Raw genomic sequence first — 70749 nt, forward strand, 5'->3', positions numbered from 1 at the left:
TTGGGTTTAGTTGTGTGAGGTCTTAAATCTTACTTTGTAAAGTGTCTTGAGACAACTTTGTTGTGATTTGACGCTATATAAATAAAATTGAATTGAATTGCGGGGCACCACCGGCTGCCTGTGCACTACAGGTTTATACACAGGCAGGAGATGCAGGATGTTGTGGTCAGCTCTGCCCAGTGGTGGGAGGGAGTGTTGGCGTAGAATAGGTCCAGTGTTTTATTGTCTCTGGTGGGGCAGGTCACGTATCATGTCAAAATAAATTAACCCTTTCCATTTGAGAATGGAACACGAGAACACGTTCATTAGTTTCCGTGTCTGGGTTCTAGGGCTGGATTCGAGTTCCTGCCTCCTGTTCATCATGTCCCTGTGAGCATTGTGGGAGCACACTGTTTTTTTTGTGAGCTGTTTTTTGTTTTATTGTTGAGCTGGTGGAGTGGATCCTTGTGAGCAGGCAGGAGGAGGCAGGTGCACTATGGGAAACGAAGGATCGACATAAGCTTCTACAAATTGAATCGCCGCGGTTCCTCTGCTGAACAGGCTGTGATGCGTCCGGTTCCGCTTCGCTGCTAAACACTGGGCCGGAGCCGTGTGTAATGACCTACATTAATAAAAGCCTTTATCACATATTACACTGAGGTTTGTTCTTTCATGACACTGCGTTTGCATTTCACCGCAGCTGTTTGGCTGATGCTGGATCAAGGGCTGCTGTAAAAGCCGACACTTTAACAATGTGTGATTTATGTTTACGGGGGCAGAACAAAACTGCAGGGATGCTCCGGAGCCATATTTCACATTTGTCAGAGCTGCAGTATTTCAACACACCAGTGAACAAACGGTAACATCCTAAAAACAGGGGAATCCATCTGTGTTTGTAAACTACAGCCTCCACAAGGTCACACAGTTGACTCAACACATAAATATTAGATTATTCTTTGGTGTCCTTTGACACTATTTCAGTGGGAGGACAAAAACCTTCCACAGGTTGCATGGAGCCAGCGACCTTCAGCTGAACAGGAAGTATGAGCGATGGAACCCAGGGTGGAACCCATCAGCTGCTGCACTTCATTAAGCTCATCGCTTTGAGTGCAGGGCAACAACTCAAGGTGACTCGTACGAGCGAACCAACATTTCCATCAACTCAGAGGCTGAAGCAAAAGCAGCGACGGGCAGCTGGTTCAAGTCTGACGGGACCAGCTGGACCAAAACGGAGCAGGAAGAGGGTTTATGTGGAGCTTCAGCCACAGAGGGAACGCTACATTGTTTCGGCCTCAGGTCGGTCCGTTGCTCGGCGCCGTCTCCCGTTTTCACCTTTGTTTGTGTTGCCGTGAATCTCGGCGGACACACAGCTCAGCATCGCCGCCCCTCATCTCTTTTCCCCTCCATCTTTCTCCTTCTCCCTCCACTCATTATTTAGCTTGTTGCTTCCCGCTCTCTCTCTCGTCTTTATTTCACGGTCTAGCTCGCTCGCCCATCTCTCTCACTGCTGCGTCTGACTCCCTCTCCTCTCTCGCTGCTACTGGACGCTATGTGACCAGCATGTCGAGCGGCTGCTCATCATTCAGGAGTCCTCTCACCTCCTTCCCTCTCTCTCTGTTCCTGTGGGAAGACTGGCTTCGTGTGGCAAACAGAGCGACGGCGAGGATGATGAAAACAACAGCAGACCACCGCTGAGATGACCAGAAGACAAACACAGAGCTCAGCATCAGCGTCTGCATGGAAGCAGCAGGAAACTATGAAATATTTAGTGGTTTGTGTGTTTTGGTTGATCAAACGTTTTTGTTTGAGTGAATGCGACGGATGTAACAGTTGCTACAACTCCAGCAGTGATTCAACAAATTGCGCAGTTCAACTTATAGTGTCTGAGGCTCCTACTGGAAAACAAAGAGCTCCACATAAAACCTGTCACACTGAGTCCAACTGAGGGCCGGTGCAAAACCAGACAGACCCACTCAGGGTCACAGAACTGGGATCACACCGTGTTACAATTCTCCGGACCGGCCACTTCTTGAAAGGTCCGACTCCATTTGTTTCCTGCAGGTCCGGCCCTGAACAGCAGTGTCCTCTGGTTCCTCCGGTTCCTCCGGTTCCTCCGGTTCCTCGTGTCCTTCCACAGGAGAGCTGTGTTCTTCAGGCTGAGCCGGTTTCCAAAGCGCCTGGATCAATCACTGGGGAACAGTCATTACAGGGAGATGCCTTCATGTGAGCAAACGCTGGTTGTTTCCCTGTGCTGGAACGTGGCACCGAGAGCACGGTTCTGCTGTGGTACCGACCAGCCAAATCTGGATTCATGTCACACTCTCAGCAAAAACATCCAAATGTGCTTTTCTGTCAGTGTGCAGCTCGTTTATCTCACTTCACGTCGAGGTCTGCAGAGAACAAGGAAGGAGGAGGTTCACAGCACGTGGATCGGCCCGGTCGGGTCCAGTGTCGCATCGGTGAAGGCCTCTCCTCCTAAACATCTGGACGTGTGAAGTGACAGTAACAGCTCGCTGAGACCAACTCAAGGCAAACGAACACATTCATTCATTAGGGTGAAACGCCCTGAACGTACAGAGACGGAGGCAGAGGCAGCGAATGTGATGGTGATGAACAGAATGCCAGGACCAAACACATGACTACGGACAACGTCCCAGTGGACACGGCTTGAGCTGCTGGACTGGACCAGATCAGGTTCCTGCTGGTAAAACATGTTTCCATGAAACAGCAGCTGCTGGTTCATTATAATAATGATCCAGGTTCTTTTGTTGAGCCGCAGCTTCATGGTTTCTTTAAAGGCAGAGAAGAGAAACTGGACTTTCTGGCTGCACTCGATCCGTCAATATTTCATACGTGGAGTTTTCTGCCTCAAGGCAAAAAATAAATAAACTCAGAAATAAAAAACAAAAAAGCTTCTCAGAGACAGAAAAATATGAATAAGGCTGAGATTTGATTCAGTGAGTCAGACAAGATTCAGCACACACACAATCCCTGGCGAGTGATTTCCCCCCTGAAGCTTTGCTCTGTGTGTGTGTGTGTGTGTGTGTGTGTGTGTGTGTGTGTGTGTGTGTGTGTGTGAGTGTGTGTGTGTGTGTGTGTGTGTGTGTGTGTGTGTGTGTGTGTGTGTGTGTGACTCACACATGCCTGGAATACAAGAGTTCTTCTCTGAGCTTTTACTGCTGGTTTTCTGTCTTGTGTTTTTACAGGCGTGTTGTGATCGACCACTAACATCTGAGTGTGAGGAAATAAAGTGAAACCATTAATATCAAACTGAAAGTGTGAGAGTTGTAGAAAAACACTAACTAAAGTTTGCTTCTGGGCTGAGTCACAGAATTGACTGTCAATAAAGAGAAGTCGAGTTTTTACAGACCTGGGTTTATTACGTCGCAGCACCAGCGTCAACACATTTCTGTTGTGTCACGTTCAGTGTGAGCTACGTGAAAATGTGATGAGGTGCTTTAGGAGGCAGATGCTGCAACATGCAGCTGTCAGCCACGTCCTGACGTCACTCACGTCCTGACGTCACTCACCTTAATTAGAATGATGCTGTTGTTGTCCATAGCAACATCAGCATCTGCACAACAGCAGGTCTCTACTGCACGTGGAGGATCCCGATTCCCGATTGTCTGAATGCAGGTTCCCTAGGACCTGCTGGAGCAGCCGTCCGTGTTTAAACCGTCTCCTCTGAAGCGGTTGCTGCGCGGTGCATGCGCCGGATGCAGCATGCGCCAGTTGGTGACTGTGTGACGCCACGCAGCTTAAAGAAAACAGGTGGACGCAGAGTCAGACAGTGACAGAGAGAGAGAGAGAGAGGGGTGAGGAGAGGGAGGGTGAGGGGGAGAGGCTGGAGAGAGGGAGAGAGCTGCATGCAGTCCAGCCTCGCCGCCAGTCCGTCGCTGAAGGACACGCAGAGAGGAGAGACTTCACGGCAGCGCGCACAGACAGGCGGAGGAAAGCCGCCACTGGCCGCGTGGAGGAAGACGCCGAGCGGCAGCCGGAGGTAAAGCGGAAGCAGCACGAGGAGCACGAGGAGGCTCATCTCTGCTCAGGCACCGTCACCCAGAGGAGCCTCACAGTCGACGGTGTCACTGCGACAGCGCGCACGAGCACAGTGGCTGCGTGCACGCGTAGCTTCCCGTCTCACGTGAATTTGGAGTAAAGCTGGTTCACCTCGTTATTCCTCTCCGGGACCGCGGAGCTGCGGAGCGGAGACGCAGATGGGTGAGTGAGCGCTGAGGAGAGGGGAGGACGGTCCTCCGCTGCTCCTCTGTCATTTCTTCTCCTTTCATTTTTACTTCTCATCATTAAAACCATAAAATCATCCATCGGAACACACACACACGCACGCACGCACGCACGCACGCACACACGCGCACAGTGTTTGTTGTGGAATCGACAGTCAGGGGGTTGAAGCCCAATAATCCCTGCATCCCTCTTCATCCGTCACCTCCTCCTCCTCCTCCTCCTCCTCCATCACCTCCATCCTGTCAATCTCTGTTCTCGTCAGTCTGTGAAACCTGCTAAAAGAAAAATACAGTTGTGTAGAATAAATGTGAGCCTCTGTAAAGACGGGAGGCGGGTTCGTCCTCATTCATTTATTCATCAGATGAAGCACTCGCATCCTAAAATGTCCCACGTGGTCTTGTTTGCAGCAGAACTGTTTATTAGTTGTCTGATTGTTAACAAATCTTTCGTCAGCCTGTGTTTCCTTCATCTCTGCTTCGTTACCAGCGGAATCGATGAGTGATGAAGGCCTGAGTCCAACTTGGGGCCTCATGAGTGGATGGGGGCTTCATGTAGTGGGTTCAGGTGGAGGCGTGTGGCTTCTCCAAGCTTCAGAACCAGGTCCGGTGCCTCCAGTGTGATAAGGTCCACCTGATGCTCAGAGCATCACTTTAGGAGGCAGAGGAAGGTCCTGCATCCTCCTCCAGTAGTTATTGTTTCATAGCCCCCCCCAGTTCTTAGCTGTGATTATGTATAATGTGTGTACTTAAGTGGTGCCGACGGCAAACAAGCTCTCAGGCGATGTGCCGCCGCTAAACCACATCATGGAACAGGATAATTCAGTGTTTAGACAGCAGCCGTTACGGGCACTTACTCCAAGAAAAGCTCAGGGGCTGAAACCACTGAGCTGAGAGGCTTCAAGGGCAGTGGTGGCAAATAAAGCCACACTCACAGTGAGGGAGGTTCACGGGCGTCTTACGTTTCCGTCTTCCACCCAGACTGACACGAGTCAGACGTAAGGGGTTCCTCAGCAGCGGTGGAACAGTTCCAGACGGACGTCTGACTCTGAGCCCAAGAGCCGTAACGACCGCTGATGTCAGGCCACGCTGCACAGCTGCTCTGCCTGATGAATGAAAAGGTGCTGCTGGAACATCATCACATGTTGTCCGTTGGTATTAGGTGCTGCTTCATCTGCTGGGGCACAGAAGGTGTCCTTCATCTCCCACCAGGAGGTAGATGCTCTGGAACAGAATGTCTCAAGGTTAGAAAAGAAAGAGGAGTTTGAGCTGTGACTGAATCCAGAAAGAGACACAAATGGATGAGAGATGTGTGGGTTTTCACTGTCACTCGGCTAGATTCATCATCATGGATGGATGGATGGATGGATGGATGGATGGATGGATGGATGGATGGATGGATGGATGGATCGATGGATCGATCGATCGATCGATCGATCGATCGATCGATGGACTGACTGGCGTATGGATGGATGGATGGACTGACGACTGACTGACTGACGTGTGGATGGATGGATGGATGGATGGATGGATGGATGGATGGATGGATGGATGGATGGATGGATGGATGGATGGATGGACTGACTGACGTGTGGATGGATGGATGGATGGATGGATGGATGGATGGATGGATGGATGGATGGATGAATGAATGAATGAATGAATGAATGAATGAATGAATGAATGGATGGATGGATGGATGGATGGATGGATGGATGGATGGATGGATGGATGGATGGATGGATGGATGGATGGATGGATGGATGGATGGATTTAAAGCCTGTTGTGTTGCAGATGACAGGATTTGCTCCTTGCAAAAATGAACCAAGCCCATAAATACACAGTTGTCTGTTCACAAATGAGACGTGTATGAAGCGACTGAAGCGTGTCCATGAATCAGAGCAGAAGCTCAGTCAGACCCACAAACCCAGTGAGGGTGAAGTGACCTGATGCTCAGTGGGTGCTTCACAGAATTGGAGCAAATCTAAAAATGCTGCACAAACTGTAGCAAATCAGACTTAATGGGATGTTTTTTCCTTACAGTTCAGGATGCAGCTCCTCTGTCACAGATGGTTTGTGTCTCAGATGTTCAGAGCAAACAGATTAAGACTTTAAATAGGACACAGCGTTCAGCGAAGCGTCATGTTTATAGCTGCGTCTGATTCCCTGCTCTCATCACGACCATCACGTGACCACATGCAACAATTCTCACTGGAGCTCAAAGACCCGGGTCCTCCTCACAACAACACCTGATCTGAAACCTCTGTCAGCACAAACCTGAAACCGTTTGTCCTACGTCTCCATGTGGATTTAATGGATGTGTCTCAATCAAATAATGCTGTAAACAAATGAATTAACAAACAAACAGGACTAACATTTCCCATCACCTCACACTCCTTTATGTTCAACACAAAGAAGAAAACAGAATAAAGGCAACCAACCAAAAAGCTTGTCTTTGCACAGTGCATCTGTTCACCGAGTGTAAGTACGAGTCCATGATGAGCCCACGTCTGCACGAGGCAAGCGGGACCTTTAATGTCCTTTGTGTGTGTCCAAGTATGAACCACAGAAGAAGAAACATGACCTCCAACGTCTGAACACGTTCAACTACATAAAGTCAAAGCGCAGCCTTTTTGGGCTGAAACCTTCCTTCACTGCTGCCGTGTGTTTGCTCAAGGGCAAAACGCCTGCAGTGACTCTTGATTGGTCAAATATTAAAAAAGCGCATCACGCCTCAGAGGAGCAGATGGTTTTGTAGCCTGTGTTTTTGTCGCCTGTGGTTTTGTCGTCTGTTTTTGTCGTCTGTGGTTTTGTCGTCTGTGGTTTTGTCGTCTGTGGTTTTGTAGCCTGTGTTTTTGACATCTGTGGTTTTGTCGTCTGTGTTTTGTCGTCTGTGGTTTTGTCGTCTGTGGTTTTGTAGCCTGTGTTTTTGACATCTGTGGTTTTGTCGTCTGTGTTTTTGTCGTCTGTGGTTTTGTAGCCTGTGTTTTTGTCGTCTGTGGTTTTGTCATCTGTGTTTTTGACATCTGTGGTTTTGTCGTCTGTGGTTTTGTCGTCTGTGGTTTTGTCGTCTGTGGTTTTGTAGCCTGTGTTTTTGACATCTGTGGTTTTGTCGTCTGTGTTTTTGTCGTCTGTGGTTTTGTCGTCTGTGTTTTTGTCGTCTGTGGTTTTGTCGTCTGTGGTTTTGTAGCCTGTGTTTTTGTCGTCTGTGGTTTTGTCGTCTGTGTTTTTGTCGTCTGTGGTTTTGTCGTCTGTGGTTTTGTAGCCTGTGTTTTTTGTCGCCTGTGTTTTTGTCGCCTCTGTTTTTGTCGTCTGTGTTCTCTTCTATAATCCTCTTTGTTGATTTCTTTATCTGTGTCATCCGCATCTATTCTCCCAGCGCTTCAATCTTTTAATGTCTTATCATGTCGGAGATAAACATTGCTCACCACACATCTACAGACAAACTGAATAATCGTCTGTCACATAAGCCAGACTATTCGTTCACTGAATTGGCTGATTAGAAAGGCTCAAATGCAGCAAAACCATCCTTTAAAAGGCTAAACTAAACAATGACTGTCTCCTCTCTTTACAGGCCTCATCAGGACCTGGTGCCGCCACCCTGAGCCCTCCAGGTAACCTCCCGCCCCAGAGCCCTGGCCGACCAGCTTCCTCAGAGGCGTCATGGCAACCGCATCTGTTCACAGTCTCAGCGGCCCAGAGACGCGTCAGTAACGACTCAGACAAACAGGATTCTGGGCGATTCAATGGTTTTCGAGAGAGGAGTGGAGGACTGTGATTCTGTTCCTGGATCCTGAGAAGCAACAAGGAAATCTAGAGCTGAAACACCTCAGTGCAGCGGATGTAGCGGACGTGGTGTTTCGGGAAAAGACTGGAGCAAAAACTGACACGTTGCTGTGTTTCTCAATTGTCGCCCCACAGGAGGCGACGCGCTAACATGTAGCCACAACCTGCTGCCACTACCTTTCTTCTAACATTCATACGTGGCCATCTTTTAGAAGCCGATAAGCTGAGTGAGGAGTTGTACGGCGCCAGCAGGCTGCCGTCGGCCCCACGCTTCCTATTTTCATCTCTAATCTTTGAATTCTGAGTAATCATCTTTTTAATTAATGGCGACGGTGGCGTGAAATCTTCCCCGTCACCCCCATCCCCACTCTCCTTCCCGCTGCCGCCAGACACCTGAAACCAATTAGCAACAGCCGATCGAGATGGGGGATTAGACACAGGAAGAACAGGAGATTAGATTCCGACACAGAGGAAAGTGAGAAAGAAAAGAGAGGAGGGATCAAAAAAGTGGCAAGAAGAGGTCAGGAGGGGTTAAAGGGAAGCTGTCAGTCAGTCAGCTGATCAATAAGGAGGCGGGGAGGCCGAGGATATGAAGCGCAGATAACAAGCGGCTAGGAGTCAGCAGGTGGAGGCCACGGCGGGAGCCCCGAGGCCTGACTGACAGGCTCCTCACAGCCTGCGACTCATTGTCATTCTCTGCAGTGAGCGAGCGCACAGAGAGGAGCTGCTGGACGCCGGCCATCTTCAGGCCAATTAAGGGAATTTGATTATATGCCTTAATCTTGGCAGTCAGGTGGAAAAGCAGAAAGGAAGAGAAAGAGGAGGCAGAGCAGGTGCCACCGATACGCACCATTATCTCAGGCTGTAATTGAGTTGGTTTGTGCCCCAGTCACTGAAATCGCTCTTTCGGACCTAGAGACCTCCTTCCACAGTCGCCTCTATAGGAACCAGAGAGACACTGCGGCTGAGCTGAACTGCTCTGCTCCCCAGGTCCAGCTGTGGACGGTTCTGCTCAGGGCTGCCTTACCCGACCCGACCCTCTGATACCGGCTCCTGGTGTCGTCATCTCCTTTCAGTGAGTACCTGAGTCCTCCCTTTCTGCCGTCTAGAGCTGTAGTCTCCCTCTGCTCAGTTTGAATCTACTGTTCACTTTCTAAAAGCCTCTGACTCATAGGAGTTGGAGCAGGTCCCATGTGATCGTTGCCATTGGTTATTATTGGATGCATGCAGACATCATGTCACAGTCATGGTGCTGTTGGGGCAGTCGCGGGGCGGCCCCTGACCCATGAGGAGACAACGAGGCAGATCTCCACGGAGCCGACCCAAAAACCAAACGTTTGAAGCTCTGCCTCCTGTTCAGCCTGGTGTCGTCCCATCCGCCTCCTCTGGCCTCCCGTGCTCAGCGTGGGGCTCCGGTCCGGCCCGTTTTATTCCTGATAATAGTACGAGTCTCGGAAGTAGTGTTCCTGCGTAGGACGGCAGAATCAATAAAGCTTTATTCAGCGTGTGCATCCCTGAGGGAGCGCGTGCGCTTCCTGTGCGTGGCTAAATATTCAGCTCAGTGATGAACAGAGTCTGCATGCGATTGGAATTTGGATGTGAAGTAGCTGCGTGTTGAGACGAGCCGCTGGAGGCCTGGAGCAGCTGATTACGCAGGAGTGTGTCCTTTCTACGTAAGATCAGCCTCTGATTAAAGCCAGGTTTGTTCTTTATCAACGCTCTGTTGCTTGAGTTCAGTTCTTAGCTTCAGCTTTATTTCAGCCACACATCCTGGTGGAATCCGGGGGAACGGGGACGTTGAATCCCTCAACTATTAAACACGCCATCACTTTAAAGTCGGCCACATCCATCCTGACTCTGTTAGACGCCCCAATCAGCTGGGCTCCTAAACAGCTTCTGTCTGGGGACCCTATTACCTGCGGTAAGTAACGGTGCAGGAAGATAACGATAATGGAGCCCCCATCATTTTGCTCCAGGTGGAGGCTGAGGGGACAGGAGGGTGGCGAGGCTCCTCAGCGAGCGTCTGGGCTGTGCCGCATCGTGCCAATAATTGAGCTAGCTCTATTGATATCCTGCTGCTGCGATGAAGCCAAATCACCCTATTTACTGTTAATGGCTCTGAGAGGAGACTGACGCTTCCCACAAAGAGAGGTCACATCACAATCAGCGTGGATCAGACGGAATCAGTAAAAGTCAGCACCGTCTGCTCGCCTTCATTTTCCCTATTGTGTTCATGGGAACAGCGGCGATGAGGAAGACCAACAGAACGCCATGAATCAGGCACCGCTTGGACCCATTTGTTTTGTGGAACCTTCGGTTCCTTCCTCTGTCGTATAGTCGAGAACGTGTGATCAGCTGAGCTTTATTTGGCTTCATGCAGAACATTTAGTCCTTCTTTCTTTAGAATTAAAAGCACTAGAAGCAAAGCTCAGGTAGAACCCTGCATAAATGATGGAAGGGTGAAAAACCCTTTAATCTCAAATGAACATTACTAAACCAAAAAGATTCCCTAAAAACCTGGCTCTCTCATACTTCACATACTGTAAAAGCAAAAGACACAGATGTGATTATTTGGCTGGAGGTGAGCATAGTTGCAAAGAAGATGGCTAACACAGGACTAGACAGCAAAAACCAGGAGTGAACAGACCCAAAACGCAAGCAGCACATGACGAGGAGTAAGAGTAACAGACGGGAGGACGTGTCTGTGAATCTGAACACTTCCTGCCTAAACACACTTTTCTCATCATTGTTTGGTTCCAAATGCAACAAAAAAGCAACAAAATGAGTAATCGATGCTAAAATTAATGGGATGATCTGGAAAAATGTGATGCAGTATTGGAAGGAAGACATGATTAGAAATGAATGGGCAGCAGCTCATCCCTTTTTCCAGGTGATTGTTTCACAACAATCAATGTTAACTAGCAGTGAATAAGAAGCTGATCATTCAAAGCAGCAGGTTTCGCGTGTGGCTCCAACATGTGGAGCTGCAGCGCTGAGACCAGGGCTCGCAGCTGACAAACTCGCGAGTCCTAGCATGGACGGGTCACAGGCCGTCCAGCTGCTCCCCGTCCAGCTGACGATGGATGTGTGTCCGCGGTGTGTCTTTAACCTCAGCGTGACGAGCACTGACACTAAAACACAACGTCTGGCAGGTTCACAGAGTTACAGCGGTCAGTTAAAGTTCTGCACAGAGGACGTGATTAATGGAGCCGTGTCTCGCCTAATGGCTCGTTATTCATAAGGAAACGGGTCGTGCTCAGTAGGATGCAGTTCACATGGCAGCAGCTTCCGTGGTTGCCATGGAGATGACGGACACGTGACTGCTTTGTCAAAGCGTTTCTCTTGACTCCCTGAGACGTAGCAGAACATCTGCAGCCATGTGTTTGCGTCTGTGCTTTGTCCTCTGGAGTCCCTGCACGGCCCCGTCGGTCCCTGAGGGCCCACCAGAGCTGCAGTGCAGTGGGTCAGAGAGCTGCAAACCGTGTCAGAGCGTTCGACTGCTTTAGGAATAACGCCACTCGACTCAAACAATTAAGATCGAGTTTGGTCGCTGGATGCTTGTGATATTACGTGGCCACAGGGGGAGCTGAAAGTGTCATCGAAGCTCTGGTTGCTTCACACCGTGAGCTCAGCAGGGGGTCTGCGCCTCAGCGGGAGGCGTCGTTATGAGTCTGGTTCCTTTTAATTTGTGCTTTGTGTGTGGGAGGCTCGACGGCTGCATTAGATGCCCTGACGTCATCTCCTCCTGTTCCCTTTGACTTCGCTGCTGCAGTCTCCTCCCCCCAGGAGCAAACACACCAAGTCTGTGAACCTGTTCAGCCAGACACGTTTTAGGAAGCTGCTCATTTGTTTAAGTTGAGGCTTTTAGTAAAAGCCATCATCACCAGACAAACAGCTGATGTGATCATAGCGTTGTCGTGGCGCTTTTCCAGCTGAAGGGCGGTGACGCTCATCAACTCACTGGAATTAGTGCAAAAGCTTTTTGTTCTGAAAAGTTAATTTAATACAACATGTTAATGTGACCTTAAACAAGCACTGTTTTACTAATTTAGCTTGATGAAGCGAGGCTGTGATGAAATGTTAGGTGGCATTTTAGACGCTGAAGTGATTTCATTATCTGCATATGAAACATTTGTGACTGGTTTCCAGAAAACTGAGCAGCGTTTGATTTTTGAGGAATGATTTGCTGCTGATCCAAGTTCAAATCATAAATGAGAGATGGTTCCCTGGAAGCTTCAGAAGCTGGATGTTTCTGGTGATGTCTCCACCTGTGAACACGTTTAGATGTGGCTGCTTTGAATCCACTCAGAGCTGAGGGCTGAACAGTGGAACGGCTGGTAATTAGTCCAATCAGGTCCATTGTTGCTGGGCTCCGTCAGACGCCTGGCTGCTGGAATGAATGTGGTGCTGTGACTCTGGTGCCTGTTATTGACATAAAATTAGGAGACGACAGTTTGGGTGAAGTGAAATGTGAGCATGCAGTGATCCAATGACAGCGGCTTTGATACGAGTCATGTCCCAAACACCGGCCCGCTGCTCGTCACACGCTTCAACCTTCTCCAGGTCAAATCAAGGTGAGCTCATGGCCTCTACTGCCCCTGTTCAGCGTCTGAGTTGAAGTGGTGACACCACAGCAGCGACCTCGTTGCTATGAAAGGCTCATGGCTGCTAATGTGCAGGGCTCAGAGTTGAGGCCAGGCTTCTTTGGGGCTTTGGCCAATTAGAGTCATGACGTGGAGGAGACGCCGCAGCTCTGATCCTTGTATGACGTGACCTGCCGAGCCTTCATGCTTAACATGACTCAGCAGGTAATTATCTATACGTTTACCTGCCAGTTGTGGGTTTTCATGCAGCTCTTGACCGGTTGGTTGCACGTTTAAACCTTCAGTTAGATGAACTTGAGCGAGTCAAGGTCAGCTCAGTCCCGTCTAATTTAAAAACGCTTCTCTCGCCTTCTTTCCTTCCTGGTTGAATTAGTTGTCGCTTCCATGCGTGTTCCTTGATTTCTCCTTCTCCTTTCAGTTTGGATGTCTTTCCCTTCCTCCTCCTTTCCTAGTTGCCATCTGCTTGGGGGTCATTGGCCTTTTAATTACGGTCCTCTTTCCCGAGGCTCCCATCTTGCCGTCGCCCATCCTCCCACCTCCTTGTCATAACTGGTGGCCTTGGCAACGGCATTCATCGTGCTGAGGTAAGGGGCTGTGAAGACACTGAGAAATCAATAGCCACGTCCCTGCGGAGCTGAACGAGTCTTCTCCTTCATCCGAGGACACGGCCGCTGGCTTCAAGAGGGGCTTTATGTTATTTTGGAGAGATGTGTGCAGAAGCTGCTTCCTCTGCAGAGATCCCAGCGCTGCATCCTCCTGTTTACTGCCAACTCTGCTGCAGTGGTGAACGGTCTAGAGTCACATGCTCCCTCCTGCCTCCCAGCACTCAACTTTGCCAGGATGGCGTCATGCTTCAGGAGAATCACTTTTCAATTAGGGAGTTTGTAAAGCGTGAAGCTGAGGCTTGTTGTGTCTTCATAGTGTCATGAGAGCGTAGATGAGTCCATGCATCGCCCTCTTTCTCTGTTTAATCACAGGTGTAAGACTTGCACCAGTAAAACTTAAGCCGCTGAATGAATTTAAACCTAAATAATGTGCAACTGCAGTGTTAACCGTCAAACAATAAACTGTGTGAAGAGAGAGACTGAGGAGCTGGATGCAGAATGACAACTGTTGACCAGCTACTTCACAAGTCACAGGAGACCAGCCAGGATTCATGTTTACACATAAACACTTGCTGTGATTACTGCTTTGGTCGTTATGGTAACAAGACACTGCTGCCACGCCAGTCACACTGTGTCTGACGCATGTGAGCTGTTTGTCTGCTTCGGCTGAGCACACGCGTGTCCTCTGGACAATATCTGAGCACAGAGTGTGGAGCAACCTCAAGGACGACTTCTGAATATCTGGATCGCTTTTCAAGTGCAAATGTGTGCTGGTGAGATCCAGAAAGCAAAGCTGAGCAGCTGTGAAGCTCTGACGAAGGCTGAACGCGCTTCTGCTTCGTCTGTGACAGGAGAGGCTGGTGATGAAAGGAGCAGGATAACGGCTGGAAAGCATGAAGGCAGGGTCCGTGCTGTTTGAGGCTCAGCTCACAGACAACATGCAAACATCTGGAAACAGCAGCTGTGAGCTGGTATCAGCACTGAAACAAGCTGTGAGCTTGAATTCATCAGGATCACCTTGAATCCATTCATTCTGCTGATCCCACTTTCTACCTCTAAATCTTCCTCTCTGGACGGTGACCACCTCACGCAGCCTTGGAGCTGCAGGTGGGAGAGAAGGAGGAGGCGTGCGGACGGACACATGGAAAGCTGGGTAATTTCCATGTCCCTGGGTTCTGGTGTGAGCGAGCGAGGGGGGAGGAGAGGAAGGAGGTGGCAGGCGATACATCAAAGGCGCCGTGATGATGCACCCGCTGGGCCGCCGTCCTCCCCCTCCTCCCCCTGAGAAGTAACGGCCACAGGGAGCAGCACATCCACGTCCTAATTGTCTGTCGCTGCAGTCCACTGGTCAAGAAAAACGCGGCTTAATCAGCTTGTCTGGATGGAGGCTCCCTGAGGGGCTCAGCAGGACGGAGGCAGAGCTGTTCAGAATGGTCACAGGACGTGAGACAGGTCAGAAAGGGTTCTGTCAGACATGATACGAGCTTCAGCTCAGCTGATCTTAGTTAGTGAGCCGTTCAGCCAATCACAGCTGGCTTCCCGGCTTTTGCATTTTAGTTTGAAGTGATGTCACATGCTCTAATGCTGCGAAAACCAGAAATCAAAGTAGTGGTTGAGTGTGTGACAGTCAGGAGGTGTTTGTTTGTGCTGAGCTTCGTGGTAGAAGACGCCAGAGATGAACTGAAGATGGTCAGTGACGGTTCAGAGCTGCTGCGCTGTGATTATGACCTTTGACCTTTGGCCACCAACCAAAATGAGAAGCTCAGTTAAGGGGATTCCTGAGACTGGTCTGGACACTGGATCTGAGGGGGTTTAAAGGGAAACTAAGGACCTAATGCCGCTCGTTAACATTGGACGTGAGGCTCCGTCGAGGAGCTCGTCCCTCTGTTCAGTGTGAAATGGACTTTTTAGGTTTGCGGGGCTTCTTGCATTGTTGACAGAATGAGGTCAGAGAAGTGAAACAGCTATAAATATTTCATAGCCTGTATTCTGGGGTTAACATGATTCAACATGTTCTTCAGTTCAGGGCAGACTTTATGCTGGTTTGTTAGAGCCACAGAGCGATTATCTCCCTGTGCAGGTTCACGAGGCCCAAACCATCAAACACAGATATTCTACTGCGACGTTTCAAACCTTCCCAAAAATTCTCCCTGACAGATTTGGCATATTTGGAAAGTTTTGGGACCTCCACTAGAATATAAAACAAGTTTGTGTGAAAACTCTCACACTGAAGTCGCTTCCATCTGGAAACAAGTGACAAAAAGTGCCAGTGCAGCATAATCCTTCAGCCTTGTTGTTCCTGCAGAACGCTGCGTTCAAGCGCAGACCACAATTCTGTGCTTTGTTGTTGTCATGAAAGAGAGAACAGGATTAATGACTCATGTTTGATTTGATAACGAACGGAGGCAGAGGTGAAACATCTCATCTCATACATGCACACAGAATTTAAGTGTAGACCAGGATCAGCGCGATGATAATGAGCTGCAAGCGTCACGCCATCACACATGAAACCGGCCCGGTCACGAGCAGATCCGGGTCGGTTCCAGGCGGGTCATGTGCCAGTGACATCACAAACATATTTATAGCAAGTGGACGGATGCATGGAGGAGGCGTATGCATGTGAATGAAAGTCTGTCGAGGTGAATCACACACAGAGCTGGGTTCAGTTGTTTGTGCTGCTCTGCAGGAGCTGATTTGTGCTGATGGCTGCGTGTGCTGAGGCCATGATGCAAATGCAGGCCTGCAGGCCCAGCTTCCACAGGTGCAGACTGGAGCGGCGGCTCCTCGCACACAAAGACGTCGTGGGGAGGGTGCTGATCGGTGCCGATGCGGCGTCTGCTGCTATAAATGTCTGGGCTGTCAGACGTTCTGGGTCAGAGCCTCCAGCAAAGCACACGGTTGGTTCGTGCACCGCACCGAAACAAAGCGTTTCTGCTGGAAATGCAGCTTTACACACACCAAGAAAGTTTAATGGAGGGTGATCCCTGCAGTTCTGTTTTTACCAGGTGGCTCAGGAAGTAAGAAGACAGTCACACACTGCAGGCAAAGGTACGAATCCAAACCCCACAGGTCGCTGGGGACCACGACTCTGCATGTTTGATGGCTGCGAAGAAACTCCACATGTTACAAACATATGAGCTATTACGAATCAATGCTCAGAGTGTGTCAGTTTGTGTCTTCCCTCAGAGACCAGTCGGGCTGGTTGTCATGGTTACACCATGACGAGCATTCGGCTTGTGCTGCGTTGAGTGGAGCCCAGCTTCCTCTGCAGCAGGCTGGACGCTGCTTTGAAGTGCTTCATATTGCCGTCATAAATAGGCAGGAGGCTGGTGTGAGCATCAGTGTCTGAGTGATGGCGTGTGTTTGATCTTGGCCTAAAACGCGCAGCTGATATCATGGTTTGGCAAAATGGAGGATCCTCTATCTCCACTCTTTGATCTCCTTTAATTAATGAAAGAATAAAACACAGTGTGTGAATGGATGTGATGGTGTCAGGGGTCATCGTGCTCCAACTGTGGGCAGGAGGTCTGAAGACGGCCTCCTGACCCCACCAAGATGGGCTCAGCCACCGTCCTCCTCTTCCTCCGCCGGCGTAGAACCACCAAAGACGTAAATGGCTCCGTTCGGACCCACGGCTCCAGCTGACAACTTCCTTTTGCAGTCGGGGCCTCGAGATGATTTGTAGAGATCCGACACTGACATCGACAGCAGATGCCGCTTTCCTTCAGCTGACAGCAGAGTGCTGTGCAGTAATGGACGGTGAAGCAGCTTGTCCATCTTCTCTGCCCTTGGAGCAGGTTTTAGTGCAGCCTTTCTCCTCCAACTATAAAGAGAAAGCGAAGTGGAGGCTGCTGCCAGCTTCCATTTAAAAACAATCTGAAAGAGCAGGATTTAGTGACATCTACAAAGCAGTGGTGTCAGTCTCTCTTATTGGCTCTCACAGCTCGTCTGTCTCGGGGTTTCATCAGCAGCCCTTGATGAATGTTTGTGTAGGTGGGAGCCTGCTGGAGACGGGGAATTACTGCTCATTCTGCGGCCTCACCTCAGCGCCGGACAATCGATGCAGCACAGGAGCGTGACGGCCTCTGAGAGCAGCTCGTCCGTGTGACGTGAAGATCAATGAATGGAAGAGATTTTCACCACGACCTGATGTTAGTTTGCTGCTGCTCGTTCCATCCGTGGCAACAAGGAAGGGATCATTAAAGCAGCGATGCTGGAGGTGGAGCTGTGACGTCCAACCAGAACGTGTTTAAAGACACCTCTCGCCTGAGCTGCGTCCCGATTCTGATTCAGAACAAGTGAACAGCCATGTTGTCTCATCCTGAAGCTGAGACTCAGTACATCAGCTGATTAATGGCGTTATTGAATTTTGATATTTCAGTGCGACACTGATGAAGCAATAGTCTGTGAATGGAATGAATCCAATCAGCTGCTGGTTCCTCCCAGTGTTACCAGTGTGACAGTCCGGTCGAGTACAGGAAAGGTTCCGGTGTGGAACGGGTCCACACTGTAAAGCAGAACCTCAGCTGATGTGAAACCATGTCACCATCACAAACAGGAAGCCAGGCTGAGCTGCTCCCAGAAACCAAGACATCACCATGATTCATGATGTGAACATGGAACATGGTGCGCGGATGCAGCGTCGTCCTGGTGACCAGCTGCTTCACTCTCTACATTAGCATTTTAATGAAAAGTGATATTTAAAAGCACCGCTCCTCAGAGCTTGTAGAAACACAGGCGGTGTAAAAGGCAGCGACAGAGAAGCATGATCCCCTTAATCATTTTATGACATTGATTAGCCTCATTCTTAAAGCTGCTGTTTGTCCCCGAGGCTCGATTTGCGTGTTAGTGGCTGTTCAAGCAGAGATTCAAGTCTTTCAACCAGCAGGTGAACTGCTTATGTGTGGGACGGGTTTGTCCTACCTGGCTGCCAGGTGTGGGCGGCTGCGTGAGCTGAGTAAACCTGCAGAGACAAGGAAGCGAGCCATAACGAGAGGCACGTGTCACAATGTCAGACGGACCAGAAAGGCCACACGAGTCCTGTAAGCAAAGCTTCTATCACCTGAACTGGACAGAGAAGTGCTTGTCTGTACATGAAGGTCGGAGGCAGAAAATCCTCGTTCTTTACTCTGACATGATGAGCAGACTTGAAGTTCACTGTGTTTCTCTAAACAGCTGATGTGTTGTCGGCGCGTTTGCACAAGTTGGACTAAAGAAAAGGTGAAAGCTTGATTTTCTTTAGCTGGTGATTTGTGTTCTGTCTTTGACAGCTGATCAATGTCTCCATTGATTCCCATCCAGACAGTAAATTGTCTCAACATTACCTGGAAACTTTTTCTGTCTGACAGTCTGCCATCTTCTTTTGTTTGTTTCTGATTGTCTGCTGCTGTCAACTCAGCCATAAACAAAGGCAGACTCGCTCTGTGAGGAGGGGCTTTTGGAGGGTCCTTGAATGCATCACGGCTCTCTGGAGTGACCCAAAAAGCCCCAGAGTTGAGTCCTATGAACCAACAGGCCATTGGCCGGTGCTGGTTGATGAATGCAGCTCTCTCCGTATCGGTCCAACAGGTTCTGCATTGCATGTTCAGGTGGAGCCGGATGTTTAGCCTCACTGACGCTCTACACGTTTGGTTCAAACTGGTGAGGTGCAGCACGTGGAGACGACCACTGAAGATAAGTGTCGCTCTGAATAGATGGACAGCAGAGAAAACATAGATAGATGGAGCACAGACCAAAATAGAAGTGCTTGTTCAGACAACGACAGCGAATGATGGAGAAGCACACAGTGATTGGCAGGCGGAGCTGGTGATGCCTTCACAGCCTCATTACGGGCGTCAGTCTGTTTACAGCACCCGTCGTCTGGCAGCTCAGGCACCGATGTAGCTGCCTCGAGCCGCTATTGTCAGGCCGACAAGCATGAAATCTCCTGGCATCATCACCAAAGGAAGAACTAAGAGGGAGCAGGAAGTGAAGCACTCACTTCCTGGCCTCTGTCTACGCGTTCTCATTTCATGAAGTTTCTTGCTGCTTTTTTTCTGATACAAATAAACAGACTTGGTCTTTGATTGATCACAGGAGAAAAGCTTGTGTCTGAAAATAATCTGCTAGTTTGGTTAGAGTTGGGTTAGTGAACATTTCCTCTGTCCGTCTGTCCTCTATCCGACTTTCCTTCTGTGGGGACGGATCTAAATGTTAGAGCTGCTAAGCTTCACGCCGTCCCTGCGGCTCTGGAGCCGGAGGAGCCGACTGAAAGGTCAGCGGCTCGGGCTCGAGACTGCAGCCGCGTCGCGTGTCCTTGACTCTGGCGTCCGCCTGGAACCGCTCAGCTCGTCATCTGGACTGCTGCTTGTATCCAGGTGGAGCTGAGGAGCCGCAGCAGGTGGAGGTGACCGGACCTCAGGCTAGTTCACATCAGGCCAGCGCAAATAAAGGAGCCGATTCTTTCAGTTCCAGTAGCTGGTGCCGCTGTTTTTCCTGGTGATATGATTAAACGCTGTGTCTGGCTGAAGGTACAGTAGTTGGACATCACAAAGAACATCCATCTTAACGTAAGTGTGAATGAAGCCGTGCTGCACATTCACACAAACACAAGCGGGGAAGGAGGTTGGACAGCAGCACTTATATATATAGTCAAAGTATCATTGAGAAAACCTTATTTCAGCTGTGGGAGAGATAAACTCAGAACGGGATTGACTGGATTGTATGACACTGACTTCTGCAGTTGCAGTGAAATCAAAGGTGCAGAGTGAAACTCTTCAGAGGTTAAAACTTAAAAGACACTGAAGGCATCAGCAGCCTCAGGGAGATGTTTGTGCAGGTTCAAGTCACTCAGACTGACCTTCGGATGCTGTTGAGCCCCTCGTCCTGTAGCTGGAGCATGACTGCGACTGTGTACGTCGCTGCAGCTTCCTGGTGACAGCGACGGGAAACCCTTTCAAAAAGCTGCAATATGGTGAAACATGTGGGAGGGAGGGAGCAGAGGGAAGCGCTGGCAGCCTGAGAGCGTGGCCACGCATGTCTACGAGTCGAAGCCAGGCTTTCATCTGATGAAAGGCCTGAACACACACACACCCGTCAGCAGCTAGAGGTCTGAGTCCCTCAGCCTATTTGTGATAGGCCGACGTACAAGCTTGAGAAATGTTTCATTTGTGCCCTCGTGCTTTAAAGAACAACATGGCTGAGCTAAGTCAAGAAGGAGTAAAACTGTTTACCTGAAGGTGGGTTCCGTCGTTTCCAGCAGTGAACTCCAGGCTAAACCTTGGGTTTGAATTTAAAGGGAACTGGATGTAAAGCTTCAGGCTTCAGGTTTGTTTCTGCCCCTGGTGATGGTCACAGGTTCATCTTAGAGCCTGGAGGCAGACGGCTGCACCACATTTGACGCAGCGGGGCTTAGCTAACCTGGTCTATGTTAACAGGGACGTCAGCTCAGCACCAACCTTCCTCATTCTAGTATCGATTCTTTGTGCTCGTCTTTCGTGTAATATCTAATGTTCTGTGTGTGGCCAGCATCCCACAGAACCACAGCCAGCACAGAACCATGCACTTTCATGGGTTCATGAGGATTGAACCATGATGAAAACAGAAAAGAGAGGCAGAGGAGTCAGTAAAGACAAAAACAAGCCATAGAAGAATCAATAGGAAGGATGAGGTTGAGCAGTGTAATGCCAAGCAGATCTGTGTCTCACCAGCTGGCTCGTAGTTTGACCTCTGAACTCACACTTCAGGGCTTTTGAAAATCAAGCCTTTGACGCACGGGTTCAGGACGAAACCAAAGCAGCAACATGCTGCAGCATATTGATGCTGATCCAACATGGCCAGGAACAGGGCCTTGGGGAACTCCACACACACTGGAGCTTCACATCAGTTGTTTGTGGCCCTTTTGTGTCACATTTGTTGTGGTGGTTGTGGTTTTACAGACATGAGGTGCCAGAGGTGCAGGAGAAGAAAACGGCCATTTGTTTGTTCCATAGGTGGGAAGTGGAGCTGACAGTGGTAACAAAGCGGCCATGAAGCAGAGCCAAAATTAAATGTGAATCTTGGACCAAGGTGAGTCTTGGAATGAAGTGTTTCTTGGAACAGGCTACAGAGTCCAGCCAATGATAAACAGCAGAGCAGATTAGGGACGGGAGGGCAGCCAATGCTGAGTCGCGTCTGAGGCTGATGGGCGGGAGGAGAGGCCGGATGCCGCCTTTTTAGCCTTATTGAAACTCATCCAAAGATCCATCAGCACAGCACAGGAACACTTCAAACATCACGGACTCACAGCTCGTGTAAAAACTATGTCAAGCTTCAAAGACACAAGGTTTTCACGCCTTTGCTGAAAGTGATCAGACTAGTTTGATTGTAGTTTGTGATACTGACTCATTGGTGGAGTTGGATCAGAGGTCACGAGGGATGGATGCGGCGGAGAGGAAGCAGCTGGAGGACTGTGCCGTCAGTGCCTCTGTGTTTCATCAGCATAAACCACATTATGTGTGAGCGGTGTGATGCTGTTCGTAAAGGCCAGCTCAGCGCTGAGCGGCTTGTGTCAGCTTCAGTAGAAGCAAAGTGAGGCCGAGCCCAGAGCTGGTACTGGACCCACACTGTGTGTGCCAGGAGGTGAGGAGGAAGAGGAAGCTCCTCGCAGGCTGTTCAGGCTTCATTTGAACTACCACTAACGCCACACACTGCTCACACACAGAAAGGCGCTGGTCACCAGCGAAAGGCAGCTGGGCCTCGACCTCACGCTCCGTGTTCCGGGAACCAGGATGTGAGCCGCATTCACACAGGATCAAAGCCCATATCTCTGACAGGGTCCAACATAGCCCCAAACCCCGAGCGCTGCCGTTGAGTGGGTGAGGAAGCTGGTGTGTGATGTGGGTTTTCCAAAGACAGAAAAAGCAGACAATGGAGCTGCTCCCTCGCGTCTCACGGATTTTCATAAACGAGCTGCCTTCAATCAGAAAAGCATCAATAGCATTAGCAGTCATTCCAGGGGGAGGGTCTTCCTGACAGTCGCCATCCATAACCTCCCCATCCCCACACGATGCCGACGCCCTCCTCCCATCACTGCTGTTCTTCACACTGCTGCCGTGGCAACGGGGGTGGGGGTGGGGGGGGGGTGGGGGTGGGCTAGACAGTGACAGAGAGAGGTAGAGAGAGCGCCAGAAATAGAGAGAGGGGAAAGATTGGTGAAGATGAGTCCAGGACCAGAGGCAGTGTGAAATACAGGGAGGCCTGTGTGTGTGTGTGTTGCGTAATCCCACTTCAGCCACTGGTTGCAGCTAAAAATGAATCCAGTTTCTGATAAGAAGCTCTTCTTTCCTGTCGACTCGTCAGCTCCGGATGCTCAGCAGCTCAGCGAACGTACAGACCAGCGTCGGTCGCAGCTTCTCTGTGAGCAGCATTGAGCTTCTCTGTGTTGGTCTGAGCCCAGTGAGCAGGTTTGCATGAACTGGGTCAGAAGCCAAAGTCTGGAAAATGAATTTATCTAATCACTCGACCTCTATTACATGTAGACGTGAACCAAAGGGTGGCACCAGGCGACAGATCAGAGCATCAGTGGAGGTTCAAAGGGAACGCGTCCAGAGCTTCACAGCGTCTGACGGGACCGGAGCGGTGGCCGGATCCGTGCCGCCAATGTCTGGGCGTATAGGTTCCACTGCTCACCAACACCTTGCTCCCTGGGTGACCCGGAGACACACAGTCAGCAAGGGCCTCTGGGAAACGTAGTCACACAAGCCAATTAGACTGAAGGTCATGCGAACGGAACGAGGGCGGATCAAACTTCAGCATAAGCGAGTCACAGTCTGAGCTGAGATGAAGTAATAAGGGAAAACAGCCTCCCTACAAGCGTGACAGCGACTTCTGGGAGGATTTACTTATCCAGTAATGAATCCTTCACCCTGGTCCCTGGTTCTGTCTCACGTGGCGGCGTGTCCCTGAGGCGTTGTCCTGCTTTTGAGGACAGACCACTGTGATGTCACTGTGGTGGAGGTTTAGGAGAAGCTGAGCCGGCGCCTGTGGCTCCTGCGTCAGGTGACCAACGTCTGGCTTCCCGTCCGTCGGTCCTGAGGAGGCTCTGCTCCCAGACTTCATGACGTCATGTCACCTTCTCCAGTGGTCAAGGTGAGGACAGTACGAAGCCCATCTGCTGCTCAGGCCTCTACCACTTTGGATGACTATTTCTTACCTCCATCACAACAAGACTTTCAGGAAGCCGTTATTGCTGCGGTTGCTTCCTCAGAGGACGGCGTCGCCTGCTGGATGTTCAGACTCGAGCCCAGACTGTTCAACTGGTGCTGCCCGTGTGGCCGTGCAGCCAGAGCCTGTGTGATTACCCAGAGAGCCGGAGCGGAACAGATCCAGGGAAGCTGGCGTGTCGCGTAAAGCACACCCATCAGTACCTGGCTGAGGACAGCAAGCCAACGCAGACGGTCCATCTATCGGCGCTGGAAAACAGCATCTGAATTTGAATCAAGGCAGAGTGACCCCGGGGAACATGCTGAGCACATGTGTACATAACAAACCACGGAAAAGTACTTACTTGGATAAAAAGAAAGAGGGAGATAATGAGACAAACGCAAGTGATGCTAATGTTGTAGGTTCAAATCCAACCAATCAAATCAAATTCTGAGAGGGCCGTGAATGTTTACTTCTTCCTGTGGGGGGCGTAACAGAAAATAATGAGAAGCACTGAATTAAGGCTTTTTCATCAGCTGTAAAACTCACTGAACAGTAAGTAAAGGAAGCAGTTGCTCGCAGAACAGGTCCTTGTGCATGTTCTGTGGCAGACGAAAGCAGCTCAGCTCCTGGAAGCCTGGCTGTCACTCAGAGCTCCAGGAAACCTTCACTCCTCGTCATCCTTCCTGCTCCCGGGGTCACCGGAGCAGAAAGGAGAGAGAGGGAGAACCGAGGCTGGTGGGTCTGAGCTGGTCCACACGCAGCACACCATGACAACCCGGCTTTACCATCAGAACCAGGCCCGGAACTTGTGAACCCGAGCCGTGCTCTCATTCTTTGTCTCGGTTCCGTCCCGTCCTTCTGCTTTATGTAGATTTGCGTCTTTGTGCCTTTCCTCCCCTCCTCCTCGTCAGCCCTCCGTCTCCGCCCGTCTTCATGTGATCCCTCCGTCTGTCCTTTCCATGCGCTGCCAGCGCTCAGACCAGCTGAGCCCTTGTCTCCCGCCGCACACACTTCCCCTGCAGGGTGTCAGACCGAACCCGCGTCCTCGCTGCCTCCTGACGTCTCCCTGCTGCACGTCACATGCTGATGATTGATCCTTCGGAGTTTAGAAGAACTGGGCCGTGTACAGCGGGACCTGTATTAGTGCTGCGAGGTTTGAACGTCATGTTGCCTGGGTTGATTTACAGCTGGAGCAGCTAATAGATCCAGTGTTAACAGTGTCTGAGCCATTCAGACGCCTCAGTCACCAGAACGCAGCTGCAGCCAACAAGCGTCAGCCTTCCTTTCAATTGGCCCTAAATAAACCTGGTGACAAACACAGGGCACATTAGGCTCCAGATTCCTATGTCACACAAATACAGGAATGATCAAGGTTTCTTTCCAGTCAGTCAGCACTGAGCCTAACGACCTGCAGGTTTGGTGATCCACCTCCAGACATGCATCGTCTCCTTCCTGCATTTGCTTATTTATCCACAGGCATCGGCACGCTCTCACTGTTTAGTGAAGGAACCAGGCCGGACCCTGATCCGAGCCTCTTGTCCAACCAGTCCCACCTGATCACATTCAGAGCTTTTTTCCACTTGTGGCCACATCTTCCTCTGGTTTCTACCTGCTTTCTCCGCCATAAGTCTTTTTGCGTCTGTTTCGCCTCTTTGTTGAACTTTTACCCTCTTTGTCCTGATGAGTCTGTCTTTCATTATCGCTGCCCGGCCCGTCTCTTACTTCTCGCAGCATATAGAGGAGCTGGAATAAAGGTCCGCTGTGCACAGAGCCAGCGGAAGAGATTAGACTGTCAGCGGAGACAAGCCCAGAAACAAAGACAGAACAGAGGCATGCCTTAATTTATGCATTCTTCACTCGAGTTCCTCTGTTTGTCAAGTCCCCAAAGGAACAAGTAGGAAGAAGCCTGATGCTGTACAGACTGGTTAGAAGCTGGCGGCCATGATGGATGGCCATCACTTCATCACGTGTCCAGTCGGGCTGAAGCTAAAACACATGAACTGTCAGGTTCTGCCACACAAAATGGCAGATCGCCTGCTTGAGGGGAGTTTGGAGCGAGTCACAACCAAAGTGAGCCATGAAAAGAAAAAACTGTTTGTTTAATTTAAACACAAAACACTACTTTAAAACTAAACAAAATACACCAGGAGGCAAAACATTCAACGAACAGAACAATGAACGGACAAACTATGACTAGCACAAAACATAAGCTAGGCATGAAGCTACGTGAACAAAACGAGGGCTAGTGACATATGAAGGGAGCAGAGGGCAGGCACAGGTGTGAGACACTGAACTGATTGGGGACTTCTGAGGGAGTGGGCGTGGTCTAACGCAGAGGCGGGGCCTGGTGAGGGAGAAGGTGCGGTCCAGAGTAAGAACAACAGAATGGCTGGCAGAGCCAGGCCAGGATCCTGACATGAACACGTCCAGATGGAGGAGGGGACGCAACACGAAGGATGTTTCTGAGCTTTAGAGCAGATGTGACTTGATTATGAGGATAAATGATGTGTGATAATAAAACTGACTGGTGGATAATGGCTTAGTGCTGTCTCTTGACGTGTGTCAGATCATGTCTGTAGTTTTACTGTGTGAGCTTTAGCAGAGGAAGATTAACAGCAGAACAAGCAGCGAGGACGCTTAGAAAAACCCAGAGAGATGTGAAGAAAAGAACTGGTGTCTTCTGGGGCTCACGCTCACATTAAGGTTTTGAGAGTCTTTGTTGGTCCCCATCAGCTTGCCATGTGACTGGAGGCTCATTATGAGACCTGGACTCTATCAGCAGGCGACACTGAGCGAGTGGCCGTCAGACAGAGGTTCCTATCGGAGCCGCTGCTGCAGTGCATTCTGGGAGAATGGTACTGTACGAGTGGTTAACAAAGGACGTCTCCCATCAACACCCACGCTTCTCTCCCGTCCCTGAGGCTCCTCTGTCGTCACTGCTGGTAACGGGAAACCACATCAGGAAATGGTGTAAGCCATAGCTCACATCCTCATTTGTCAAATGCACCAACATAGAGTAGGCGCAGGTTCAAATCCCCATGAATCTATTGTCTGTGACCAGCTGCTCTCGTTTCCTCTGGAGTTCTGTGACTGCTCAGATCTGAGCCGGTGAGCTCGCCGTGGGCGGCTCAGCAGAGCTTTGATTGGCTCTTCAGCCTAGTGAACCTCTGCAGGAGGTGGGAAATGGACTCTGGTGCCACTCTGGTGCTGAACGCTGAGTTTGTGTATCAGTAGTTAAGGGACCGGTCCAGAGGTTGGGGGATGGAGATGAGCTCAGGGTTTTCACTACATGACAGCATCACAGGTTGGTTTGTTCTCTGAAGAGGCTTAACAGCGTTTCACAGTTTGAAGTGTCAGTTCCTGGTTAAAGGTCACGTTCCTCCGCCTGCCATGGTTGCTTCTCACGGCTAAAGGCTCAAGGATTTGTAAACCGATGACTCAGCCACTGAACTTTCAGGACAAATCTGTTCTTCTATTCTCAGCTGATGTCACATCATTTCAGCCGGTGCGACTCTTTAGCTGCTCCTCCGTTGCTTTATGTCCATCCATCCTAAGATGATACGATAATAATGCTCAGTGCTGAGTTACAGAGAGAATGCGATACACAAACATTAGGATCTGAGCAGACACCAATTCCTGTGTATTACATTCAGTTTGTGTGTAACCACACTTTAGGGTGAAGCCACTGAGTGGTGGTTAAGATGAAGGTGATGCTCCGCTGACCAAACTTCTGACCACCAAAGTGCTTGGACGAGGTCTTTCATGCTCTCCCAGCATCGGGGCTGTCCTCCATTAGAGGCTTTCCTCTCAGATATGAACACTGAGCATGAAGCCTGTACAGAAAGCGGACTCAATGAATGGTCGTTTGGTGCTGAGACACTGGATAATCCACGGACATATGGCAGCCTCACATCTGTCCTACTCAGGAGGCCACACACGTCCTTCAGTGTCAGCCGCCAGACACATCCACACAGCGAGTGTCGAGGATGTGTTGCCACGGAAACAAAGGAGCAGCGAGAGGAAGGGGCGGCTTAGAGGTCCACAGCTTCCTGATGGAGCAGAAAGCCCAAAGCAGCCTACACTTACCTGTGGAATCAATTGTGCGTCAGCACGTGGCAGAGAAAGGGAAAGAGAAACTGAGCACGAGCTCAGATCAGTGAGAAGAACAACCTCATAGGCACATAAACAGGAGACAGTGATGGAGAGTGACCGTGACAGACAGGAAGGAGGTGTTGGGCCATGGAGACGAGGGGAGAGCCTGTCAGCGGGGAAGGAGGGAGCTGCGTTTTAATTTTAGCTCCAGTCCGATTAACACACTGTTGGACTCTGGCCTCATCCTGGGAGCAGGCCGGCGGAGGTCAGACGGGCTGGAGGCCAGAGGAAGCCGGGCTGTCAATCACGTCATCATTCCTGGGCTAAAAAAGGCAGATGAGGCTGGAAAAGGAGGGATGACACCGCTGCAGGGCAGGAAGAGGCGATGTCGCTGATAGAGTGTCTGCTTTAACCTTGCATTAATTCAATATTTATTTGGAGGATTATGAATGCTTAATGGACAGTAAATCAATATTTATAAGACAGCTAATGAATTTTCCAGACATGATTAGCATATTAATACCACAGTGAGTCTGGTATAAGACCTGCCAGCGTGGCGGACTCCATCCTGCAGTCAGCCTTTCTTATCTCACGGCTGAGTAGTGAGTCCTGGACACACTGAGACCCAGGTCCAGTTTGACAGACCTGGTCCTGCATCTTGTCACATGATGCTGCAGCAGCAGTAGCCGTGTCCACACTCCTGCCTCAAAGCAGCATGTGATGACGGCGGCTGCGCTGCCTGAGGTGGAACCAAGACTTCAGGGTCCAGCCAGAGATCCAAGGTGGATCCATGCATGTGTGTGGGTTCGTCTCAGAATCCAGACACAACTGGGCTGCTCTGGTTCCCACTGGTCACTGGTCCCATCACAGACCAAAAGTTAGTGTCCACAGTCAAACCGAAGGGTTCCAGCTGCTTCTCCACCAACTTCTGTCCAACACAAGCAAAGATCTGAGCTCAGTGGAACCTGTTGACGTTCTCAGTGAGGAGCTTTATTACGGACTTATTGGGTCCATGATTGTTGATTAGTGGAGTTTACGCACCTCTGCTCAGTGTGGGACGATAAAAAGGCAATTTGCCTGTCTTCAGAGTGCAGCCGCTTCTGTGTGGATGGCATATCTGCACTTATTCAGCCCTGAGGATTTGTGCTCCCCTCTGGCTGAGCCCCTGCCCAGATAAACAGAGCTGCTGCTGTGGTGATAATACAGGCTTTGTTCAGAGCTCAGTGGCTGAGCTCCTTCTTCACGTTTCCTGTTGTTTGTATCCAGGGGATGAAGTAATATCTCCACTGGATCATTCCCTTCATGCACAGCCTTTTCCCCTTTTGGGCATGAGCTGGTGTTTCTGGTGCCAGGTGAAGGTCGCTCTGTGACATTGAAGTCTGTTCTCTATGAGCCACAGATCTCAGATTTGCTTTGCGTCTGTTCTTTCTCTCTCAGAATTATGTGGCCGTGAAGCCGATTAGAGCAGAGATGCTGTCGGTTCCCTGCGACCGGCGGCGCCGCGGAGCACGGCTCCTCTAACGAGAGGTGATGTTCCTACTCGTCGTTGGAGGAGGAGGCTGTGATAGCGACTGGCTGGTTCTGATGACAGAGATGCTGCCTCAAACATGTCCCTGACATCAGTGCTGCTGAAGAAGAGCTGGACAGGACTGAATCCTATAGAACCTTGTCTTATGGCAGCATGTGATAAAATGATGACGTGAAACCAGATGGTGTCGGTTCTGGAACCATTTTAAGAAATGAACAGCCTTGAAATCTTTCTTTAGCATATTTTCCTCTGCTGTTATTAATTTTTCTGCTTGAATGAATCTGCTCTGAAACTGTAACAGAAATTAAAATGAACAAAATGTTCATTTCTTCCTCTTCCTCTCATCGTTCCATTTCATTTCCTGTGTCCTTCCTTCCTTCCTTCCTTCCTTCCTTCCTTCCTTCCTTCCTTCCTTCCTTCCTTCCTTCCTTCCTTCCTTCCTTCCTTCCTTCCTTCCTTTCTTTTCCTCCTTCACATTCTCACCGCCCCCCATTTCTAATTTACAATAAATCTATCCACACCTACTCACAGCTCGTTCCACTGCCTCTTTAATTTACCCCCTCCTCCTCCTCCTCTTCCTCCTTTACTTTTGCTGACAGTGGAGTTTGTTCTGGCTCGGCTCGGGAGCTTTTACCCGAGTGCAGAGGAGACCCAGAGGTCACCGTGTGCCCTTCCCTCTGCTGCAGCTGCCCTTCATCTCTCCTGCATTTGTCCGTTCCCTCGCCTCGTGTTGCTGCAGACTGACTCTGAACAGAGATACAGCTTTGTCTGGCAGCAGCGCTGTCCCGTTGGCAGAACGCAGCGGAGGAAGCGAGAGGGCAAAGGCAGGAGATTAACAGGTCAGCGGTGTGGACCAGGGTGGCCTCAAAGGGCTGCCAGTCCTTGAGCAACGTGTGTGGGGTGGGACTGGGTTCAGACTGATCTTCAGGAACCTACGTCCACGGATGCTAGTGGCCACATCCACTGACCACTGGTCACGTTGCATTGCAGCAAAAGTTGAATGTGGTTCAAGCTGGAACACAGCACTGACAGAATGTACCGCTGCTGTGAAGGGGCCCAAACGGCAGGACGTGCTTTAGTCCCACACCTCTGGGAGACCTTGATGTGACGAAGCAGCGACCAACACATTGTTCTGCTGCGAGCCCGACCGGGCCCAGCTGTGAACAAATGATGATGGAGAAGTGGGTTGAATACATGAATATGAAATCCTTCCCATCCGCTGCGAGCTACTCAGTACATCACCCTGACTCCACAAGCAAATTATTTGTGTTTTTGATAATGGCCTCGCAAATTTAAACAGAACAGCTCAGTGACGTGGGAAAACATTGAGTCTCCAAAGATGTGGAAATGAGTTTGCTGGAAATAAAAAGCAATTAAATGAACATAAAGAGCAATAAAGTGCTCACTTCAGTTTGATTAGCTCACTGGAATTAACTGCAGCTCTGGACCTTGGCCTTTCTGACATTTGAGAGTAGAGCTGACACAAACTAAGAAAGAGCGGTGCTGCTGTTTGAATCAGTCCATTCAGATCAGGTGGACCTGGGAATAGAACACGGGCCAGAACTGATGAACTGGGGTCTTCACCTTCATTTAATCCTTAAAACTATGAAAAACTTTCCCGTTTCTCCTTCACTTGTTGTTTCCTCCCACTGCTGTTTCTAAATTATCCGATGAATAATGTGCCGTCAAACTTTCTGGCTGTCGATAAGCGCGTCAGCACCGGTGTCACCAAGACAGATTCCTGTGCTGCTGAGCAATGACTTGTAGATAAGAGTCGTCCCAGCTCGTTTCACGCTGGTTCTGACGAGGTCTGTGCAGAGGTTTGCACACAGTTGTTCTGTCTTTATTTTGCTTGCATTCATCAGTGTGACCCAAAACCAACAGTGTGATGAGTGTAGGAGACAGAAGGTTCTGTGGGTACAGGCTGCTGCCACCGTGTCGATCCGCTTATGAAGCTGAACTGGTTCTGTCCAGAGACGTGAGAAGCACATTAGCAGCATAAACGTCTGGTGGACGTGACGACATCTGGAGGCAGAGGCAGAATAATTCTGTTTACCAGGTGGAGGTTGGAAGCACAACTGCTTCCTGTTTGCTGCCTGACGGTCACTCAGACTCGCAGCACGGACCGGATTCCATGGATTTGCTTTTGGTTGAGACTGGAGGACGTGATGTGCCACCAGTGCAGCACTGGTAGGAACCTGCTGCTGCAGGTTTATTGTTGGCAAGAACACAGTTCAGATAAATTCCTATGACTTAATGCCTCAAAATGGAGCAGAAGCTGCTTGTTGGAGCCTGCGTGACTTAGTCCACATGTCCGACAGCCTCACTGTGTTGACAGAGGCACAGACAAGCAGGTGTGATTGACAGAGGGACAATAAATCCACTTCCCTGGATCAGATTGTCTGCGTCTTTCTCTTTTCTGCTTTTTCATTCTACCCATTAAAAATAACAGAAAGGATTCCTCCGCTGTGAGAAATCCATTTTCACCAGCCTGTCACTCTTGATTTGCACCATTCTGACTCCTGTCGCTTTAAGTTTATTTATTTTTTAATTGCGCATCCCTTCGTTCTCTGTGTGCCTGCCTGCCTGCTGTTCTTGGAGGCAGAAATGTGTGGCGTGTCAGCGTCTAATTGAGCGGATTACCATGTCATTATAGTGGTTTGAGTCAGCAACACACTGCGCTTCATGATGCTGTCACTGCAAAACAAAATCTCCTTATCCCGAGGGAGGAGAGAACTAATATCCTATATTTAGGTGAGCATTAAGAGCCATTACCCAGCAGACAAAGTGCTTTATCCCAAGCGTTCTCCTTTGTGGGCTGGAACCTTTCTCCTGCTCTTTATTGCCCACATGGCTCGCAGCTCCTGTGTGAGATGCGCTGCTCGGCTCAGGTGAGCTCCCGTTTCCAGCGTGACCTTTACGGCCGCAGGAAGATTAAAGGTGTGTTTTCTAACCTTTCCTGTTTGACCACATGTTCAGATTGAGGCGCACTAGGAAAAGGATTCTACTTACTGGTGGCATTTGTCACCGTTGTTTGTGTGTGTGTACGAGCTCAGGCTGCGATGGTTGGATGCATCACATGAGGATAAAAGAGAGTTTGGCCCACGTGTCCCCAGGAACGCTTGTTTGTTGTGTCCGCGGCTTTAAACCGACGCTCTGCTGCTCTCGCTGTGAATGAGAGCTGAGTGAAAGCAGTTAATAGAGCTGTGGCTGTGATTAGCTCCAAGCTGTGGTGCTGCTACCAGCAGGGCCCCGCTGGCTGACACCACAGCTTCCTGCAGGAAAGACCCTAATTAATTGTTAGCACAATTAGTTTATTTCTGCCTCCAGACACGTCTCACTTTCTGCCACTCAGACTCCTGCCTGCATAGTGTCTGTGTTCCTTTAGCAGTTTTATGGCCTGGTGCTGGAGTGACGCAGCCGTGCAGCGTCTCCATCGCTCCTGTTGAACTCATGGAGCTGTCTCAGGTTTTCTTTCTGCTCGATCTGTTTGTTGTGATCCGTGTCACTTTCAGACCAACCTTCCTCGCTGTTCTCTGGCATCGCTAGCTCTGCGTCTTGTGGTGTTTGTGTCTCACTCTGCCATCGAACTCGCCCTGATCGAGTCCAGCCAATTTAAATTCCATTCCAGAAGCTCATTTAAAATCATGTGGGACGTCTCACTGGCAGGGCAGTGATAAACATTTAGCCAGCGACAGGTTGAACAAGCCCAGAGAAGGAGGAGGGTTGGAGGAACACACTGTCCCACGGACACGACAACGTTTCGGAGCTACGGACTCCACTGAAGAATCAAGCGTCCGCTCCTCTACCACCTCTAATGGTCTGAAACCTCCTGAAGACGCTCACTCGCAGTCTGGTCCTCCTTCCTTCCCCGTCTTCCTCTGTCCTCTTTTTTCCTGCTCTCCTGTCTAGTGGTAACGTGACCTCCTGTCCTGCAGGTGGCGGTACAGGCAGCCAGCAGACCGTTCTCCATGAGGAGCGGTGGAAGATGCCGGCTCTGCCAGCACTGCTGCTGTCGATTTACGCGGTGGTCCTGCTGCTGACTGTGGCGCCGCTGTTCTTCAGCCGGGCCGACACCCTGTCTGCTGTCCGGATGGGTGAGTGCATGCGTTCCCCCTAAAGCCTCTCATCATGGTTTGCGCTCTGTGTTTGTGGACGCAGTACCCTAGTTTGATCCCACTGCAAAAGAAGGTCTGTTGTGTTCAGTTAAAGTCGACCCAGAGCGCTGCTCCTCTGTTCACACGGTAACTTCCTCTGCCTCTGGATTCCTGCGTGTCGCCTTTCCTCCCAACCATCGTTATTCCTCTCACGCTGTCTTTGTCTTACCAGCACCTTGTGGATTCCCTTTGTCTCCAGCCCACGCTGTTTCCTGGGTTTGGGGAAGGCTGCAACTGGAGCAGCTTCCCTTCGTGACTCACAGCGAGGCCAGAGCCATCAGTTCCTCATATTCCCTGTTCTCATCATCACCAGAGGAAGATTAACTCCAATAAAAGCACAGATTTAACTTTGGAAGTAAAGTTAGCTGCAGATAAAGACTCTCCTTCTGTTCATCTGCCCACAGTTCAAATCTCTCCTGCTTTTATGGTTCAGGGTGCAGAACCAAGGCAACCGGGTCAGACGGTCACTTTCCACTCCGCCATTAATAAAACCCACTGCTCCACACATGCTCACACGTCCACGAGACACGTTCAGACACACAGAGGCACAAATCCACATTTGCTACAGTGAAAATAACATTCACACGTTGACTCTGGTTCAGCAGCAGGAAGAAACGGAGAGAAGCCCAGAATTACGCCTCCTCCACAGTGAAAGACGTCTGATGAGCTCTGCAGCAGAGGCCAATAAACAGACTGGAAACCTAGAGAAGCCACGTGGGACAATGTTTCTACAGTAACAGAACACAAGTGAAGTTTGCCTTCATGTGGACGAGGTCCTCCAATGGAACGCATTCATATGTTGAACACGTTTAGCAGTTTACTGTACATGGTTGTGAGGCAGACAAACAAATGCTCTGCTTTTTTTACAAGACGCTCAACTTTGACTGTTTATTTGTTCAGATTCAACCACTTGAGTGTTTTCAGGTGTGTAAAACTTTCCTTTCAGATTCATTTCTCTCTTCAGGTGGTGGAAATCTAATTTAGTTCCACTTGAACACACTCAGCTAAACCAAAAATTCAAGGCTCCTGATTCAGTGGCTGGGAAAATAAAAGCGCTTGTGCCTCAGGGACTCGAGCTCCGCCGACGGTCAGAGGCGGCTGCAGTTCAACCTGACTTCACCTGCTGCTTTGGCAGAAGCACGACATCACCAACAGTAAAACACTCCCTGGAACGACACAGCTCCTATTTAACGTGTCATCAGGTGATTCGTTTAAAATCTGTGTTCCATGGAAACAAGCATTAAAGCCTCTATAATGAGCTTCACATGAGCAGCATTTAAAGAACTAATTGTTAAACACACAAGCTGATGGAGCAGCTTCACTGCTGAGAAATGGCCCCGATGAGACCACACGGCTCTGATGCGGAGCCACCGTGACTCACGGGTTAATGAGCGCTGCAGTCAAACACCCACCAGCCTCCCACACCTGAAACATGCAGCGTTCATCAGTACATACATTATTCAGTGCGTTACATCCGTTCAGTTTGGATGTCTGAGCGTCACCCTGCAGGTAAAGCAGCGCTGCCCCACCTGTTCTTCACTGCATCGTGTCCAATGATGATTACAGCGCTGAACAATGAAGGGAACAGACACGACGGACATCTGCCAGTGACATCATCATGCAGACACTTTGTCCTCTGGCAGGATTAAAAGTCAAGTCAAGTTCATAAATATTGCAGGGAAGAGTTTTAATTCAGCTGCATCAGTGTCCTTCAGCTGCAGAAACCTGCTCCATCAGTCACTGTGAGCAATCGTTAGCGACGGCCGTCATTGAAAATCTCTGAACTACAGACCAGCGGCTGTGTAGTAAAGTAGGTACAGTAGTCTGCAATTACAGTGGCTGCAAGAGTCAACTCATTTTGCCCATGGATATGAACGTGTCATTTTACAGGACGACACTTGATGATGTTCAAAGCCAACGCTGGAGGTCGAAACTGGTCTAAAGCTTCACAACGAGCCCTGCAGCACCAGCAACTAGAAGGAAGCAGACCTGGACACTAGGAGGCTCATGGCCCCATGGGTCTGTTGGTAACGATCACAGCGAAGGCTCAGGAATCTGATACATCACACGTTCACACCTAAGCCATGCTTTGTCAGAGCTTGGATGCTGAGAACAGGAATCAATACATCACGGAGAGCACAGAGGAGGTTGTTCTCAACCAACGCGAGGCAGCACAGCGTCACTGGACGCTCCCACCTTCATATCACGTAAACAGCAGGAAGCCCCAAGGTGGGAAGCGACAAGAAAAGCTGTTAGTCCATGTTCAGTAAGGCACTGCCGCCTCCAGGGAAGAAATGAAATCAGTCCTCAGCTACTTCTGCTTCAATAAGGGAGATTTACACCGAACAAAACCTCTCTACATAAATACGAGATGACGTTTGTGCACCGGTGGCCAGGAGGCGGAGGGGAGGCCTCTCACCGGAGTAAACGCTGTTTAAAAGGCCTGTCAGCAGGTGATCCACCAGCAGCACACGCACCAACACAGAGTGCAGCAATGAGGGCACAGCAGGAGGCGCTGGGTTGTTACGCTACATGACAGCGAGAGAAGCGAACAGGAGCAAACGTCCTGCATCAGCGCGGAGCGGACAACGGAGCTTCCACTGAAGCTGCAACACGCTGGACCAGTCTGACCAGTATCCAGTGGTGCCAGGTGACCCAGGCAGAGGTTGACCTGACTGAGGCGCGTTCATCCGTCCTCTGCTCTTTATTTGATGCAACCCCACAGTATTATCACAGCATTAAGGTATCTCCTTATTCTGGATCCCCAGAGGTTGAACCCAGGGATTTCAGCGCTCTCTTTGCCTCCTGCAGGTCAAAGCGTGGCTCGTGTCCAGCTACTGTACGTGTTGTCGCCTGTAGAGGAAGCAGCAGACAGTGATGCAGCTGATCACTGCTGCTCCTGCTTCGTCTTTAATGGGGGATAATGACTCAGATCTGTTCTTTGATGGCTTCCTTCTGCCTTGTGATACTTAAATGTTAACGAGCTGCGAGCTGCTGTCGCACTCGGCCGCTCACAGCTCCTCACGGAGCAGAAAACGCAGAGACTCCACTCGAAAAAAGTTGGAGTTCAAGTGTTTGACCTGCTGTGATTACTCCTCTTCATCTTCATCTGTCTTTGTCCAGTGTGTGTGTGAGGTCTCAGAGACCCAGAGCCACACACTGTGTACACAGAGATAGTGTCGCTGGCTGCCGAGGCGGCTGGAGGAGACTCCTTATCGCCGGCTCATCTTCTTTCTCTGTGTCGCTCTGAGTTCCCAGCACCTTGAGAAGATACTGAGCTGCAGACTCTCAGCTGGAGTTTTCTAAGGTAAAGGACGCTTTACAGTTCAGCACAAGGTTGAGGAGGCTGCTGTACCACAAAGTAGAATGGAGCTCCCAGAGACTTTCAGCGTTCCTGCTCATTTGTGTCGTGGGAACCGCCACCGGATCATGTTCTGTGTAAAGGACTTCCAGCTTCGGCTCTGGTTGAGGACGATTCTTCTACCTGACTTGCAGATGCTGGTTCACCACCACCATCTGTTTCTCCTTGTCTTTCACTAAAAGGGAGAAAAACTCAGTCAGTCTCTTTGGGGAAGGACACAATAAATGGCCTCGTCCTTCGCCCAGAGAAGTGTTCATTATTTATGAAACACAAATCAAACCCAGAACAAATGGCCGCCAGCAGCAGCAGCTGCTTGTTACACTTACTTACATTATTGATTTAGAGTTTAGTGTCACAGCCCAACATCCAGTCAGACTGGAGCATGTGACGGCCTGATGACTCACAGTCCATCCCTGATTCAGCTTCTGACAGGACGCTGCCATGACCTGGTCCGGGTCGGTCCGGGCTCTTATTAACCTGTGATGTGTGAAAGCTCTTGTTTTTTACATTCTCACGTTCGCTGAGAAGCAGTGAGGGCAATAAAAACAAAAGTGGCAACAGTGACTGAGCTTCATCTCTGAAAGAAGGGACAAAGAGGTATGAGAGCGGACAAAATGAGGAATGAATCACATTCCTCAGACATCAGCGCTCCTAAAAGCTTCCTCTTTGTCCAAAAGCGTCATGCAAACAGTCCAGCTTTTGGAGAGAGGAAAGACAAAGGAAGGAGGAGAAGCATCACAGTCGCTTCATTCACATGGAGAAGTGGTGAAAGGAAGGAGAGCAGCCTGAACTTTAAGAACAGGGACAGGACTGAGAGGCACTCACAGCAGAACTGCCTGCTCTGGTTGAGAATGAACAGAATCAGAACCGCTGGAAAACCTCTGTCTCTCCTCCCACCAGCCGCCATTTTGGACGACCAGTCGGTGTGCGGCCGCGGCGAGCGTCTGGCTCTGGCGCTGGCGAGGGAGAACATCAACAGTCTGATGGAGGGATCGTCCCAGGCCAGAGTGGAGGTGGACGTGTACGAGCTGCAGAAGGACTCCCAGTACGACACCACTGACACCAGTAAGTACATGCAGTGGAGCGACGAGGTGCTAGCTTTTATTGAGTAGGAAGCTTCAGGGTTTTAGTAGTTTGCCCTCAGTGTTTCCTCCTCCACACAAACATGTGCTTGTCTTTTGTTTTTTCTTGCGCAGTGTGTCAGATCCTGCCGAAGGGCGTGGTTTCAGTGATCGGCCCCGCCTCCAGCCCCGCCTCCGGGTCCACCATCAGTCACATCTGTGGGGAGAAAGAGGTAATCAAAGGGTGCAGCGAGGGGTGAGCCACAGGCCGGACCCGCCTCCGGGTGAATCTCCATCCGCCGGTCCAGCTTCGTATCCATTTCCTGTCGCCGGCAGGTCTAACGTTACTGGATTCTTGGGTTGAACATAAGCTGTGCAGATCAGAGTGAAGTCGAGCTGAGCTAATTACAGTTTACGGTGAATGGAGGTTAAATCGCTAACCTGATCCCTCAGCCACACACTGATGTCAAACCCAGCGCCAGCGCTTGGTTCCTCTGAGTTCTGCTCCATCACTTCCATTTCACCCCTGGAAGCTTGAAGCGCTGCAGGTGTCCTGGTGGCCTCCTCGCTAATCCCCTTTTTCCCTCTGCTTTCTAATGATGGATTTAACTGCGCTCACAGGGACTCGGTGACTTGGAAATGGGCCTCTCCATCCTCTGGTGTCTGTGCACTTCTCCAGTAACTGGACCTTGTGTCTGGCTCAGTTTAAAGCTGTGTTAGTCCAAACGTTCCATTTCTGCATTAGACACTTTGGTAATTTCTTTTTTTCCTTTTTTGAAACTGAACAAAGACTCTGTTATCAGCGAGCCTATGAGTCTGATTAAAACCTTCCCCTCTCTTATCTGTCGTCTTCCTGCTTTCCTCTCCTTTCTTCACAGTTTCTTGGTTCTGACTCGACCTAACGATTGCTGCCGCTCTGCCTCATTTCCTCAGATCCCCCACGTGAAGATCGGTCCGGAGGAAACCCCCAAGCTGCCGTACCTGCGCTTCGCCTCGGTGACGCTCTACCCGAGTAACGAGGACATGAGTCTCGCCATCGGCTCCATCTTGCGTTCATTCGGCTTCCCGACGACCAGCCTGATCTGTGCCAAGGCCGAGTGTGAGTCGCCGCCACCATCCCGTTCAGAACCAGTAGAGCTATGGTTTAAAAGCCCAGTGAGGCTTTAATAAAACTAGGACATGTTCAATAATGTGCTGATGAGTGATGAGCTGCTCCACTGGTCTGAGCCTCTGATGGACCTGGTTCAGTCATTTCTGACTGATCGTGTGTCGTCTCATGTCGTTGCTCCATAGAAACTGTGCAGTGACGTGACCCTAAGGATTATTGACGCAAAGCCAACTAATCCTTTGGTTTGAATGTTTCCTGTGAGCGGAGGTCAACAATTTCTGACTCTAATGTCACTGATACGACAACAATGGTTCCGTATGGCCCAGGACCCTGCATCAGTCTGTTCCCGGCCTTCCACACTGAGTCGTGGCATTGACAGGCTCTGACCACTTCCTGTGTCCACACCTTGTGACAGTGTGTGTCTTTAGCTGCATCCAGTGCCGTCTCTTCCGCTCCGGGCATGTTTTTTGCTGGAGGTGCCGTTAACAATGGTGTTTAAGGGGCCCGTATTGTTGTGGTGTACGGTGCCAATGGCCTGTTAAACCAGCCGGGCCTGATGAAAGCTTTATGGCAGCGATTAGACAGACATCCCGCTGCTCCTGTCAGGGACAGACGAGACGGGACATCTGAATGCTGACCGGAGATGATGCATGCGATGGAGGAAGAAAAATCCAACAGCTGGATTAGAGCTGCTTATTTTTAGGCTCTTGTGCTCTTGTTTAGAACTTATTGTACATGAAAACACATGAAATCAGCAGCGTAACATGCATCAACATTTTATGCTGCCCATAGGAGGAACTAATTCAAAAAGTGACAAAATCAGTGGAAGTTGAATTTGGCCAATAGATCAAAACCAACTGGTTAATTCATGATTTATAAACAGTATCAACACTCAGTCAAAGAGGCCACATTTATTCTGCCAGTGGAAAATTAATGGACCTTCAACACAATCGCCCTCATCCTCGTCTGTTTATTGCCGCTTCAAGTCTTTGGAGCAGCAAAAGTTATTTGTCTCCTAATGATCCCATCAATTTCTGAAACCTTTTATAAGTCAAAGCTGTAATTTTGTAGGTAAACAAGCCGAGCGCTGTGGCGAGCTGAGCTGATTTACGGCTCGCTGTTTCCTGCAGGCCTCCTGCGGCTCGAGGAGCTGGTCCGGCGCTTCCTCATCTCAAGGGAGACGCTGTCGGTTCGGATGCTGGATGACAGTCTGGACCCTACGCCGCTGCTGAAGGAGATCCGCGACGACAAAGTGGCCACTATCATAATCGATGCCAATGCCTCCATCTCATACCACGTCCTCCGGAAGGTCAGTGAGCTGTGGAGCAAACGCAGCCACCTTAGTCTGGACTGTGACCAACCCTTTGACGCTTTGCACAATTCCTTCCGTGTGGTTGGTGGTTCTTTTCTGCCAAACTGGGGAATAGAACAGACAATACTCATTTACCAACGCTCTCTTTACCAACTACTCGGCCACTGTTGCGTTGGGCCCTTTCCTTGTCAACCTGAGGCAGGCAGGCTGCAGGAAAGCCTGTTTGCTAGAGATTAGTGGATTAATCAAAGTAGATGTCACAGGTGTCAGGCTGTGGTTTATCCCAGTTTGGATCTGAAGTCAGATTATGTCAGATTCTGCATAGAGAGTGCCTGAAACTGCAGCAGCAGCTTAGAAATGGCTTGATAACAAGGACAGTCACATCACACAAGCCAGAGTAGAGTCAGAGGTCTCTCCCTGACCACGGAATGAACCAGTGTAACCTAGTTGATGATCAAAACACATTCAGCTGCTGAATTGCCCAGAATATGTTTATAAAAATTAGTGTCCTCACAGCCTCTGTGGGCTCAACATTCTGTTCAACCAGGCCTACTGTATGAGGACCAACATGAATTACTGTATTTGACAGTAAATTAATGAGATGTTTGACAAACAGAGATTTAAACCTCAGACAGAAGGCAAATAAGTCAGTCAAGTCAAGTTAGTTAGGTATTGTTTCTTCCTCTGAGGCTTAACTGTGCTTTCATGTTGTGGAGCAGCTTCGCTTCACACTCTTCTTCTTCTTTGGTGACTTGCAGGCCAATGAGCTGGGGATGATGTCGGCCTTCTACAAGTACATCCTCACCACCATGGTAAGAGCATCATCCTCATTCGCTCACTCTTCATCATCGTTCTCAGAGCGAGGGTCATCCTTGTTTTTTTTACTGTAATGCTTCATTGTCCTGTTTTTGTTGCATTTCCCTTTTTCTTACTCTTTATTTGTGGGTCTGCTGTAGCATCTAGTCTACCTCATTCAGCTGTGTCCTCCTGCATTGTCCTCATTATCAAACTGTCACTTTTTCAGTCAGTCATATTCTTCCCTTTAGCGCTGTGCTCTTAAAAACATTTGTCCTATCACTTCTGCTCTTATTTTGTTTGAGACCGATCAGATTGACATGAAGCAGCACAGCTGTGGTCAGTGTTGCCATGTTTTTCTAGTTTACTGTGTATCTCCTGTTTGTTTGTATTCATGCTTCATTGTAGTTTCTGAAACACGAACAAGGTTTGATATAAAACAAGGACAATTATAGACTGTGAAAGGGACTCTGGGTCCTGACTAATCCCATGAAGACTTGGTCACATCACAAGAACTAAAAAATTTGATAACAAGCACAAAGAAGCTTAGCACAACAAAGATATAGTGAGAAAAGCTAACGCTAACTAGAAAACGAATTACAACCAGAGAGCAAACCACAGAAAACAAGAAACAACCTGAAGGAGCAGCAGGTATAAGATGTCGTCTGTGATTCACAAAGTAGACAAAGCAAACAGGAAGTTGATGTGGATTGTGGTGTAGGGGGCGTGGCCACAGTCAAAACCAGGAAGTGACAGAAACACAGGCAGAGGTGACATTGAGCTTTGCTGTTGGAACAGAGAACCTAGCGATAGACTGGGGCCTTTTGGTTGTCAGGACGATCTCGGTAGACCATGTGTGGAGCTCTGGTCCTCAAGGGCGTGTGTCCCTGCTGGATTTCCAGCTCTCTATGCTAATTACCTTGATCAGGTGTGTCAGTTAGCTTTTCCAGCTTTTCATTGACTGAACACACCTGGCCTGACAGGTGAGTCTTAGCTGACGATTATATGGAAATTAGTCAAAATGTTTGACCAAAGGTTTGAGTATACAGCTGCAATAAACAAAGGAAGAAGATGTGCAAGATGTGGAGGGGATTGTGATTATGGACAGTGTGACTGCAAACAAAGACCAAAGTGTTGTAGTTGTGGAGGAGAGCACAGTGTGGCTTATAGTGAAGTTTAAGTGATGGGAAAGAGAAAGGTCATACAGCAGGTCAACAGAAAATGAATGGTGAATCAGACAAGAAAAGCCGAGGAAAGAGGCCCTGCATGTTGATAGAGACCCAGATCAATCCATCTTATGGTTAAAGGAGCAGCCCATCATCTAGACATCAGAGGATTGACATGGGACCTCAGCCTCCAGACAAGTCTGGAAGTCCTTAATAAGTGTAAGAAGATGTTTGTCTGGTTCAAACTGGGGAACAAGCGGAGGAGCAATGAACACTATGTATGTACTTACTGTATGTATTCATGTAGCACTGATCAGATCAGATCTGGATTATGGGAGTTTTGAGTCAACAGCCAAAATGTCACTTCAGAAGCTGGAAGTAGTTCAGGCGCAAGCATTGCGACCGTGCTGTGTTGAATTTAGGAGGCACACAACAAATCCAGCATCCAAGGCTCTGGTGCCGAGCTGGGAGAGTGAGAGGGCAAAGGGCACATGATATGAGCAGCACAGCTGTGGTCAGTGACCACAGCATTGTCCCCTAGTGTCACTGACAGTAACTCCACCATGGTTAGTTCTGCAAGTATGATTGGTCTATGGTAAATAACAATCATGTGCCGGAAAGTTCAGGATTCACATTCCCACACTGAATCATGATTCCACTGAAATGTAGAGGATGTAGTGTAGAAGAGGTGAAACAAGGCCAAGCTAGTTATTCTGTGCTCAGACTCCAGCTCAGCTCTATTATCAATAAAAGCATTTTCATCCAGGAGTAGGCAGGATATAAATCTAAGTTCGGGTCACAAAACTAAATAAGAGATTAGAACATTCATGGGAAAAGACCAGTGAGGGTTGTGTGATTGTTGCCAGGTGGAGGAATCAGTGGAGCGTGTGGTGTGTATCTGTCAACAGACTGACGGCACACGGGTACAGGACTTTACGCTACAGCAGATGCTCGTCGGTCAGAGGGTTACAGGGCATTAGCCATGCTTTAAAAGGAAACACAACGTATGGATAGAATCTAGTAGAATCTTCAGAGAACCTTCAGGTTCTCATCATTCCTTCTGGGCTTGTGCCGCCCTCAGGAATGACTTCAGGAGCCGTTAACCTGACAGGAAAGAGTGAAGCAGCGGCCTGTGGGCAGCGGCTGCGAGTGTCCAGGTGAACAGACCCACAGCTGGTAACTGGCAGCTGGAGGCTTCACATCCTGGGCTCCATGCTCTCAGCTCTGCTCTGAACATTTGTCGCCCGGATCCGTGTGGCAGCAACACTCTGAGAGCGGACTTGGCTGCAGCTGAACACGCGAATCACACGGAATCTGAAGCCAGAAGGTTTGACTGGAGCTGGAGGTTTCCACCTGTTTGATGGAAGACGTCTGATGACTTCACCCTCTGAGCCAGTTCCGTCCGCAGGTGTGTGCTCACCTGAAGGCTGCTCAGCGTTTCCTGACAGTTTGATTCTGGTTTGTTTTACTGCAAACTTTAGCACGATGCCGGCTCACCTTCAAGGACTATTTGAAGTCCTTTTGAAACCGTGAAGCTTTTGATGTCCACCTTTTTTTCAAACCTTGATGCCCTGCTCTGAATTTAAAATGTCTTCGCTCCTGCTCCTCGTTCACACTTCACTCGCTTTAGTAAACATGCTGCTCACGGGGCAAAGGTCCGACCTTCTCTGCTTGTCTCTCCTCATTTCCTGCAGGATTTTCCTCTGCTCCGACTGGACGACGTGGTGGATGACCAATCCAACATCGTGGGCTTCTCCATGCTGAACAGCAGCCACCCTTTCTACCTGGAGTTTATCAGGAGCCTCAACCTGTCCTGGAGGGAGGGCTGTGACATCAGCCCGTACCCCGGCCCCGCGGTGAGGGAGCTGCATGTGTTCATGCATGTGTGAGGCCACCTCATCACAGTAACCATGGTTACAGTCGTTTACATCCTGAGACACATCCCACCTCTCCTGAAGATGAAGTTGCGTCGTCTTGGAGATGCATCCACAGACTGGAGGACTGATGCTGCAGAGCGACAGGTCAAACACGATCAGCGTGTGAACAGCGGGTCCTGCGCAGCCAGAGGCTGAGCTGCTGGTCTGTCATACCAGCTAATTATACATATTATAGAGCACTATTGTACCAACTGCTAAAACACAGACTGTGAGCTCTGCACTTGTGCCTTCACCTGATTTTATTCTGATCTCCAACAATCTGCTCGAGTGCAATGAATAGATCCATCAGCACAAATCATATGTTCAGGGCTTGTTTGTAGCAACGCTGCATCAGACAGCTTTAATAAAGGTAAGAGCAGGACGAAAGATGCTATGTGTAGGGACAGAGAACACACACAACATAAAGCATCAACTGGTTTGTTGCACAGCTGTGATGGTTATGGTCTGTAATTAAAATCATGAAGCCCAGTCAGCTGTCAAAAGTAATAATCATTACTGGATAAAGGCGTTTACCTGAGAAGCATTGAATGCTCCAGAAACGTCGTTTTCACTTGTTGGTTTTAGGAACAATCCTTGGTGGTTTAGGGTGAAACCGTGGGATCCAGTGGATCAGGTGTCAGCTGATCAGCCCAGGGTGCTGTGAGCGGATACGTCTATAAGCGCATTGTTGCCGTGTCATTATCTCCACTCATTTCTCACAGATCTGTGTGACTTCAAGCCAGAAGTGAAGCAGCTGCACAGTGATTTTTAGCTCGTTCCGTCTCTATCTCAGCGCTTCTATCTTTGTCTCTTCAAACTGTAATTAGTTATCATCATGCAGCCTGAAACCATCCACTCGGAGACAACTCCAATCACACTCAGTCATACATCCATCTTTTTTATCAGCAGCCGACAGACTTTGCAGCTCTGCCTTCACACAATTTGTCTGATTCCCTGAGTGTCACTTTGACTGACAACTGACCAAGCAGAGCAGCGCGCCGGCTGCGATAGCATCACTGAGCTGCATGAGCCGCACTCCGAACGCAGCGATAGCAGCCGTAATTGCAGCCTCCTCCCTCCGCTACCGTTCACACACACGCTTTTTGTAAGGATCCAGTGTGGTGTGGGACTAATCAGCCAAACTGCTCCTCACAGACGATGGACCTGTTTCAGGTCCCAGATTTGCCCTCAGTTTTTCCTCATCGGGTCCTAAGAGATGCTGTAATAGAAGTAATGAGCTGCGTGTGCTGCCCCCTGGTGGTGAAAGCGTAGCAGCTGGTGCAGCTTTAAGGACACGTGTGATGTGTGGAGGTGATTCCCTCTCTCAGCTCTGGTGGCTTTGTGTTGCAGCTGTCGTCGGCCCTGATGTTCGACGCGGCTCATGTGGTGGTGAGTGCCGTGCGGGAGCTGAACCGCAGCCAGGAGATCGGAGTGAAGCCGCTCAGCTGCACGTCTCCGCTCATCTGGCAGCACGGGACCAGCCTCATGAACTACCTCCGCATGGTACGTGCTCCAGCAGCAGTTTGTCTGCCTCTTGAAGCTGAACGGACCCAAAACGGGTTCAAGCCCTGGAAACCTGTGGTGACGTTAGAACACGGCTTTTCTCTCGCCACATCTACTAAATGTGATGCTTGGGAGGAATTTAAGGCAGATCGGAGCTGAGGTGCTGCTTCCTGGTCTCACGGTGTCTCTCCTCTCATCTCCTCTTTCATTTCCTCTGTCCTTCCCTTCATGTCTGCCTCTCTCTTTCTTATCTGTGCCATCTGTCTGATTTCACATTCCACGTTACTCACATGCACTCACACACATCAGACAAAGCTCGGTTATGTGAGAACACTCGCAGCTGTTACTGATCTGATGAAACGCTCATTCAAACCTGGTTTTACTGCTGCTACTGCAGCAGGTTCGAGGCTCTGGTTCTTTTCCTCTTTGGACCCTGATGTCTGAGGAAGTATTAACATTGAGACACGTAGGTGGAGTCAGGAGATAAATCGCAAAGGTCTGAGGAATCTCTGTGTTTTTGTCTCTGTGCAGAGACCATCATTTAAACTAAACAACACCTGGATCAATACTGAGAACTTGAGCGCATGGTTCCACAATAGATGTCTCTCTGTTTACTTCCAGGTGGAGTACGATGGTCTGACGGGTCACATCGAGTTTAACAGCAAAGGCCAGAGGACCAATTACACCCTAAAGATCCTGGAGAAGCGTCCAGCTGGTCACAAAGAGGTCAGCAGGCCAACGTGGTGATGCAGATGATGCAGCCAGTGAAACTTCGAAAAAAAAACTTTGAAAATTCTGTTGCTCACAGCTTTTTAAAGAAAGGAAACGAGCATCTTTGTAAAACTCGTCAGACAGAGGATCCAATGGAGGATAAAGGTCAGACAGGGTCACGAGGTCGAAGGATGGGATGGACTGAGTCTAATTTAAGACCCTGTGAGGTCTGAAGAGTCAGTCAGGAGCAGCATTGATCTTACCATTGGTTCTGGAGGCATTTCTGTCTCTGCCTTTCAAACACATAGCGTTTCAATGAAGTTTGCACTCACAATAGGGTTAGTTGCCCTGTCTCAGAAGCTGGGTCTTCTGTTTTCTCTGCTTTTTGTGACACTGATGAGTCCAGGTTCAGGAGTTTAGTTCACCTCTAAGACTTGAGCAACTTGCTTCCAGCTTTGGCCTGTTCTGTGGTTTTCAGATTGGTGTCTGGTTCTCCAACAACACCTTGGCCATGAACTCCACCTCCCTGGACCTCAACGCATCAGAGACGCTGGCCAACAAGACTCTGATTGTCACCACAATACTGGTAAAGGGCATGTGGATGGAATTACTTAGGTATTAAACGCTGCCTCTGTGAACCAGATGTTGTATCTTTGCTTGTGGCAGGAAAACCCGTACGTGATGCGCAAGTCCAATTACCAGGACTTCCAGGGAAGCGAGCAGTACGAGGGCTTCTGCGTGGACATGCTGCGGGAGCTCGCCGACATCCTGAAGTTCTCCTTCAAGATCAAGCTGGTGGACGACGGCCTGTACGGAGCCCCGGAGCCCAACGGCAGCTGGACCGGCATGGTGGGGGAGCTCATCAACAGGGTGAGTGACCAGCTAACGAGCTAACAGCTAACGACATAGACAATCAAAAATGTACTTGACTTGCAAAAGGGTGTAACACGTCATAAATTCAGCTAGAACAGTTTCCAGAATGTGTTCACTGCCCTCAAACGTTCCCTTCACTCCAAACATTAGGCCTCCTGAAAAAAATATGCACCTCTCTAAGCCGAAATGTCGACTCCCCCAGATGTTCAGACCCTGGTCAGATCATCCCAGTTTTCTGCCACAGCTTAAATTAGTCTCAGCTCAAGTTACAGTAAAGTGAGGAAACACCTGAATTCGTCCTCGGCTCTCCACCACTGTCGTTAGTGTCAGCGACTCTCACACCACTTCCAGCCTCCCACCGCCCTCCTGTTGCCATGACAACGGACCCAGAAACGACAGTCGTGCATTACAGAGATTGTGTGTCAAGCTGAAACATGAACTTGATGATTTAAATGTGGAAATGCACCAGACTAATGATGGTCATCAATCATTAGCACGTGTTTATATGTGGTCACATTAGTGCAGCAGCGTAAATATACAGATTCTCCTCTAATGTTACTGTATGTGTGTTGTCACACACAGCCGATGCTGCTGACTGTTGTGTGTGTGCAGCCATTAAGAACTAATCAAGGGTCTTTTCTGTTACTAATTATACAAAGTTGTTTCAATTACACAGCGGGATCATCCACAGACACGCACCAGCAGGTATTCACACACTTTCATCTGTAAGTGTCTTTGTGCATTTTATGTAAATGTGGGAACTGTCCCGGTCTCGTCCGCCTCCCCCTGCGCGGCGCCGCTGCCTTGATCTACCGGCTCTGTTTTAATTAAACCTTCTGTCCCACATTGGAAATGTCTGAGGTGAACAACTGTACACACACACTAGACGAGGCCCAAGAGTCTGATGAAAGTGGAAGAAACCCGTTTAACAAGTGTCTACTCGTTAATCAATTAAGTGTTAATTAAAGTGTGTGGAGGCGTCTGGGGCCCAGATAAATGCTCCTCTATGGATCCACTCTGTGTTTCCCTGTTGACTTTGACCTTAATGAGATTATCGTTTAGCTTTAATTCCACTCTGCCCCGTTTATTCGCCTCAAGGTTAAATACACATTCAGATGCAAAATATTTTCATGAGTAGCTGCTGGAAAACACAATGAAAATTGAATAAAAACAGACCAAACATGTTTGTCAGGTTCAGAAACGCTGAATGCTGAACTTGAACACACACACACACACACACACACACACACACACACACACACACACACACACACACACACACACACACACACACACACAGGGAAGCAAACAGATCCAGACATGAGGAGGGTTGAGCTCACCCTGGACTGGGTGACCCCCAGACCCACATCAGATAATGGGGGAGGTCCACAGGTTGGGATCAATGATGTGATTGTCTTCAGTGTCGATGTGACGAGTTTAAAGCGTCTGTGTTTGGATCTGGCAGGTTTGGGTCCATGGTCGTCTGGGAGCTGCTCTAACTAGTCACTGGGCCAAAATGCATCCACTAACAAATGCTGTACCATTTCTTCAATACTTCATACATTAAACACGGCCCAGTCTCTGAGGGGAGGTTTGATCATCTAATGGAGGGTTCAGGAGCGATGGCCGCTTAACTGGAGTCACCTGGCGACTTTACAGCCAGATTACCAGGCGGCAGAGACGCCGGCATTAAGCATTAACCCTGGAAAGACAACAGGAAAGAGCAGCTTTCACTGGAGGAGGAATCACAGCTCATTCATCAGACAGTGAGCGCACAATGCATGGAAAGGTGACCACGTGTGTTTGCCCCTGTCTCTGCAGAAGGCCGACCTGGCCGTGGCCGGCTTCACCATCACCTCGGAGAGGGAGAAGGTGATCGACTTCTCCAAGCCCTTCATGACTCTGGGCATCAGCATCCTGTACCGCGTTCATCTGGTAAAGCCTGACCTTTCTAACGCAGTGTCTGTGATAATGCATGACCTCAGACTGTTACAGATGCTGGTCCGTTTGTCTTCGAGCCTGGAGATTGACACAGGCACCTCTCACTCACTGTCTGGAGACGCTGCTGCAGCTTCTCCTGCTCGGGTCCTGGGGTCCTCTGGGTTCTGGGAAGGCAGAGGGCATCAGAACAGACAGGGAGGATTCCGCTGCTGCTGGAATCTGAAACCTCGCTGAGGTTGAACATTTGGGTAGAAGTCACCGAGCGTGTGGTCTGTGGCCTCGATCAGAACCACATCAAACTGCTCCAGCGTCCGTGGGATGTGGGAGTAGCTGATGTGATGATCTCTCCAGGCGTTACTTTGTCATTTTGAGAGGCGTATTATTGCGTGAGATGTCTCTGGAGCCAGCAGGCTCCTGTTTACGCTTGGTTCTGGACTGAGGGAGAACCTTTGTCTGTTTGTGACGTCGCGTCTGCTGTGATGAGCTGCAGATCCTGCGTGTGCAGCTCATCGGCATTCACCTCCAGCCTCGTATCGACTGGCTGATCACTCGGCTGCCGAACGTGTCCGACACAGCAGCGTCTCTTCATTTTCTTAAGCGTTTATTTACAGATTAAGTTGAGCACGTTTCCACGGTAGCAGCTGATTTCAGCTCCGTCACCTCGATGGGCAGCAGAAACCCAGCGTCTGTGAGCCGAGGCGCCGTAAATCCACTGCACTAAACACTGAGATCATTATGGCCACTAGTCAAAGCAGCTAAAGGCTCATGGACGTATTCACACTAGCGGAGCTGAAGCATCACCAGCGGTGCATCCAGCATCCGCTCGAGCTGAGGATCCACCTATGAGCTGTGACCTGTGTCAGCATGTGGTGAAACAAAGGGAAACAGGCTGTGGCTGCAGGTGCTCGTAAGAACTGTCTGCGCTTCACACGTGTAATTACCAAGAGCGCTCACTGAGCGTCGCGTCTGGTCTCTGCTGTGACTCACTGACAGATGAGCCTCGCTAACAGGCCTCGCTTGCCTTCCAGGGCAGGAAACCGGGCTACTTCTCCTTCCTGGACCCGTTCTCCCCGGCTGTCTGGCTCTTCATGCTGCTGGCCTACCTCGCCGTCAGCTGCGTCCTCTTCCTGGCTGCCAGGTAACACACCTGTCTCTGTGCTGGACTGCTCCATTGTGTTTGCTTAAAGCTTGTTGCTTTTCCTGTGTGGAGCTGCTCACACCTGAACGATGCCATTTCTCTGCTGCGGTTCCGTCCGTCTCGTCCTGCAGACTCAGCCCGTACGAGTGGTACAACCCCCACCCGTGCCTGCGGGAGCGGCGGGACTTCCTGGAGAACCAGTACACGTTGGGGAACAGCCTGTGGTTCCCAGTGGGCGGCTTCATGCAGCAGGGCTCAGAGATCATGCCCCGCGCTCTGTCCACGCGCTGCGTCAGCGGCGTCTGGTTGGTACTGACACAACAAGCGCACAGTCTGTCATTTGCTGCTCATCACCTGCAGCTTGGGTCGGTGGGACTGAGGCACTGCTCGCTTTAAACATAATGAACGGCTCAATATGTGTGTATGTGGTGCGGAACGTCCTTTACAGAACGCAGGGACAGACCAACAGGACTTGGTTGTAAAGAACAAAGTCATTTTCTTGTGTTTTATCTCCACTCCTCTGCACCAAACCTTCACAATAATAATAACTGAACCTTTTTGATCCCACATTGGGGGAATGAACCTCTGCATTTTTCCCCATCCTCTGATGGGAGCAGTGGGCAGCCACAGTGCGGCGCCCGTGGACCTAGTGCAGGTCAGTGACATGTGAATGGCTTCGGTGGGCGTTGAACCTGGGACCTTCGCTCCACAAGCCAACGCTCTAACTGAGCCACCACGAAGCAGTGTCGGACCCGCGGCCCCTCAAGACCACTCATTTCTGCAGCGGATATGGGTTTCAGCTCTTGGGTGGTGCTTTTCTTTCACATTTCCAATTTATTGTTTGACTTTTTTTCTCAATCTGGTGGTGGACATTGACATCAAGCTTGCAGTCGCTGTGCTCCTCCCTCTGCCCCAGTAGTCGTCTGACAGATGGTGCAGCATGTTTCCTCTGACAGCTCTCACCAGGGCCACGAAGCAGGAGCTCTGCAGCTGTGTGTGTGTGTGTGTGTGTGTGTGTGTGTGTGTGTGTGTGTGTGTGTGTGTGTGTGTGTGTGTGTGTGTGTGTGTCTGTCTGTCTGTCTGTCTGTCTGTCTGTCTCTGTCTGTCTGTCTGTCTCTCCGCCCGCCTGTCTCTTCGTCCGTCCGTCCGTCCGTCCGTCCTTCCGTCCGTCCGTCCGCGTCTGAAGGCTCTCGCTCTCTCTCCTCCCAGGTGGGCGTTCACGCTGATCATCATCTCGTCCTACACGGCCAACCTGGCTGCGTTCCTTACCGTGCAGAGGATGGAGGTTCCCATTGAGTCTGCGGACGATCTGGCCGACCAAACCAACATCCAGTACGGCACCATCCACGGAGGCTCCACCATGACCTTCTTCATGGTGAGACTGCTTCACGAATGCAGATGAGTAGTGACGGGGAGATGAGACAATGAATCAGGCTTCACACGTGAAACAACCCTCAGAGCTGCAGACGCCTGATAAATAAGCTGAACAGTCTGACTTTAATGTGACTGATTGAGGTGACAGAGAGGTGCTGAACAGAACGTGGGTCCATCCGGGCCCGCTCTGCTACTCAGAAGGTTCTCATGATCCATCCTCTCTGTGACCCCCTGCTGGGTTCAGAAGCCTTGATCTGTTCTCATCCAACTCTCATGCCTCCAGAACTCACGATACCAGACGTACCAGCGAATGTGGAACTACATGAACTCCAAGCAGCCTAGCGTGTTTGTGAAGAGCACAGAGGAAGGCATTGCCCGCGTGCTCAACTCCAAGTACGCCTTCCTGATGGAGAGCACCATGAACGAGTACTACCGCAGCCTCAACTGCAACCTCACGCAGATCGGAGGGCTGCTGGACACCAAAGGCTACGGCATCGGCATGCCCCTGGGTGAGCGGGTCGCTTCTGAGCTCTGACTAACTCTATCCAATACGATTCTGAATCCTGAACTCGGAGACATCTCACCTGTGTCCGACTGTGGTGGAAATTTTCCATAAAGAAGTAGATGAGAGAGAGTTGTCCTTTTGTGCGATTTATTGAAATAATAAAGAAAATAAAAATAATGGGGAAAGCAAATAAAAAGCATGGATGTTGATCGTGCACATCAACAAACCAAAAACCAGCTGAGATCAGTGCACACACCACGAAGGTGTGATGCAAAGAGCCCACGATCCTCAAGTTGTTTCTGCCTTCTAACCCCTTTCTCTGGCTCTGGTGGAATGTCTCTCTGCAGCAATGGAATTGTTTGCGCCACCTTATCTCACTGTGAGTGAGAATGTTTGCTTTCTCACTTCTGCATCGTCATGTCTTATTATCCAAAGGAAGGAACACCGAGCTTCCAAGACAAGATGCATTCGCTTTAACAGCCTTGGGTCTGGTGGGGAGTCAGATAGGATGGAGCCAGAGTCCGGGTGTAAAAGACAAACATATATCATAAATTATTAGTCAGTCAAATGGAGCATCAGATGTTTAGACTTGATGTACGTCAGGGCACAAGAGATTAATTGTTTGTGTAAGAATGTTCAGTATTGCATCTAACCAGCACATGATGAGTGTGTTGGATAAGAAATAGCACTAAGGTAAAATTTTTCCATTACACCGACTTCACATCATCTGCCAGACTGTTCCTGGTTGGAGCAGTAATGGAGAACAGAGGGAAACACGAGTGTCTGTTAGGGCGTCTAGTAACTCAAATAAAAGCAGCAGATTGACCCAGTGTCCTGGGTTCACAGCCCGACTGGGTCTGACTGAGAGTGAGCCAGTGAGTTTGGGTTCAGCTAATGGACATGGCCACAATATCCTCTCACATGAAAACTCCTACAACTAAGCGTCAGCATGAATAACATGACGTCTATTATGAATATGATTCTGTTATTATCCTCTGTTATATGACAAACTCACATGCGCAGACAGGAATAGAGGAATCAGACACAATTCAATTCAATAGAGAGAGAGAGAGAAGAGCACAGCAACAACAATAAGCAACAACCGAGCACAGACAGGATGGGTGTGATTTGATTTAATATGAACGAGCTGATTAAAGGTAGAACTTCTTACCAAGAAGTTCAGGACCAAAAATCTGGTTGCGATTGGGTCTAAAAGACAAGTGGACGACTTGAAAGAGTTAATTATTGAAGTTAAGTCCATAAGGGGGCTTGGGTTCGATTCGGCCCGGGTGCCTTTCTGTGTGTTCTCCCCGTGTTCGCATGGGTCCCACTATCCAAAATCATGCATTACCCGTCCAGGGTGTAGCCTGCCTCTCACCCATAGCCAGCTGGGATAGGCTCCAGCACCAGACAGACAGTGATTTCTGTCATTTGGAGGAAGTCGCGGAGCATCCTGAGAATAAGGAGAATAAGGAGTCAAGCTACCAGGCACAGACAGCACGAAACAGGAAGTGACACTTTCAGAATAAGAGCTGGGAACAGAAGAGAGAGCAGCACATCTGGAACATAGATCAGACCTGATTCATCATTGTTCCACCAGAGACGTTTCCAAAACCAGCAGACAAAGTTAGTGCCTGAGACTAAAGGTGCTGAAGAGACAGTAAAGCTGAGCTCCTCTGCTCCTGCAGGTTCTCCGTTCAGAGACGAGATCACTCTGGGCATCCTCCAGATGCAGGAGAGCAACAGGCTGGAGATCCTGAAGAGACGCTGGTGGGAGGGGGGGCAGTGCCCCAAAGAGGAGGATCACCGGGCCAAAGGTGAGCACAGAACCATCCTCTGCTTTACCCACGTAGGAAGGCAGCGGGTCAGAACCCGACCAGAACACGGGCCAGCTGAAGGTTCCAGCAGACGTAAGCAGCTGTTGCAGCTGAGAACGAGCCATGCTCCAGCGTCGGGTCCGTCCATTTTCACTGACCCACAGAAAGCCGTTGAGCAGGACCAGATGGATTTTCCCACTCAGGTCATGTTTTGAGCAGCAGGAATCGATCCCGTCGTCCCTGCTGAGCGCGAGGCCGTTCAGCTGCCGTGACTCTGTTTACCAGCACAGACGGGGCTCAGTCTGGACATCCAGCCTGAGGATTCTGCTCTGCGTCGCTGTTTCCAGGTCTCGGCATGGAGAACATCGGAGGAATCTTCGTGGTCCTGATCTGTGGCCTCATCATCGCTGTCTTCGTGGCCATAATGGAGTTTGTGTGGTCCACGCGGCGCACGGCTGAGACGGACGAGGTAAACCTTCATCCTCCTCCTCCTCCTCTTCCTCTCCCGTCCTCCACCCACGGCCTCAAGCTCAGCTCAGAGTCTTCAGTAGGTCCCACGCCTGTGTGTTTGTCCTGTCATTGCACTGTTGTTTGATGGTTGTAGCTTGTAGAACTGCACATATACACGTCACATCACCAACACGTGGCCAAATGCAGCACGAGTCGGATCAGAGCCGGAGGTGAAGGGTTCTTTGTGCCGCTACACGCCGCACGGTGCCGGCTCCATTTGTATTTGCCTGTTGGCTCGTCCTCTGCAGATACAGTCGGGCTTTGACTTTCATTTGCTCCTCATTTATCTGTCAGTTATTTGACTTCGTGCCCCGGCTAAAAACACGAATACACACACATTCCCAGATAACACTGGTCTGATAGGAGGCACTTGAAGAATGAACTAATATTTATTCATTTAAAGCAGATGCAGAGACTCTGTGAATGTAAACTCCTCCTTTAGGTGTTGGTGTCGCCTGCGTTGTGGACCGACCCGGTCTGACTCTGGCCATTTTGCAGGTGTCCGTCTGCCAGGAGATGCTGACGGAGTTCCGGAACGCCGTCTCCTGTAGGAAGAATTTGCGTTCTCGGCGCCGGCGGCCTCTGAGCAGCGCTGGGGGTGGGGTTCTGCGCCCCCCGTCCCGCCTGGCTCTGGCGGCCCCCCGGCCCATCCGCCTGGTGCGGGAGATGCGTCTCAGTAACGGCAAACTGTACAGCGGTGCCGGTCCGCTGACGGGGGCGCTGTCAGGGATGGGGCCGGGAACGGGAGGATTCCCAGATTTGGGCCCCGGCCCCCAGAGGCTCCTGGGGGCCGCTCTGGGCGCCCACACGCCCACGCCCCCGCCCCCTCCTCCGGCGTCCGTCCTGGCCCCGCCCACCAGCGCTCGCAGCTTCCTGCAGAGCTGCAGCCACGTGCGCATCTGCCAGGAGTGCCGGCGGATCCAGAGTCTGCGGCCGACCTCGCTCACGCCTCCCCCACCTCCTCCCCCGTCCTCCTCTTCCTCCGCCTCCTCCTGCTCCAGGGTCCCGCCCTCGGCGCCTCCGCCGGGTCACCACCTCCGCCACAACCCCCACCACCACCTCCACTACCACCACGGCTCCATGTCGCTGCCCCGCCTCCCGCCGCCCCCTCCCCCCATTCACACAGACAGAGCTGACAGCGATGGGGGCGGAGGGGCAGCGAGCCCACGACGGGCCGCATCCAAACCAGCACCTCCGCCCAGACCTCTGCCCCCGGCCAAGACGCCCGCACACCCACCCACAGACTGAGAGGAGGTGTATTATGAGGAGGGGTCTGCAAACGGTGCCGATACACCAGTGACACAGTCAGTTCTCTCCAAACGCCTGTCGGAGGGAGGGGGGGTTCATTAGAACCCAGCAGCTCATAGCAGGAAGCTTCTACAGTGGCTGGACTGAACTCCTCTTTGCTTTGGACCGGGCCTGCGTGGGGAGGAGAGCAGCCACATTCAGTTCATTCAGGAGTCATCAGCCTCAGAGCCAAGCGAGCCGGACTCAGACCTGAACACTGAGCCCAGGGTCCGGCTGCAGAGCGGTTCTGCTGGGGGAAGCTGGGCTGGGGTAGTTCTTGCTTTCAGCAGATTTGTCCTTCAGCCTGTGTCCATGTCTGCTCCTCTGGTTTAATGATCTGATCAGTGAACTACCTCAGCCCACTTATCATTTGTTGGAGGTTTAGAAGTTCTCATCCATCCTAATGTTTTGAAGCTAACATCATGGAGATTCCATATGGTGCCACATTTAAGTGCTGTCCACGGCACCATCACCTGGTTGTGGTGAAAGTGCTTTTTCATGCACATTGTCACCAGATCAGCTAGAGACGTGGTTCCTGTTGCCCTGGTAACAAGCAGTGCCTGGACCTCATCCACAGAAATGTAAATGTAAAATATGTTTAAATGGGTGATTTTTGTGTGTGTGTGTGTGTGTGTGTGTGTGTGTGTGTGTGTGTGTGAGAGAGAGAGAGAGAGAGAGAGAGAGAGAGAGAGAGAGAGAGAGAGAAAATGAAGAGTGTGTCCTGCATACCTGTTCCTCCCCCCTCAGATTTGTACCAGCAGAACTTAGCCGAGCCGTAGGGCAGATGGACATTACTGTGACGGCTCCACTCTGATCGTTATTACTGATGATGGTGTGTGAGGTGACTTCAGGAGGAGCTGGTCCTCTGATGTTCGATATATAGAAACATGTTTGGAATAAAAACAATTAAAAATGATCATTTAATGTATCAAAACACTGAAGTGGACGTTTTGATTCACCTAAAACCTTTGAACTGGTTAAAAACATGTATAAGATGCATATATTCGTCCATCCACGCGTCAGAATGTTAATATTTAAGAAAATGTCATAGAGGAGCACAACCATCAGAGGGCGCTGCTAATAATTATCACATTTATATAGTTTAATCTTATGCGTAACATATGGAGCTCAGCAGTGTAACACACGTTGCGTCCAGCAGAGGGCGCTACTGGCCAACACATCTGGGTCCTACGGAGACTCAACTGAACTGAACTCTCTGAAAATGTATTCAGCTCAGTTTCTCTTTAAATACCACGAGGTGCTGAGAGTTGAGACTCATCCAGACTAAAGTGACACGTTTATGAGCAGCTAAGTGATAAATGTGTCACAACCAGAGTCAATGGTTGATCGTCAGACACAGACAAGACCAAACCACACAAACCTGAAGAAGCTTCACATTCAACCCCTTCCAAGCAACGCTGTGATTTAACTAGGTGAGAAAAAATAGTGAGTGAGTGAAATGAAGAAACATCTGTGTTCAATCACCACAACAACTGAAGCTCAGAGTCCTAGCGTCCACAGGCATCAACACGCAATAAGTCACTTGTGAAGGTTTGATGCTTGATAATGAGTCTACAGGGGCTCAGGTGGGTCAGGTAACCTGTCCAGCTGACTCCACCTCCTCTGTCTGTAGAAGTCACTCAGCAAAACTCAATACAATTCAATTCAATGAAATTTTATTTATATAGCACCAAAACCACAACAAAGTTATCTCAAGGGACTTTACAAGGTAAAGTTTAAGACCCTACACAACTAAACCCAACAGATCCCCCACACAGCAGCCTTTAATTACAATTTGACAGCAACAGTGGAGAAGAAAAAAGCTGCAACAACAGAGCACAGGCAGGATGGTTGGACTAGGAACTGGTCACAGGTAGGATGGTTGGACTCCCAGCTGCCCATTACAGACCATAGTTCTGAGTCCGATGATACCTGTAGGTGAGGACAGAGTGGCACAACTACTGAGGAACTATGACGTCTTTAAGATAAGAAGGAACTTTATCATTAAATGCTTTGCAGGTGAGTGGGATAATTTTAAATTCTATCCTACATTTTACAGGCAGCCAGTGCAGAGAAACTAATGTAGGAGAAATGTGATCTTTCTTTCTAAGTCCCGTCAGAACAGCACTTTGAATTAGCTGGAGGCTTTTTAAGGAGCTGTATGGACATCCTATGAGTAAGGAGTTACAGTCTAGAGCCTCTACAGCCGAGAGGTAACAAATGCATGAATCGGTTTTTCTGCATCACTGAGAGAGGATGCTTCTAATTTTAGCTACTGTATATTGCTAAGGTGAAAATAGGCGGTTCTGGAGATTTGTTTAATATACGATGTGAAAGAGAGATCCTGGTCAAATATGACGCCAAGGTTCCTCACAGTAGAATCTGAAGCTAATGTTATGCCATCCAGGGTTTTTTAGGCCCAACAATACGAATTTCAGTTTTATCTGAATTTAGTTGAAGGAAGGTTTAGGACATCCAGGACTTGATGTCTTTTAAACAACTTTGAATTTTGACTAGTTGATCTGTTTTATTTGGTTCCAAAGACATATATAGCTGAGTGTCATCTGCATAACAATGAAAATTAATAGAATGCTTACTAATAATCTCACCTAGAGGAGACATATATAGACTGAACATGTCTATGGCAAAAGAACCCAGAACACACGTCAGGTCGTTTCAGGTCACAGCACCACGATCCGGATCAAAGTTTTACCTGTTGGGTTTCTCTAGATGTTCTGTCTGCTCAGATCCAATCAGTCCAGTCTCTGCCTTCAGCCTTTTATGTAAAACTGATGCAAATGTTCTGTTGTCCTTGAACAAAACCCAAATAAAGCCAACGCCTGAGCTGCTTCCTGTTGTTCAGATTCTGATGCTCAGTGGAGATGTGACCCTGAGGCTGAAGTCGGGTCCAACCCAGCTCAAGTGTTTTGGTTCCTCACATTCTGCTCGGTCTCCAGATTGGTTCTGTGTCAGCCGTAGGAACTTCTTCTTACCTCTAACTGCACTTCCTTTACCTCCTCCTTTTTCTCCTCTCACATCCACCTCCTCCTTCTCGTCCTCCTCCTCCTTCACCTCCTCCTCTTTACCCTCTCACCTCCTCCTTCTCCACTTCCTCCACCTCCTCCTCCTCTCCCTCCACTTCATCCACCTCCTGCTCTTTCTTCTCCCACATCCTCCTTCTCCACTTCCTCCTCCTCTTCACCCTCCTGATCCACTTCCTCCACCCCCACCCCCTCCTCCTCCTTTTCCTCCACTTGCTCCACCTTCTCCTACTCCTCCTTTTCCTCCACTTGCTCCACCTTCTCCTCCTCCTCCTCTCACATTCTCCTCTCACATCCTCCTCCTCCATTTCCTCCTCCTCCAGCTTCTCTTTCTCCTCTTTCTCGCCTCACATTCTCCCCTCACATCTTTCTTCTCCATTTCCTCCTTCAGCCTCTCACACATTCTTGAGTAAAAGCTGGCAGCGTGTTGGGACGTGTCCGTCATTCCGTATCCGTTACACAGACACGTGGAGGATGTTCCTCTGATTGAAGTGTTGAGTGACCACATGCTGTGATCAGACCACCTGTAACTTGCTTCTCTTGAATCCTTGTTGCCTTCAGCTCTCAATTGTCTGTTGACCTTTGGATCTCAAAGGACGACTCTCATCCTCAGATCAAATCTATCTCTTCCTTCTCAGAACAAGAAGAAAACCTTTGTGAATTGGAGCCTAGTGCAGAAAGATGCGATGAGCCTCACTGTGATAGAGGCTGTAGCTGACATGTGCAGATGTGTTGTATCCTGTATGACTGAGGTGCCAGGCGTCAGTTGAGGTGATCCCACACTGCTTCACCAGGTAGATTTACCTGTCAGACACAGCTATGGCTGAGGGTGACACCTGGCAACAGGTCAGGCCTTGTGCCAGCCTCTCTAAGCCTATGCTAGCACCTTTGTTAGCCACAGACGCTAGCAGCTCGTTCCTCTGTCTGTTTCCAAACCCACGTTTCAACATGAGCCGTGTCTTCAGCGTCCGGACCGAAGCTTCTGATTAAGCCTGATCACACAGGAAGGAGACACATTCAGTAATGCGTTGATTCATCATCCTCTGCACTGACTCACTTCTTGTGAAACGATTCATTGCTTTGCTAAGTTCCAAGATTCTGTAATGATGGAACGTGACCGATGCTGAGGCAATAGCTGTAGACACACCCTGGGAGGAAGAACCGGGCCGAGAGGCTCCAACCTGTGGCTTTCTGCTCTCATCACCACATGGTCCAGTTCTGCCCTTCAGCTGTCTCACTGTGTGGACCTGGGTCCGCTGGGCCCTGGACAAACATTGTCTTTTGATGGAAATGCTCTGACCCGTCTGTCAGTCACACAGGATGTGATTCTGGTCCATTTACGTGGTTCTAGTAAAGTGGTTTCCAGTACAGACATATTTAATGTTTTGTTGTTCAGGTGATTGGTGTAGTTTGTGCTGCTGCAGCTCATAAAAAGTGATAAGATAACGTCTGTAATGCACAGTAGATACCGGCCACGGTGACCGAGCCCATTCAGGACGGTTCTGTTGGTATCAGGAGAACCTAACCTGCAGGGACACGCTGTCCTGTTTTCTACCTCTGCCTCCACTGTCTGAACATTCAGAACATATTCAGAACAATCTGTCCAGTCTCAGCTTCAATCGGAGGCTTCAGTCCGATGAGTCAGAATCAGAACTAACTAAAGGCATGGAAATAACGGGCCGAACCAGCAGAGGTCACAAGAAGCCGCTAAGTTTCTGTCTGACACAAACCGATGTTTGCTAGGTTGATAGCGTTTGCAGACAGGAAACCCCCGCCCCTCCCCGGGGCTTCTCGTCTCTGATTGGTTGATTTGAAGCTACAGAGGCTCTCATTGGTCGGTTTCAGAATAAAACAGACAGGACACAAGTTTATGAAAATATTTCTGTTATTTATGGCTTTTGAGGACTTTTCAATTGGACATGAATTCAAAACTCTGGTTGGTGATTTTAGTTTAGCAAAGTCATTTTACAAAATGTGTCTGTAAACAACAACAAAACAAAGCATCTGATAAAACACAAAACCCCACATATCATCCAAAACATTAAAAAAAATCACAGGAACAGTGTAAAACTTCTCATTACCTCTATTATTTACAATCCAGGCACGTTTGCTTGCTTTTGTCATTTCCAGCATATTAACGTCGGGACTCAGAGATGTGAACATGCTGAAAACAAGGCTTCATTTCAGACTTTATCCGTTTCCAGCTCAGCTCAGGCTTTGAGCTACTGAATAAATACTCTGGAGGTCAGTGCACGTGGACGTCTGGAATCACACACAACTGCTGGACCAAGCAGCAGAGGCCACGAGGGAAAGGCTGGCCGGGATGGAAGCGTGGTTGGTTTCTTCTGTCTGACGCCTGACACCTATCATTACCACTCTGTCCAATCAGAGACGAGCGGGTAATAAAACGTCTCTTTTGTTTCTGCTGCCTGTTGAGTCTTGTCTTGAGTTTGAAACGATTCCAGAGAAAACTAAACTGACAGTGAAAGAGCCTCAACCATAAAAAGGAGGATCTGAAAAAGCCACAATCACATGGAGTCGACTGTGTTCACATGCAGGACGTGACGCCTTTAGGATAAAATATTCTTTGTTAAAGAAACATTGTGATGGTGACTAGCGCGAGCGGAGGAGGAGTCAGCTCTCCCGCTTCCCTTCCCTCGTCCTCCAGAGCAGAGAGACTCATTCAGATTCTAAACTAGCACCCTTCCCTGCTCGTCTCCACCCGCCTGGCACAGACAGTGAGATAAAGCAAACCACAGAAGCTCCATAGGATATTATCGTAAGGCACACTGCTTTAGATCTGCGTGTGTGGCCTCAGTGTGTGATCGGCAGGACGTTGGCCGAGAGTGTGTGTGCGTGTGTGTGCGCGTGCTTTGTGTCTGTGTGTGTGCGTGTGTGTGCGAGTGTCTGTGTCTGTGTCTATGTGCGTGCGTGTCTGTGTGTGTCTGTGTGCGTGCGTGTCTGTTTCTATGTGCGTGCGTGTCTGTGTGTGTTTGTGTGTGCGTGTGTGTGTGCGAGTGTCTGTGTCTATGTGCGTGCATGTCTGTGTGTGTCTGTGTGTGTGTGTCTATGTGCATGTGTGTGCGTGTTTGTGTGTGCCTGTGTGTGTGTGTGTCTGTGTGTGTGTGTCCTCGTGTTTCTAGCAGGATAAAGAGAGTCACTCATCGTCTCCATCAGGCTCACGGTGGCTTTAGTTTCCTAATGGAAGAGTCGAGCCAGACAAAAGGTGAGGGATGAGCTTAGTTAAGACCAGAGGAGAGGAGCGGGGACATGAGGATCCTCTGGTGCAGGTCAACTTTGGTTTCAGGAGGAAGCAACATTAAAACTCTAGTAATCATCATCCGCCCTCGTCAGCCAGAGACACAGACCAGGGTAAAACTGATTTGGCTTCATAGGAAACAAGCTGGATCCAAGTTCTTCCAGCTGCTTAGGTGGATGATGGGAAAACAAAATGGTGGGAATTTTGGGTGGACGTGTCCTAAACAGAGGGAGGAAAAGAAGAAATAGTGGAATCAGGGGCTCAAACTAATAAACCGGTGACATGACGCAGGCTGCTCCTTTACTGACGCTTATGTCATGATGACTTTCTGCTGGTTTCTAAATCAGAACTCAACGAGATGCAGACAAGGAGCTGGAGCTGCTACAGCTACCTGTACTCTCTCTCTCTCTCTCTCTCTCTCTCACACACACACACACACACACACACACACACACACACACACACACACACACACACACACACACACACACACGCACACACACGCGCACACACACACAGACTCACTCACACACACACGCACGCACGCACACGCGCACACACACACACACACGCACACACACACACTCTCTCTCTCTGTTTGCTCGTCCTCCTCGCGGCTCCTGGTACGACCTCAGACCGTGTGTGTACTTTAACCAGGTAACCTAGTAACAGTCCAGCTCCTGCTGTGCAGACAGAACAGGAATCAACCAGTGTGATGCTTGATTCATGTGTTGGCGTCTCCACTATGTTCAGGTGGCAGCTGAACTTCACAGATGTAAACTAACTATTAACAGCTGGAGTAGAAGTGGAAGCAGCGGGAGCAGAAGTGAGCACTTACAGTCAGGTTGGGCAGAGCAGCGGCGTCCTCAGTACGGAGACTCCACCCTGAAAGACAGCGACACGCAGCTCAGATGGTTCCAGCAGCGAAGATTCACCAGATAAACGCATAAACAGTGGGATGTGTTGATGGAGTGGGAGGAGGACGGGGACTAACGCAGAGACTTCTCCCACAGAATGAGAGCTATGCAGCCTCCACTCAGCCACTGGCTGAGCAAACACGACCTCACCTCGCCCTTCTGTTTTCCCTGCATGGAGCCATTCGAGCTAAATGAACCTTATCACACAAACGTCAGATTAGAGCAGAACAGAACGGGTTCAGAGAAGAGCAGACACTAGTGGAGTAAAGTCAACAGGTGAGGGCGGAAGCTTGTCCTGGGCTTTGTTTATGACCTTTGACCTCACAGACGTCCTGTCACTGTGTCGTCCCATCACATCGAGCCCGGTTTGTTTGTGTTGGGGTGTAGCTCACCACCATGGGCTTTACCTGGAGTCCTCAGATCTGAACCCGGTTTCACTACAGCGAACGGGAACAACAGGAAAGGAGCACAAGCAGAAGGCAGCAGCGAAGAGGCCGCGCCGAAAAGGCGAGTGCAGACATGACACCACATTCCTGCCATTCTCCAAAGCTCACTCCGTTAGGAACCCGAGGAGGAACCAACAACTCCACCACACGCTCAGTCACAGCTGGATCCACGGAGGGAACGCTGAGTCTGACACTGACTTCAGATCTGTAACATTCTCTCAGACCAATGTTTGAAATGAGCAACACCAGGCCGAGCTCACTGGTGGGAAAGGCGCCGGCGTGCGGCGTGTAATTATGACTGAGGGCGGGTTTTCCCAGCTGCCGCTTGTGTCTGTGAATGCAGCATCTAGAGGAGGACGTGTGATTCTCAAACACAGCGTGTGTGTTTTATCACTCAAGCATCGCAATGTTACTGAAAAGTCGGCATCGACAGAAATCAACAGTCCTCCCTGTAATTAGGTGAAACCGCCCTCTGATGGCGCTGCGCATGAAGCCGATCACAGGGAGCCAGATGTTTAGATGCCACTTTCTCCCCAGATGTGTGAGGCCTGTGAGACGCAGGCCTGGAGTCATGTGAGGAGTCATGGAGTCAACCATCACAGAGGACCTCTTTTAGACAAGCAAGGATTTCACAAACCCCACGTTTCCTAATTCTGCATTAGTGAAAGCATCAAAGCGCACAAGCTGCCGCTTCCTGCCGCCGCCAGCGCAGGCCCGGCTTCTGTTCCAGCGCTGGGGACAAACTGCTCTGCTTCCTGATGCCGAATGTTTGGCTCTGGATCCTTATTTCTGTCTGAGTTTGACCTGAAGAAAACCGGTTCTGCACCTTCAGGACAAACACATTGTTCAAGGCTGAGCTCATTTTCAGACGAAAAGCTGCAGCCAGAAGGTTTCTGCATGCGTTTAACACCGGGGTCCGTTTGTGGAGCGGCCGTGTGTGAACGGACCAGTCCAGAACCACAACACAAAGCGAGACTCGTTACACATCGCACATTCGTTTCTGAACTCACTCTAATAATAAGCCATCATTTACAGTCAACATTCCTGTGAAACCTCCCGCTTGCTGCAGGACCACGCCTGCAACCCGGCACCGACCGACCGACCGGTTCCCGTCCTGGTGTCAGGTTGAAGTCACTGTGCCGTCAGCGCCGCGGAGGCGTCTCTGCGTCTGCGCGTGAGCGATCGGCTGCAGCGGCGCGAAGCGGCTGGGAGCCGCTGCTCAGCTGCTCCAAGCACTGGAGCGTCCGGAAACCCGACTCCTCGTGCGCCTCCCTGCCCTGAACGCAGATACGGATCTGAGCGTCTGGATGCTTCCACAAACAGCGATGAAGGCAGCGCTCAGAACAAAGACGCGCTGCCGTCGGTGCTGACAGCGTCTGACAGCAGCAGATAGCATCAGGTGTGTGTGTGTGTGTGAGTGTGCATGTGTGTGTGTGTGTGTGTGCGTGAGTGTGTGTGTGAGTGTGCGTGAGTGTGTGTGAGTGTGCGTGAGTGTGTGTGCGTGTGTGTGCGTGAGTGTGTATGTGTGAGTGTGTGTGTGTGAGTGTGTGTGTGTGCGTGTGTGTGCGTGTGTGTGTGTGTGAGTGTGTGTGTGTGCGTGAGTGTGTGTGTGTGTGCGTGAGTGTGTGTGTGTGTGTGTGTGTGTGTGCGCGTGAGTGTGTGTGTGTGTGAGCGTGAGTGTGTGTGCGTGTGTGTGCGTGAGTGTGTATGTGTGAGTGTGTGTGTGTGAGTGTGTGTGTGTGAGTGTGTGTGTGTGCTTGCGTGTGTGTGCGTGTGTGTGTGAGTGTGTGTGTGTGTGCGTGCGTGTGTGTGCGTGAGTGTGTGTGTGTGAGTGTGTGTGTGTGCGTGTGCGTGTGTGTGCGTGTGTGTGTGTGAGTGTGTGTGTGTGTGTGTGCGTGAGTGTGTGTGTGTGTGTGTGCGCGTGAGCGTGAGTGTGTGTGTGTGAGCGTGAGTGTGTGTGCGCGTGAGTGTGAGTGAGTGAGTGTGTGTGTGTGTGTGTGTGTGAGTGTGTGTGTGTGCGCGTGAGTGCGTGAGTGTAAGTGTGTGTGTGTGTGCATGTGCGTGAGTGTGTGTGTGCATGTGTGTGAGTGTGTGTGCGCATGTGTGCGTGTGTAACACCAGCCACCACAGAAGAAGAAGGAGCCACACCCTGCAACCAGAACTTGTGCCCTTTTGTCAGAATGTGTCGGAGGCTGCGTGTGTCAGCGCCGCGTCTTTGTTCAGCTTCCTGTTGTAATCGGATCACGTGGCATCACTACGGTCCAGGTGTGGCCACATACGACCTGCTGCAGCGCGTCTCATCATTTCAAAAGCTCTCAACCAACTCACAACTTCACTTTTCACATTTCCTGAAGTTCACGTGATGTAACAACGGACAGATTCCATATTCTGTCCGTACAGAACCACGGCTCCGGGCCGAGGACACGCCCGGCTCCTCTGCTTCACTGAACAGCTGTAATCAGGCAAAATTACAGTTTGGGGAATTCTTGACACAAGAATTCATTTGTACTGGAAACGTCTGAACAGCAACAAAGGCAGCAGGTGAAGGCGCCTCAGGAAGAGGTTCCAAACGCCCGCGGACACGAGAAACACAAAGATCTGGAAAGCGTCTGAACATAATTCACCTGAGAACGTGGCGGTTACTGTGGGACGCGTGGGAGGAGCGGCAGCATGTTGTAAGAGTGGAGGCGTGAAAGGAATGAGGCTGAGATCCTGACTAGTGGCAGCTACCACTTCCTGTTTGTACCTCAGCCGAGCCGAGCCGAGCCAGAACTGGACCAGAACTGGACCAGAATCTAGGTACCAGCGGAAGCCACCCACGCGAGGCTCCGGGTCCGACGCCCTCATCAGCGGCCTCGTGTCCTCAGCTCAGTACTTACGGGATTTTCTGGCGGCAGTAGATGGTCACGGCGACGGCGGCACCGATGGCGACGAGGATCCCGACCACGATCCCAGCGATGGCGCCGTCCGAGAGGCCGTCCAACGTGCCCTGGGCTGTGAACGCAGACAGCTTCACGTGAGCTCACACCCAAAGGCGCATTCTGCTCGTGCGGAGGAGCCTCCAGCCTGAGGAACCAGTGTCGGGCGGCGCCGGCTGGACTCACCCTTGACCTGCAGCACGTGGGTGCAGGCGCTGGTGCTGCCGGTGACCGGGTTGAAGGCCTCGCACGTGTAGGTGCCGCTGTCCTTCAGCTGCGGCGTGGGGATGGTGAGCGTGTCCGAGGAGCTGCCGGTGGCGCTGCCGTTGTGCTTCCAGGTGAAGCTGGCAGCAGGAACGGAGGCCGAGGAGCAGCTGAGCGTCACCGCGTGGTTCTCCTCCACCTTGCTGGGCCCGCTCACCTTGGCCTGTTCAGGACCAACTGGACCAAGGACAGAGGAGCAGTTTAAGGCTTGCTGCCGTGAAGCGGCTCCCTGCTGATGCAGCAGCTGCGCAGACACTCACAGCTGACCACCATCCTGTATCGTCCACTGCCGGAGCTCACGGCGTTGCTCAGGTTGCACTGGAACTCCCCGTTGTCGTCCTTCTGCACCGGGCTGATCAGCAGCCAGCTGCCGTCGCCGGAGAGGGTGAGTCTGGGGCCGGCGAGCAGCGCTTTGCCGTCTTTGCTCCACTCCCTGGTGGCCACGCGGCCCAGCGCCTGGCAGCTGAGGTTGGCGGTGCTGTTCCCGGCGAGCAGGGTGGCGTTGGGGCCGATGAGGCGAGCGCCTGCGACGGGGTCTGTGGAGACAAGGCTGAGGGTTCCTACTGCAGCTCTATAGTCAGTCTGAGTGCTGGTCGTCAGAGCCTAAGTGATTCATATCCGCCGTAAACACGCATCTTCATCATCATCATCATCATCATCACCTCGCCGTTTCCTGTCTCTTATCACAAACACTCACTGAGGACCAAACAAACAACATGCTGCAGAAACAATGGCCCTCTGATGCCTGCTGAACACCTGCCCGCAGGCGAAGCTGCAGCCTGTGTTTACTGGAGGCCGACACTGTGACTAATACCACTTCATGACAGTTTTGTGCCTTGAGGGCCGTCGCCGCGGAAATCACAGGTTTCAGTCTATTTTCAGCTGTGTCTCAGTTTGCTGTCATTTAGAGTGAGTTCACTGGAAGCAGATTGGAGAGAATGTGTCAAGGTCCTGATTCTGATAATGAAAGATGTTTGTTTGTCAGTTCAGGAATCGTCTTCATTCAACATGTCACCAGTCTGTCAACAAGTCATCGTGCTGCCGTGATGAGACGTGTGGCGGCAGAAACGCACACACACAGACACACATGCACAGACACACACGCACAGACACACACACGCACGCACACACGCACACACACACACAGACACACACAGACACACACACACGCACGCACACGCACACACGCACACAGACACACACACACACGCACACACACACACACACAGACACACACGCGCACACACACACGCACGCACACACGCGCACACGCGCACACACACACACACACAGACACACACAGACACACACACACGCACGCACACGCACACACACACACAGACACACACGCGCGCACACACACACACACACAGACACACACGCACACGCACACAGACACACACGCGCACAGACACACGCACGCACGCACACACACACACACACGCGCACACACGCACGCACACTGACCTTCATTATGCAGACGACACTGGGCCGATACAACACACATTCACTGATTAGAAGTGTCTGCTTGTGTAAATGTTGTGGCACCGCTGAACCTGATCAGACACTCAGTCCCCTCCCTCACAGTTCAGTGCCACACACTCTACACAATTACACTTTAACAACCGTAGTCGCTTTAGCTCATTGTCATTGTGTAGATAATCCGTTATAGATAACCTGAGAACATTACACCCTGTTTTGTCTTTCCTTTAACAGTTGTGTATTTATTACCTTCATGGCCATTTCCCCGTCGTGGGACAAATAAAGGATTTTCTATTCTATAGTCTCATTCAGCCCGTCAGAACCGGACCACTCACCCATCACAGCGAAGGAAACCACGGTGGACACGGCGCTGCGCTGCGTCTTGGCGTTGCTGGCTACACACGTGTAGTTGTCCAGCGCCGCCCCCAGCCCGTTGTCCCTGAGAGTCTGCAGCGTGAGCACAGAGCCGGCGCCGGCCACGGGCAGCTGGTTGTGGAACCAGGACAAGGTGGCGGGGGGGCTGGAGGTGGTCCAACACGACAGGTTGAAGCTGGAGCTGGAGCTGATGAACGGGGCGACGGTGGGCGGGCTGAGGGCAACGGGGTCCGGTCCGTCTGAGAAGAAACACACACAAGTCTCTGCACAGGAACCGAAGCCACAGCAAGAGCTAGGTTAATGAGTACCCACGCACACGCACACACGCACGCACGCGTGCACACACACACACACACACGTGCACACACACACACGCACGCACACACACGCACGCACACACACGTGCACACACACACACACGTGCACGCACGCACGCACACACACACACACACGTGCACACACACGCACACACAGACTCGTGCACACATAGACACACACACACACACACGTGCACACACACACACGTGCACACACAGACTCGTGCACGCACACACACGCGCACACACACACACGTGCACACACACACACGTGCACACACAGACACACACACAGACACACACACACACACACACACACACAGACACACACACACACACACACACGCACACACAGACTCGTGCACACACAGACACACACACACACACACACACAGACACACACACACGTGCACACACACACACACACACACGTGCACACACAGACACACACACAGACACAGACACAGACACACACACACACACACACACACACACACACACACACACACACAGACACACACACACAGACACACACGCACACACAGACACACACACACACAGTGACTGTAGCGGAGGTGTGACGCAGCCACTGACTCAGCTCTGACTGCTTTTGTTGTCTAACGGGTGTGGAGCCGCTTTTAAAACACTGAGGTAAATGAATGAAAGGCAGAACCAGTCACACGGCGAGTCTGGACCCAGATACGAAGCGACTCAGACCTGATCCTACACGGCGTTAGTTAAATACTGCTTCTTTGACAGAACAGAGGAGTCAAACTAGCGGCTGTGGTCCTGACGACGCTGGTGCAGTGCTCACAGAACACGGTGAGGTTAAAGGCGCCGCTCCTCATTCTCTGCAGACTGTTGGACGCTTCGCAGGAGACGGACCGGGTCAGGTCGGTCCGGAGGACGCCCGTGATGCTCAGAGCGCTGAACGCTCGTCCCTGCGGTGCACAACGATCACGTGACCCGTCTGCAGCACAGGAAGCGTGTAGAGTGAAACAAGCCAACCGACCTTTGTCAGCGCCATCCGACCCGCGTCCAGCACGAGTGGATCGGAGCCGTTGAACCAGTCAAACCTGAGCAGGGACCCCTTCGCAGAGCAGTTCAGGGCCACGGTGCTGTTGTACTCGATCAGCTCCGACAGGTTGGACGTGATGACGACATCAGAGATGGGAACTGCAGAGTCAGAGTCAAAGAAGCCAGTCAGTGTGAGCCCACAGGAAGCTGTGGAGGGAGGAGGAAGAGCCGAGACGGAGCCGAGACCGCTCACGCCTCCATCTGCATGTGAATGGAGCAGGAGGAAGGACCTGCTCGACTCGTTCTCACTAATCCTCCCGCTCCACGCGTGCAGGCCGCTTTACTGGTCAGTCAGAGTTAACAATGTAAAGGAGCGTCAACGACTCCACCGAGGTCCCTGAACACAACACACCACTTCCCTCCACCTGAGACCAACACCCACATGTTCCCAGCAGCCAGCAATCAATCATCCAGGTTATTTCACAGCTGTGACGTCACTGATTACGGTTTTAGATAGAGTGTGTCGGTCTGATGAACGATAAGTTAACAATGAAGCTGGACACAAACCAAAAGTCCTGGAAAAGGAGAAAACTCGTGCACGCGCCACAGAACCAGCAGCCACACCCTGAAAAAGCAACTGTTGATTTGAAGTATCTGCAATTGACTGACAAAGTTCTGATCTATCGCTGGACTTTTTTCTGAGCTGCAGCAGCAGGACATCTGAGCAGAGCGGATCAGAACCTGCCCAAAGAATCTGAGGTGAGACGTGTGAGTTGGCTCAAAGTTTCAACGGAAGTAAAAACGAAGCGCGTCGCTGACGCAACCAGCGTCCAGAGCAAATGGCAGCCACCAGCCTCATTTATTATGATTACCATGACTTTTATAATTATTATTATTATTATTATCACTCACCGAGGACTCGCAGCTTCACCTCGTCGGTCGTCGAGTCTCCCACTGTTGGGAGCACCGTGAGCGTGTAGTCGCCGCTGTCCCCGGAGCTCAGCGGATTCAGGGTCAGGCTGCCGCTGCTCACGTTCACCGCCGCGCGCGCCGCGTAGGACGTGTGCACCTTAGGAGTGCCGCCCGTCACGGTGACGATATTGACGGGTTTGTTCACGCCGTCGCTGAAGGTCCAGAATAGGACGGTGTAGGGCGGAACCGGAGCCGCCGAGTTGAGCG

General features: G+C 50.4%; 2 protein-coding genes across 3 annotated transcripts in view; one reads left to right on the top strand and one right to left on the bottom strand.

Annotated features, from left to right (window-relative positions):
- Positions 1–3584: 3584 nt before the first annotated feature.
- LOC114866081 (glutamate receptor ionotropic, kainate 5-like) lies at positions 3585–56471 on the top strand. Of its 2 annotated transcripts, none has more exons than XM_029167725.3 (21): positions 3585–4200; positions 7795–9081; positions 32938–33096; positions 37418–37582; positions 37714–37811; positions 38512–38677; positions 39817–39995; positions 40757–40810; positions 43654–43815; positions 45226–45378; positions 46000–46104; positions 46568–46675; positions 46756–46959; positions 48784–48897; positions 49932–50041; positions 50173–50346; positions 51251–51416; positions 51699–51924; positions 53609–53737; positions 54085–54206; positions 54746–56471. In XM_029167725.3, the coding sequence occupies exons 3-21, from the start codon at positions 32988–32990 to the stop codon at positions 55493–55495; spliced, it is 3294 nt and encodes a 1097-aa protein (XP_029023558.1). In that variant the 5' UTR covers positions 3585–4200; positions 7795–9081; positions 32938–32987; the 3' UTR covers positions 55496–56471. The 2 variants fall into 2 exon arrangements, with proteins under 2 accessions (XP_029023558.1, XP_029023557.1); XM_029167724.3 differs by having other exon boundaries at positions 3586–4200; positions 54085–54284.
- Positions 56472–60442: 3971 nt separating this feature from the next.
- LOC114866118 (carcinoembryonic antigen-related cell adhesion molecule 20-like) overlaps positions 60443–70749 on the bottom strand; it is a 10601-nt gene continuing 294 nt past the window's right edge. Inside the window, exons 2-10 of the mRNA XM_029167801.3 lie at positions 70483–70749; positions 69566–69729; positions 69368–69494; positions 68197–68475; positions 66640–66915; positions 66302–66556; positions 66077–66191; positions 62673–62719; positions 60443–62053 (exon numbers count right to left, since the gene is read on the bottom strand). The exon at positions 70483–70749 is cut by the window's right edge and continues 57 nt beyond it. Coding sequence (XP_029023634.1) covers positions 62701–62719; positions 66077–66191; positions 66302–66556; positions 66640–66915; positions 68197–68475; positions 69368–69494; positions 69566–69729; positions 70483–70749 — 1502 coding nt within the window. The 3' untranslated portion in view covers positions 60443–62053; positions 62673–62700. The remainder of the gene's footprint in view (positions 62054–62672; positions 62720–66076; positions 66192–66301; positions 66557–66639; positions 66916–68196; positions 68476–69367; positions 69495–69565; positions 69730–70482) is intronic.

The sequence above is a fragment of the Betta splendens genome, chromosome 11 (assembly GCF_900634795.4).
Source record: "Betta splendens chromosome 11, fBetSpl5.4, whole genome shotgun sequence".
NCBI classification, from domain to species: Eukaryota; Metazoa; Chordata; class Actinopteri; order Anabantiformes; family Osphronemidae; genus Betta; species Betta splendens.

Excerpts from the sequence above, each read along its gene's own strand:
- LOC114866081 (XM_029167724.3), top strand. The coding sequence starts at position 32,988 with ATGCCGGCTCTGCCAGCACTGCTGCTGTCGATTTACGCGGTGGTCCTG. Across the intron at positions 37,583-37,713 it reads GTACGACACCACTGACACCA|TGTGTCAGATCCTGCCGAAG; the intron begins GTAAGTACATGC and ends TTTCTTGCGCAG. Across the intron at positions 46,960-48,783 it reads TGGGGGAGCTCATCAACAGG|AAGGCCGACCTGGCCGTGGC; the intron begins GTGAGTGACCAG and ends CTGTCTCTGCAG.